General features: G+C 35.3%; 2 protein-coding genes across 2 annotated transcripts in view; one reads left to right on the top strand and one right to left on the bottom strand.

The window, feature by feature from the left end:
• Positions 1-11,624, top strand: part of LOC121371382 (tetraspanin-7-like) — a 20,779-nt gene extending 9,155 nt beyond the window's left edge. The window contains exons 3-7 of the mRNA XM_041497233.1: positions 993-1,067; positions 2,516-2,617; positions 4,204-4,371; positions 6,557-6,640; positions 7,337-11,624. Coding sequence (XP_041353167.1) covers positions 993-1,067; positions 2,516-2,617; positions 4,204-4,371; positions 6,557-6,640; positions 7,337-7,408 — 501 coding nt within the window. The 3' untranslated portion in view covers positions 7,409-11,624. The remainder of the gene's footprint in view (positions 1-992; positions 1,068-2,515; positions 2,618-4,203; positions 4,372-6,556; positions 6,641-7,336) is intronic.
• A 26,994-nt stretch (positions 11,625-38,618) lies between these two features.
• LOC121371376 (ras-related protein Rap-2c-like) lies at positions 38,619-70,814 on the bottom strand. The gene is made up of 2 exons (XM_041497220.1): positions 69,624-70,814; positions 38,619-38,750 (listed from the first exon to the last, which is right to left on the bottom strand). The coding sequence occupies exon 1, from the start codon at positions 70,166-70,168 to the stop codon at positions 69,626-69,628; it is 543 nt and encodes a 180-aa protein (XP_041353154.1). The 5' UTR covers positions 70,169-70,814; the 3' UTR covers positions 38,619-38,750; positions 69,624-69,625.
• Between the last annotated feature and the right edge of the window lie 1,275 nt (positions 70,815-72,089).

Raw genomic sequence — 72,089 nt, 5'->3', positions numbered from 1 at the left:
AAAAGAAGTCAAATGTTACAGTGAAGTCGATTTTGTAAATATAAATATCCTGCCCCCCACCCCAACCCCCCAATGTTTGTGTTTTTATACTGTATCTTCCCCTTTAGGTGACATATCTGATTATTACTATTATTTAGTAAAATTGTATTAACTTAAAGTAAAGTAGGGCTAGTGAATTTTTAATCGTGGCTAGTAAAGTTTTTAAATCACTGACCCCTTGGCTAGTGAATTTTATAAAAATTCTAGAAGCCCTGTGTTATTATGTAAATGCTGTTTATAAACATTTGTGTGACGTCATGTGTGTAACGCTGACAGGAATGCGGAAGTAAGTAATGGTAACTATGCCAAATTATGAATCTTCATTATCAAGCACCAGTTGTTGTGATGAAATCTTCAGAATCAAGCACTATTTGTGATGAGTATTCAGAATAAGTGAAATTGGTAATAATGGATGGTTAATGAGACAATAAAATACAAAAATTATATTAGGAGCAGCAGTTGCATGTATAAACATATTTTAAAATCTTATTACGCTATAATTATTTTACAAGGCGGATGACTTGAAATACGATAGTAGTGACCAGGTTTTTGTTAACACTGCCTTCATTCTGAAAGATGGTTATTTAAATAATTTTTAAAAAGAAAATACATTTATTGAATTAGAATGGGGGTAAGTAACTATGTTGTATTTGACCATTTGTGGATGTTCATGCTGGTTTTACATTCGCAAATATCACTGCGTCATGTACTGTTACAGATCAAGTTTGACTTTCATGACAATTTACTTATTTTTCACTGAGTTATGGCCATTGAAATTAAGACATATGAAAATTGATTGGGCCCAATAGTGGACAGAGACTGGACGTGCCTGGACCTATTTTTGGATATAGGCATATAAATAAAGTAACAGTAACAGTGGACATGTATTGCTGTAGCAGTAATCTCTGAATGCTTGTTTATTATTAGTATTTATTATTGATTTATGTTTGCAGTACTGTGGATTTCTGGCTCTGGTGTTTATCGTTGAACTGAGTGCTGGGATTGCTCTGCTGGTCTACAAAAACAAGGTATCACACCACACTTAATATTGTCCTTACCAGAAGAAGTAGACATTGGTAGGGCTGACAGAGATTGAGGGTGCAGAGTAAAGTTTCTAGGGAGTTCGGGGGTAAGCTCCCCCATTACATTGTGAAAACTAGTTATCCTGAAATGTAATTTCCTGCATTTTACAAGTAAAACCGGCCTTGGTGGCATCGTTGTTAGGCCATCGGTCTACATGCTGGTAGGTACTGGGTTCGGATCCCAGTTGAGGCATGGGATTTTTAATCCAGATACCGACTCCAAGGCTCAGTGGGTAGGTGTAAACAACTTGCTCCGACCAGTGATCCATAACTGGTTCAACAAAGGCCATGGTTTGTGTTATCCTGCCTGTAGGAAGCGCAAATAAAAGATCCCTTGCTGCTAATCGGAAAGAGTAGCCCATGTAGTGGCGACAGCGGGTTTCCTCTCAAAATCTGTGTGGTCCTAAACCATATGTCTGACGCCATATAACCGTAAATAAAATGTGTTGAGTGCGTCGTCAAATAAAACATTTCTTTCTTTCTACAAGTAAAATTCATTTCCGCGAAAGATGTACTACCAATAACATTTTTGATTCTGAATTATTGGCCATGCTTGCATGTACATATACACATAAAGAAGGTGTCACACCACACTTAATATTCTCTATACATGTATATACACATAAAACAAGATGTCATACCACACTTAATATTCTCTATACGTGTATATACACATAAAACAAGGTGTCACACCACACTTAATATTCTCTATACGTGTATATACACATAAAAACAAGGTGTCACGCCACACTTAATATTCTCCATACTGTATATACACATAAATTAAGGTGTCACACCACACTTAATATTCTCCATACATGTATATACACACAAAACAAGGTGTCACACCACACTTAATATTTATGTATATGCACAGAAACGAGGCAGGGCTTGAATTTAATGACACCACCAATCACAGTTTTCACGGTTTCTTTTAGCCATTGGCAGGTTGGGACGTAGCCCAGTTGTAAAGCACTTGCTCGATGCACGGTTGGTCTGGGATCGATCCCCGTCAATGGGCCTATGAGGCTATTTTTCATTCTAGCCAGTGCACCACAACTGGCATATCAAAGGCTGTGGTCTGTACTACCCTGTCTGTGGGATGGTGCATATAAAAGATCCCTTGCTGCTAATCAAAAAGAGTAACCCACGAAGTGGCGACAGCAGGTTTTCTCTTACTTCCTACGCCAGTGTGTTGTCCAACGATTCAGTTGATTCAGTTAGGCTTACGAATGACCAAAAAAAAATATTTAAAAAACCCCCCACCTCAGATGTCATGGATTGTAGGGTTGGTTTCCTTCGATGGACTTGGGGAGGGTGTGGGGATTGGAATGAGCAAAATCAAATTTTTTTTAATTCTAGGATACCATTTAACAAATATTCCTTTCCTACAGCTTGAGAAGGGTTTCAGAGAAGGCTTAAACAGTGGAATTGACAAATATGGCATGAAAGATGAAGGGGAGATAACCAAAGCATTCGATGAACTCCAGGAGAAGGTAACTACAGATTATTCATTTCATTTCAACTTATTTTCGTGTTTATATATCCAATTAAGGTTCAAGCACGCTGTCTTGGGCACACACCTCCGCTATCTAGGCTGTCTGTCCAGGATAGAGGGTAAAACAGATTATTATATTGAGTTGTGTTTTTTGGGGGGTTTTTTTGTTTCACGAAAATAAATGACCACATGGAAAAAAGGGTGCAAATAAGGAAAATTGGCAAAATATTTGAGGAGCATTTTTTTTTACCCTCAGTGGTCATAAGAGTACAATGTTTATATATTTTGGCTCAGTGATATACATGTATATAAGAACTGGAATCTTGTTTTTATTTTTAAAAGAGTCAAAGTATAGGGATCTTTATGACATATAGTCAGCATTAAAATAGAATAAAACGATGACAGTTAACGGAAACACACCACAGGCAGATCCCAGATCTTTGTAAGAGGAGGGTCACAAGATTCTAAAAATGGTAAGTTGGAAGCAGATGAGCTGAGCTTCTAAAAGGATAGAGATGTGTTGGGGATTCAGGGTACACAAGAGCATTTTAAGGACGAAATGCAATGAAATATGTGTACTTCTGACTATATTTGTTGTACTCTAACAGTAATAAGAATTGTGGTTTAGTTGTAGATTTACGTTTACCTGCAAAACTAGGCTTACGATGTTTAGTGAAATTGGTCCCAAGTACAGACCTTAGTTTTAGGCCATAAAAATTGACACTAAGTTTGCTTAACCTATAGTCTGTAACACATTTGAATAAAGTTACAATAGAGGGAAACAAGAGTCTCTGACATTGAATGAAACGAGGAAACACTCTTTAAAATAGACTAGAGTTTGTCTCCCTAACCGTTACATCTGAGAGTACATATGTGTGTGTTAAAACATATTTCAACCGGCCCTCAGTGGCGCAGTGGTTAAGCCATCGGACTACAGACTGGTAGGTACTGGGTTCGGATCCCAGTCGAGGCATGGGTTTTTTAATCCAGATACCGACTCCAAACCCTGAGTGAGTGCTCCGCAAGGCTCAACGGCTAGGTGTAAACCACTTGCACCGACCAGTGATCCATAACTGGTTCAACAAAGGCCATGGTTTGTGCTATCCTGCCTGTGGGAAGTGCAAATAAAAGATCCCTTGCTGCTTATCATAAAAGAGTAGCCTTTGTGGCGACAGCGGGTTTCCTCTAAAAAAAAAAAACAGTGTTAGAATGACCATATGTTTGACGTCTAATTGTCGATGATAAGATAAAAAATCAATGTGCTCTAGTGGCGTCGTTAAATAAAACAAACTTTACTTTTTTAAAACGTATTTCAGGATAGGTGAAGTACTCAAGTATTCATAAAAGAGAAAACACCTGACGTTTTCTACAAAAGGTATTTCATGGTATTAGAAACACCAGGATGACCAGAAACACTTCGGATATGTGGGCATGGATAATCTTAAAAATGCATTCTAAGTAATGTATGTTTTCAGTTATAAAAAGACCCAGTTCTAATAATGAAACATATGCTGTAATGTTTAAGAACTAGGATCTGTGACTTTAAAAGTCAGACTCTTGACTGTGTTGTGGTATTTGTTCCAGCTTCACTGCTGTGGAATTGAAAGCTACACTGACTGGTTCAAAGCACCATGGGAGGGCAACCAAACAAATGCTGTCCCCGCCTCCTGTTGCCGTGTCGACAAAAAGAAATGCCAGCACTCGCACCTCCCGACTAAAGCCAAAGCGGGTGAGACTGACATCAATGTACAGGTGAGTGTACTGTCAACAGGGGCTGGTCTAGAAAGTAGTCTAGTGGAGGGGTGGAAGAGGTTAACAGTTTTTTTTGTTTTTTTTGAGAATGAGATGGAAAGGAATGTGGAACTGCACCTCCAAGACTTACACTGGAATTAATTTTTGTTTAGCCAATTTTCAAATATGTAGAGCAGGGGCATCAGAAGCGGTTAGGCATGGCGTACCACTTTTTGGGCCAGGAACATTGTTGTCTCTTCCTATGGCACTTGCATAGTATCGATCTCATCATATACATTGCTTTCATGGCTGTACCAACTTTTATCCTGCAACCACCGTTTCTATGGACAGAATATGATGAAGGATAAAGCAAAGTCATATCCTGTTACTAGCAGGATATGACTTTGACGACACTCATGTGACGTCACATGCATAGCCTACATTACAAAATCGCTCATTTGACCTCTAGGTCATCGTACAATGTGGCAGAAATAACAGAAATAATAGCTTTTCCTCTTAATTTTTATGATCTACAGAATAAAAATAATAACTAGTTACTGACGTCGGATATATGCTTTATCCTGTTCAGGCCGAATGAGAAATTCTGCTCCTCAAAGCCTCACGGAATTTCCTATTCTTATGTTCACAGAATAAAGCAGACATCCGACATCATTAACTAGCTATTCTCTATTTAATTGCTTTTGACGCTCCTGTAGAGGGTTTTGTTTTAAAATATTAAAATATTAAAATGTGGTTAATTTAAGGGAAATGTTATTAGCCAAAGACTAAATGTTGTAGCCATTTTGTATAGAATTTAGCAGTCGGCTAATTTGGCAATGCACAGGCTGAGCCCTGCACCTCTGTACATTTTTATTATGTCTTGACACAGTTGAAAGACAAGACACAGGTTTTACTTTTACAGCAGTACAGTGTTAACTTTTACATTTAAATGCAATGTTAAGGTTTCGCATTTAAGTCCTTTTCTCACATTTACTAAAAGTCCTGGATCAATGAAACTTTTATGTTTGCATGGGGGTTTTTTGGGTGTTTTTTTTAATGTTTATGTACAATGTCATGTTAAAGGTTTATGGTAGGCAAGATACCGTAAATCCTTATATAGAGGCCTGCCTTGAATAGAAGCCTGCCTTAATTAGAGGCCGGGTCTCAGAGCGTCGCGGAATAAATAGAGGCCTGCCTCGATTAGAGGCCGGATCACAGAGTGTCACGAAATAAATAGAGGCCTGCCTTGATTAGAGGCCGGGTCTCAGAGCGCCGCGGAATAAATAGAGGCCTGCCTCGATTAGAGGCCGGATCACAGTGTCGCGAAATAAATAGAGGCCTGCCTTGATTAGAAGCCTGCCTCGATTAGAGGCCGGATCTCGAGTGTAGCGAAATAAATAGAGGCCTGCCTTGATTAGAGGCCGGATCTCAGAGTGTCGCGAAATAAATAGAGGCCTGCCTCGATTAGAGGCCGGATCACAGAGTGTCGCAAAATAAATAGAGGCTTGCCTTGATTAGAGGCCGGATCTCAGAGTGTCGCGAAATAAATAGAGGCCTGCCTTGATTAGAGGCCGGATCTCAGAGTGTCGCGAAATAAATAGAAGCCTGCCTCGATTAGAGGCCGGATCACAGAGTGTCGCGAAATAAATAGAGGCCTGCCTTGATTAGAAGCCTGCCTCGATTAGAGGCCGGATCACAGAGTGTCGCGAAATAAATAGAGGCCTGCCTTGATTAGAAGCCTGAGGCCCATTTCACTAAACATCCTAAGTTTACGTCTGCTACTAGCAGTTAATCCGGTCAAGTGTTTACACGTGTTTGGCGTCTATTTCACACTGAAAATTACATCATTATAAAAGCTGGAATATTTTAAGGACAAAAGAAAATGAAATATGTGTATTTCTAACTATATTTGTTGAACAATAATAGTAGTAAGAATTGTGGTTTAGTCGTAGATTTATGTTTATTTTTTAAACCTTGGCCTACAATGTTTTGTGAAATTGGGCCCTGCCTTCTATAAATTTGCATGAAAAAAAACAAAAAAACCCTGCTTTGTATAAAGACCTGCCTTGAAAAGAGGCCTGGTCTTAGAGCAACGCAAAAAAAAATACAAGACTAGCCTTGTATTCAAGGATTTACGGTAAATGCAAAGTAGCACTACCACCATCTCATATCTGCTTCTTAACTGTATCTGTTTGTTTTATGGCAGGGATGCCACAGGCTGGTTGTGGATTTCATTAATGGCAACATTGGTCCAATTGGAGGTGTGGCACTGGGCATTTCATTCTTTCAGGTAAGTAGAATCCATAAGCTTCATTCATATTTTATACCTGTTGCAAAATATCTTTGGTATTAATGGGAAGTTATTTCATGATAAACAGTAAACAGGAAGAAAAAATGTTTTACAGCTCCAGGTAAGTAAACTGTAGTCTTTTCTTGTATTAAGGCCGTGGTATGTGCTGGCCTGTCTATGGGATGGTGCATATAAAAGATCTCTTGCTACTAATGGAGAAATATAACAGGTAAGACTATATGTCAGAATTACCAAATGTTTGACATCCAATAGCCGATGTGCTCTAGTGGTGTTGTTAAACAAAACAAACTTTAACATTGAACTTTGTATTAATGTTTCTAAAAAGTTTAATCTTTAAAAAAAAAAAAAAAAAAAGTTCTTTGGACTATCCATTTCCAAAAATTATGAAATTTGTGTGTTGTGTGTGGGAGGGGTGAATAATTGTGTTCTTTAACCACCATCCACTGAATAAAATCGGTCAATTTGTCTCAATTTGAAGTTTTTAACCCTTGAAATAATATGGGATTTTTCATTTTAACTTAACCTGACCTCAAACCATTTGGTATTTTCCTTTTGTTTCAATAGACCGGTCCAAACATCTCAACAGCCTTTGAAATGGCTAAAATCTTAAGTGAGTCATGTTGCATCCTAGCCCATGTCTAATCATACTGTAAATATTTCCTGTTTATTATTCAGGTTTTGGGAGCAATCCTTGCTGGTTGCCTAGCAAAGAGCATCAACAAGGCCAAATACGAGCAGATGGACTAGATGTCTGGTGTCCATGGTAACGTGTGGAGGTAGTGTTCTAGCAGATGAGAGGCTTGATTCTTTCTAATCACAAAGACTTGATGATACCAGGGTTATTCTTCCGTTGCTTATCAAAATAGCTCAATATATCTAAATCTAGTACCAAAAGCAATATACCTGAAACCCTAGTGGTACATGGGCATGTTAAAGGTACTCTCTCACCAAAAGCTAAATATCTTATTATATTAAAGGAGAAAACGTTAATTAATTTAAACAATTTTCTTAATATATTTTCAGACCTGTCTGTAGTTACAAAGGCCTCTGAAAGGACCTACAGAACAGGCATTATGAGCAGGGGGGCTTTTATATAGAGATAATAATTGGTTACTGTCTTACAATGTCCACTTTATCCTGTGATTGTCATATTGGCGAATGTAATGAGTGTTGGGCAGTAACACGTTATTTGCTTTATTGTGCAATCCAGCAACAAGTGTCCAACAATTATGTTTAATCATGAGTTCTGTGATTGATATACTTGTAGTGATTGTAGGATATAGAAGTCAGACATGAAATTTATCTCAATAGACCGATGCAGGCCTCGAAATTCATATTATCCTGCGACAGCAATTTTGTACCAATAATAATAAAGTAAATAACCGATAATGATAAAAAATGCTGTTGCAGATACATTTTACGTCAGCTTTTTGCTACAGCATTGCTGATTGCTGCTGTGAATTTCAAGGTCTGCAGATGATTGTTATAAAAAATTACCTCTTTTTACAGCTGGTTGCTATATAATGTGTCCTTTATAGACAGGTAATTGTTATGAAAAATGACGTCTGTATACAGATAGGTGCCATAGAGTATGTCCTTTACAGACAGGAGATTATTATGTAAAATGTCTTGTATAAACAGTTGATTATTTAAATATCTTCTTTTTTTCTTTTTTTAAAGTTCTAAATTACTTAATTGAATACAGCTTAAATTGAATATAACTACTTTTGTATTCAAGTACAAGTTAGGAACTGTATACAAAAATCAAAGATTAAATTAGAATACTATTCCCAATTTAGCAGGCAGCTCGAATCACTGTTATTCTGAATTGAAATTGCTTTTTAAAAAAAGAAGGAAAAGCAGCATACTTAAATTGAAAACAAAAATAGACAAGATGACGATTTTATGTAACTCGAATCACTATTATTCTGAATTGAAATTGTTTTAATAAAAAGAAGAAAAAGGAACATAGGTGAATTTAAAATAAAAAATAGACAAGATGACAATTTTATGTAACTCGAATCACTATTATTCTGAATTGAAATTGTTTTAATAAAAAGAAGAAAAAGGAACATAGGTGAATTTAAAATAAAAAATAGACAAGATGACAATTTTATGTAACTCGAATCACTATTATTCTGAGTTGAAATTGTTTTAATAAAAAGAAGAAAAAGGAGCATATGTGAATTTAAAACAAAAATAGACAGATGACAATTAGCTCGAATCACTATTATTCTGAATTGAAATTGCTATAATAAAAAGAGGAAGAAGAAAACGTTGCATAGGTGAATTTAAAACAAAAATAGACACATGACGATTTTATGTAACTCGAGTCACTATTATTCTGAGTTGAAATTGCTTTAATAAAAAGAACAAGGGGCATAGGTGAATTTAAGTCAAGAATGGAGTGAGGACAGTGTGTGTATTAATGGCTAGAACACTGCTTTTGGAGAAGACTAGAGATGGAGATGTGATCATTGTGATTTACACAATTATTTTGCGCTTTTTTGCCTTGCTTATTACTTAATACATTGTGTGCTGTTAAACAGTTAATACCATAAACCACAAATGTTGGCTTACTGATTGCTTTATGATAACCAACGATATTTCAGTTTATGTTAGCCAATAGCAGTCAGTTTCTTAGTTTGAACTGGCCAGTAGTAAAGCATGTATCATGTTCAATAGGTTAAAGGTGTTTGATCCCCTACAATGTATGGTACTTGAGCCTAAAACTTAATTTCTTGCTTGAAGTAATCGGTAGAGCGCTCACTCAAGTTGCTTGGGTCAAAGGATCAAAACCCTTCAGTGGACCCATTCTCTGATCAGCCTTTTTGCCTGTCCCAATCAGTGACTGGTACATCAAAGGCTGTGGCATGTGCTGTCCTGTTTATGCTAATGATTAATAAATCAGTGTGTTATGCAAAACAATCTTTAACAAGTTATGTAAAATCTATTTTTGTGTAGATGTATGTAATCAACTTTAGACTTACCCTGCACTCTGCTAATCAGATTTTTAAAGTCTTTTTCTAAAGATGACTAAATGTTTATGAAGGGATTTTAGAATTTTTTTAAAATCCACTAGCCATGGCATCAGTGAATTTAAAAATGTACTAGCCATGATTAAAAATTAACTAGCCCTACTTAACTTTAAATTAATTCAATTTTACTAAATAATAGTAATAATCAGATATGTCACCTAAAGAGGGCGATAGAGCTTTAGAACACTAACATTGAGTGGTGGTGGGGGCAGAATATTCCTATTTACAAAAAATAGACTTAACTGCAACATTTGACAATTTTGTTTCCACTAGCTGTCGGACATGGTAATAGTAGTTATTTACTAGCCCAACGTTGAATATCACTAGCCATGGGAGTGGTACTACCATAATCTAAAAGCCCTGTTATGTTTGTGATCAATTTAAGTGTTCTGATTTGTCAAATATCCTAATTTTTCAGTGAGGCGTTATTTTTAAAAGTTACTTGTAGAAATACAATATCATGTAAATTCTGACATGTGCCAAACGGTCTGAGCAAAACACTGTCTTAAGCTTTGCAGACATTAGGACAAATCAAAAACATGCTGGATATACGGAAATGAATGCTTTAAGCAAGAAACTATGTTTCATTGTAGGTGCCCTGCAATGTTTTTAGGGGATTACACACCTTTAACAAATAGATTAACAATTGTGATAAGATTGTTTAATAAACATCTGTGATATAATCATGATGCACATACATAACAGCAGATGTATTTCACCACTTAAATAATTGTTTTTAATCACACTTTAATAGATTAAAATCGAAAATTTACATGACAGATGTATTTCACCACTTAAATAATTGGGGTTTTTTTTTCACAGATTAAAAGATTAAAAATGACAATTTACATAACAGATGTATTTCACCACTAAAATAATTGTTTTTATCCCCAGTTTACGTTGACAGATCTATGTATTTCATCACTAAAAGTTTTTATTCAGTTATAGATTAAAATTGGCATTTTACATGACAGACCTAAGTATTTCATCACTAAAAAGAATAGTTTTTATTCATTTATAGATTTAAAATTGACAAAGTATGTATGACAGATGTATGTATTTCATCAGTAAAAGAATAGTTTTTACACCCAATTTAATAGATTAAAATTGACAATTAACATGACAAATGTATGTATACTGAAACCCATTGAAAATGCATCAATCAGATTTGTAGTTGTATAAATGATATGAGAAGAGATGATAATACATCTAACTTATCTTGTGTAACTGGATGTATTCTCATAGGTAATAGATAACCTTAAACTTGTATACAAGAGTTTGGGTTATTGTGTGATTTATATCAACTTCACACAGGCAATTGCAGGGATGTGAGAGCTGCACCGAAATGCATAAATGCGCTTTTCCATTCCGTCTGGAAAAAACAAAAAACAAAACAAAAACAAAAAACAAAACAAAAACAACTGATGCGAAAATGAAAAAACAAAAGTAGCATCTCGCTATCGCAAGTAGTATTCGTGCATAGTACATTCCCTTGGCTGGATTTTGTCAGCTTCACTGCAATTGGCCAGTTTTGTCCAATCCAGGATATGCTATTGGAAAATAGTGTTAGGCTGTGTTAAATTTTAGAATGATTTGTTTTTAAAACCATTTGCTTTATTAACATTAATTTACGACAGTATTGTTTTGTGTTTATATTTTATTGAACCTTGAATGAATGGCACACACATACAAATTATTTATTATTTATTATTATTTATGTCCATTTTGTTGTCAGCATATTTTTCATGCTTTTCTAATCACGATATAAGATTTATTATACATTCTAATGCACCAATTTCTTCTATCTTTATAATATACTTTATTACTCATAACCGGCCTCAGTGGCGTCATGGGTAAGCCATTGAACATAAGGCTGCTAGGTACACGGTTCACAGCCTGGTACCGGCTCCCACCCAGAGCAAGTTTCAACGACTCAAATGGGTAGGTGTAAAGCCACTACACTCTGTTCTCTCTCACTAACCAAGTAACAACTAACCCACTGTCCTGGATAGACAGCCCAGATAACTGAGGTGTGTGCCCAGGACTGTGCTTGAATTTTAACTGGATATAAGCATGAAAATAAGTTGAAATGAATGGCTAAAAATATCTTGGTACATATCAAAGTGATACGTTCCAAGTGCCGTCATTGATTGGCACACTACACCTTTAGAGAAATGTCAACCAAACGAGTTGAGTGATATAAATTAAGATTGATTATGGGTAATAAATAGGATATTAGACTTGCTACTATTTCATATCATGTTTATGTCCCTTGGGAAATAATTTTCATTGCCACTCACTAAAGATTGTGACAACTCAAAATTATTTCACTCGGGACATAAACATGATACTAAATGGAAGCTCGTTTAATATTCTATAAGTCTGTTAGTTTAGCGTTATGATTCTCTGTAATTCACTTGTTTATATGCATGTGGGCAATACCATATTGACTTACTATACATTTTCAGGCAATTTGAAATTTCAAATACCTGTATTCTGGTTATTAGTAAAGAATCAACTAAAAAAAATGGCATCAGATTTCAGAAAATATTTCATTATTTTTGGACTCGTGTCACAGTATTTGGCAAACATTTGATTGTTGGAGATTGAGTTTTTGACTCGAAAGTCTGTGTTGCCCCCATCTCACTCGGATATAAACAGAATCTTTCTAGAAAATACTCAAGTTTATTTCATTTATGGGGTGTTTTAATGAAAGCTTTACGCGGATGTCTTTCTTTTGCATTTGTGTACTGTGGAACATAAATGTGGGCAGCTTTGTGATCAATTGGTGGCTTTTTATCATTTGTGTACTAATAAACTTGTGAATTATCAAAATAAGAACAGGTGCTTCATGGATATGGGGCTGTTCAACAATTACATAAAACTCTAGAGGGGAGAGGGTATCACAGGATCTGTTAACACTATAGGTGAGGTTGAGGAATGTTCATCGAAAGTTATATGCGATGCAAAGCGAATATGGTTTAACGTACACATATACAACGAAGGTTTCGTGCACGCCTGTCACAGACTTAATCTCTGCCATCGCCAGTGACTAAGTCCGGGCCAGGAGGTGGGCGGAATTCGCAATAAAAATTTAGAAGTTAGGTCTGAGACCTAAGGCCAAAATAAGCAGATTCATTCTGCTCATGTCTGGACCCCAAAAAATTAAATTGGTATATCAAAGGCTGTGGTTTGTACTGTCCTGTCTGTGAGATGGTGCATATTAAAGATCCTTTGCTACTAACAGACAAAAGTAGCGTGTTTCCTCTCTAAAACACGTCAGAATTACCATATGTTTGACATCCAATAGCCGATGATTAATAAATCAGTGTGCTCCAGTGGTGTCGTTAAACAAAACAATTTTTTTTCTCATAAATATAGGGAAAGCAGGGTGATGATTGCTCGTTACATGATTTTAGAGGGTTGCATGGTTGTAGCAATACAAACTGTTAAAAGGGGCCCCAACAGGGTATAAAAATGACAAAACTTGTGTTATGTAATTGTTGAACAACCCAATATTGTTTTTATTAACAACTGAAGGTCACAAAATATATTACGTAGTTGTAGATTTCAGCCGTTTAACAAAGGAGGTTTCTGGACAGGATAAAGCTAAACACATTGGTACAGTCTTTTGGAGGTTGACGAGAAATAATTTTAGCAAGTAAAAGGTTACGTGATATTACAAAGAATAACCATTGATAGTACATGCTACAGCATTTAATATTTGGTATATGCAATAACCAACATAGTTTTGATTTTTATTAAATATTAACCAGTTCAGTATTATTATTTTGAGCAAGTATATATTACAGATATTACATGACGAAAAAAATCCAAACCTTTAAATGAAATGGTTCTGTGCAATTTTCAATAAATATTATTCAACAGTTTTAATTTGTGTAAATTCGATTCAAAAGAAGTTTTATCAAACAATCAATGAAATAATATCTTGAGAGATATACTTTTTTTAAAAGTTTAATTTGTTAAATCAAATTGAACGTAAAGATGAAAACTGAAAAAGCTAGACAGAAGTTAAACACTTAATGTAATTCGTTCCCTTGACTTCCATGTGGTACTTTTTATTCTTATTTTATTAATATTGATATCAAAAGACCAGAGGTTAAAAAGTGACCACTCAAGTTTTATTTGTCAGTGTTAAATTTTTCTTCTTCTTCTTTTTTTTTAATTTTTTTTTTTATAAAGAATAAATTGGGTATGAAGAAAAATATTATGTTTAAATTAAAAATGTTATTTATGATTCTGGGCAAACTTTTTAGTAGCAGAAATATTGAATGAAAGCAACATTTATAGTTATAATTTTTTAAAATTATTATTACTCCCATTTTTATTAACATGCTATCCACACACAGATGTATACAGTGAATATGACAAAAATATATTTAACTACATATAGTTATAATTAATAATTTTCCTGACATGTAGCTTATAAGTAAATACTGAGAAGATTTATCTTAATAAATACTAAGAAAAATTTATGTTAATAAATACTGTGAAGATTTATGTTTTTCTATGTAATACATGTTGTAATAATAATAATAAATTAAAATTGATATTATAATAATACTACATGTAATAATAAATTAACATTGATATCATAATAATACTACATGTAATAATAAATTAACATTGATATCATAATAATACTACATGTAATAATAAATTAACATTGATATCATAATAATACTACATGTAATAATAAATTAACATTGATATCATAATAATACTACATGTAATAATAAATTAACATTGATATTGGCATAAATAAACACTAGCCATTATATATTTATTTTTATTAATTTGAACCAAGAAACTAGTATAACTGAAGCCACTTTATATTGAAACTCATTCTTAGTTGCATGATTTTAGGGGGAAAAAAAGAAAAGATTAACTTGCTAAATGTTTTTTTCTTTTTTGATATCATGGAACTCGGATAATTGTAAAACAGGATATTTAATTTTGTTTTCTATTATTGATGTGAATTGCCAGCTTATGCACCATTGTGTTTTGTCATGTTTGTTTTTTGAAGATGTCTTCAAACTGTTATGCTTCTATTTATATATACAGAAGTACATATACTATATAGGAGTTTACATTATATATATATATATATATATATATATATATATATATATATATATATATATATATATATATATACCAGTATATAATATGTGTAGTGCTTTTTATTGTTTGTTATTTTATTTATAATATACACTGTGACATATAGCTAGTACTTGGTATTTGTTGTGTTACAGTGAGTGATGCAGGTCACTTAATATTCATGAGATAATACAAGGCACACTTCACAAATCACAGGTTCCATATGTCCCGCCTACTTTCATCATGAATATTCAATGATGTGCTTCACATTTTCCACCACAATTATGTAATTTTAATTAATAAAGTTAAATAAATTGATGTAGTGTATTTACAGTCAATATATATGTTGGGTTGTGATATATATGAATAACTAGAAATCAGTGAAATATTGTGTTTCAGTGTAGGTTTTTGTAGTTAAACATAATATTATTCAGCACAATAAAATGTGTAAATTATGGATTTTTAAAAAAACTTTTTTTTTATATATATATAGCTTTGTTTTTAGGATTGTACTTTTGAAAAGCATATTAATGTCAGTAAAAATATTTTTATTATTTTATTACATAAACACATAAATTCCTTATTGTAAAAGACGCCATATAACCGTAAATAAAATGTGTTGAGTTTGTCGCTAAATAAAAATTTCTTGCCTTCCTTGAATGTATGTTACTAATCTTAAACCACATTCCTATTTGTGTCTACTTTTACAATATTGAGAAGAGATTTAGAAGAGCATAATTATTTGGTATATAATACATGTTATTTGGTTTTTGTTTTGTATTTCTTTACGACAAGTTCCCATTGTTGTAAGTACATGTATCTGTTCCTTTGTTTAACATTATACAGCATTTTAGGCATGTCAATTATTACTAAGTCAAGATGTAACCTGTGCTTAGTATGGGAACGTTTAGATGGAGGTATGGTGGTCTCACACAGGGTTTACCCCCCAAACATCAGTACTGTCACTGGCATAGGAAGTGGGGGGGGGGGAGGGTAAGGGGGGCATGTGCCCTCCCACTTTGTAGCAGCAGCGATGGTTTTTATATATATATATATATATATATATATATATATACTGTAGAATCTCGTTGGGTCGAACTTGGAAGGGTTAGATACACCGCAATGCTTTAACCGAAAAACAAAGTCCCGAATGATTAGTTTGAACTATCCGATGGGTTAAATACTTTCTTTAGCACCAACAGGGTTGGAGCCAGTGGGATTCAACTGTATATATATATATATATATATATATTGTGTGCTTTGGCATCTTCCTACACCTATGGCTGTGTAGATAGCCAGCCCATAGCTATTTCTATATTGCCTGGTAAGTGAAAGAAATGGGGCTTCTGTTGTCGTTGTATTTATGGAATTCATCTTTGTACAGTATTTAGCACGATGTGTGTATGATAATTGACTAGAGCTGAGCACAAAAAGATACTTGCGAAGTGCAGCATCGGGTAAGTACACAGAGGGTTTTGGCAGTGCAAATCAAAAGAAAAGTGATCAGAATGATTATAAACTGTTAAAACAGCTGTGTGTATTATATTATAGATACTGGTAATATACTATAATTCAAAAGATGAACGATTATAAACTGTTAAAACAGCTGTGTGTATTATATTATAGATACTGGTAATCTATCATAATTCAAAAGATGAACAATAAAAGTTATTTTGAGACGACCATGAAAGTTTTAGCACGTAGAGGTACAGGGAATTGTGTACATGTACATATAACAATATTGACAATAATTAAAACTAAAACTAATAAACTACATTTTAGTATTGTCATTTTGAAGAATTTTATCAAACAGTGTTTAAAGCTTTATTACTAGTAACCCGGGGTTACCGTGGGCTAGCCTGTTTTATACCCCTAACACTAACACTAACCCTAACCCTAATTTTTTATTACTAACCTGTATACAAAATAAATAAATAATAATAATAATAAGCAACTATTACTTTCATCAAAATAAAACTATCACAGATTAGTCATTTTAGAAGATATTTCGATATTCTTTAGCCCAAAATGTATAAATTATGATGGATAAAAAAACCTCTGGACATTGAAATACAGACTAGAGAGGTATATTCTGGGCTAGCTTGTTTTATACCCCGGGGTATAGTTTGGTGGGGGGTATGTTTTGGGTTATTACACCGGTTATTTTTGGAGGTACAATATGTTCAATCTTACTGTTCTTTGGTTGTCTTGTATTTGGATCTCTGATTTTATTCCCTCACAGAAAACAATATTTACTGTAGCTCATACTCTATAATTTGTTTTCTTTACTTATACATGTATTACATAACATACTGAATATTGTTCAAGTTTTCACTTATAATATATTAATTGTTTTACAGTTATCTCTTAAAATATATATATATCGAATGTTGTGCTAGTTTAAACTTTTAGTATATGTATATGAGATATTGAATATTGCACTTTACAGTTTCTCTTTACAATATATAAATGTGTATATGTGCTGTTATATTATTCTACAACACTTGTTGGAAATAAATGTGCTTCACAAATATTGTCATGTTTTTGTTGTTTTCCTCCTAATTTGAGCGGGGCGGGATTTAGCTTAGTCGGTTGAGTGCTCGGTTGAGGTCCTTGTGTCGCAGGATTGGACACCCCATATAAAAGTGCATATAAAAAATCCCTTGCTACATTAGGAAAAATGTTCGCGTTTTCCTCTGATGATTACAAGTCACAATTACCAAATGTTTGACATCCAATAGCGATGATTAATTAATCAATGCGGATGGGAGGTAGCCCACTGGTACAGCGTTCGCTCGGTGTGGGATCAGTCCAGTGCACCACGACTGGTATATCAAAGGCCATAGTATGTACTACCCTGTCTGTGGGATGGTGCTCTAGTGGTGTCGTTAAACAAAATATACTCTCATCTTTGATGGCAGACAGCAATCTTAATTGTCCACATGTCCATTTAGATCCCGAATGGCCAAGCCCCACACACACCTATGGGAAAGCACATATAATAACCATATGTTAGCACACCAAACAGCTGTGTTCTGACATGTGCTGAGGTGTTGTTAAATGACATTCCTTTTCTTTCTTTTATTTGCTTGCCTTTGACACCCTATAGCTACCTTGAATTAAGCTGAAGAGAGCGTTCCACGTAATTGTTTACACTGAACAATATGTTTGTAGTGTGTATTTACAGATCCTCACAAGCAGTCTTTAAGAATACGTTTTTAAACAGCAAACGTGGTCAGTCCATTGTTAACAAATTATTAAACACATTCCTAGCATATTTTTCTGTTGTAAACATATTGTACTTAAGTATTAATAAACCACAACAGAATTAAGATAAAGGTAAATTAATAATAGTATTATTACTGTAAATTATTCAAAATAACAATTAAGTTCAATAAATTAATTTTTTTAATAAAAATTAATGTATTATAATGCAGAAAATTTTAACTTTTAATAATTATAATGGAAATTATTAGTTTAATAAATATTAACTCCCTAAACCCCAACTACCAGTAATTAAATGTTTATATTTCTAATTAATACAGCAAATATTAATGTTATTAATAATTATTTTATTATAATGGAAATAGATGTAGGCTGGCATAGTAACAGAACAGGATTACTAACAGCATTATCTATGTTAGGTATCTTGAGCAAATAAAATATTTTTACAGTATTAAAATTTACAAGTTCGCTATAACCAATGCATTTTTGGACATTACATACTAATCGAAAGAAATAAGGGAACACATCTAATTGTAGACCAAATTTAATTCACTACTAGCATAGTAATGTCTGTATTTCATACCAAGTTGTAATGTGGGATTGAATGTCTGTAGTGCTGAATGTGCTGCCTATATATTCCCAGTCAACTTCTGACAATATGAAATGATTTTTGATGCAGTCATTATTTCTTGTTGCTATCGGTGTGATCCTTTATTTTTTTCCATCAGTATAGGTCTGGATGTAACTCGGTGGTAAAGTGATCGCTTGATGTGTGGACGGTCTGGGATCAATACCCATTAATGAGCCCACTGGGCTATTTCTCATTCCAGCCAGTCCAAAGGCAGTGGTATGTGCTACCCTGTCTGTGGGATGGTGTACATAAAAGATACCTTGCCACTAAAACTATACGTCAAAATTACCAAATGTTTGACATCCAATAGTCAATGATTAATAAATGAAGGTGCTCTAGTCGTGTCATTAAACAAAACATTGTAGTTGTGGTACTTGATGAGCCGAGCGGCATGTAGCCCAGTGGTAAAGCACTTGTTTGATGTGCAGTCGGTTTGGGATTGATCCTCGTCAGTGGGCCCATTGGGCTATTTCTTGCTCCAGCCAGTGCACCACGACTGGTACATCAAAGGCTGTGGTATGTGCTGTCCTGTCTATGGGATGGTGCATATAAAAGATCCCTTGCTGCTAATCAAAAAGAGTAGCCCATGAAGTGGTGACAGCAGGTTTCCTCCCTCAATATCTGTGTGGTCCTTAACCATATGTCCGACACCATATAACCATAAATAAAATGTGTTAAGCGTCATTAAATAAACCATTTCTTTTTTTTCTTAATGAGCCATCATTAACAGTGTTTTTATTTGTTGCAACTCCTAAAATGTTACATCAAAATGAGTGGTATGTACTCTTGCATGTGAACGGCTTTTAAAGCCATTTTAATACATTAACAGTGTTTTTATTTGTTGCAGCTCCTAAAATGTTACATAAAAATGAGTGGTATGTACTCTTGCATGTGAACGGCTTTTAAAGCCATTTTAATACATTAACAGTGTTTTTATCCGTTGCAACTCCTAAAATGTTACATCAAAATGAGTGGTATGTACTCTTGCATATGAACAGCTTTTAAAGCCATTTTAATACATTAACAGTGTTTTTATTTGTTGCAGCTCCTAAAATGTTACATCAAAATGAGTGGTATGTACTCTTGCATGTGAACGGCTTTTAAAGCCATTTTCAATACCCTAAAAATATAAAATAAAAATAAAATTTCATCCCCGTTTTGAATTTTGAATTTTTTAAAATAATATTTAATGTGATGGCCTTATTGACACATTTTAAAAATAATTGCATCTGACTTTGTGTTTAGTGAAAAAACAATAGTTAACTGAGTAAAAATATTTTGGTACATTAGTAGTGGAAGTCCAATATAAATATTACCGTAGTACCCGGTAATTATGATCTCCACAGCTAGGTTTGAAAAAACAGCATGTAAGACTGAGTAGCCTCTAATCCCATCAGTAGAGATCTCGCCTGATGTTTTTGGGTCATGGGATCAATCTCCTGGGCGAACCCATTGAGTTTTTCTCATCCCAATCAGAGTCTCACAACTAGTATATAAAAAACTGTGGTATGTACTACCCTGTTTGTGAGAAAGTGCATATAAAAGATCCCTTGCTGGTAATGGGGGGGGGGAAATGTGGGGTTTTTTTTTCTTTCCGACACTTTTTGTCACCAGTCAGTGGGAAAATGTATATAAATGATTCCTTGTACTAACTGAAAGGAAAGGAATGTTTAACAACACCTCAGCACATAAAGGTATTTTAACATCTGTTCTAATCCAAGGTGGATCCAATTCAAATTGAAAAATGAATACTGCAGGGCTAGCTGTGGCACTCGTCAAATTCGCCAATTATGAATTTTAAAAACAATTGGCAAATTTTATTTTAATTTAGCGAAATAATTTTAAGTGTTAATTGGTATTTTGTTACAAAATAATTTAGTATATATATATAAAATTTGGAAGTTTAATATATAATTTGGCAAAATTTCCGACTGATCCAGAACTACACATGTAGCCCAGATACCCATTATACATTTTTTATGTCCAATTCGGACTACATCTGGTCAAAAGAAAGAGAGAACCATTGGGTCTAGTTACTGGTTTCTTCTCTAACTAGATAGAACAAGGAACAGCAGATCCAAGAGGGGACCAGGGCATGCCCCTCCATTTTTTTTTTTTTTTTACAGTTTTGATTTCATAAATGCCAAACTTTTATTGAGATACCTTTGTAAGAGTTAATCCATTTACCTTTGATCCCCTATGTAAATTATTTTCTGATCCTACCCTTGACAGATGTCATAATAATTATGTTACACAACCATTATATAATGCAAAATCTGGGTTCCCTCTTTCCTCCATATAATATTAAAAAAATATTTGTTTCCCTTTAAATTTGACACCTTTTTAAAAACAACATTTAATATTCTGGTCCAGTTCATATTAATGTTTTCATTTCTTTGGTAATATATGAGACAAATGGTGTAAGTCATGACTGGATGCATTTACTTTATGGATAACAAATATACATCATTTTGAAACTATTACAAAAATTGTGAAAAATGTCCTACCCTCCCCCATAAACATTTTGTAACAACCCATTTTTTTCCCATTCCAACTAGTTCCCCCACGACTTGTATATTAAAGTTGTGATATGTCTGTGGGAAAGTGCATATAAAAGATCCCTTGCTACTAATGAACTCTTTTGTGTGAGTTTTCTCTGAATTACCAAAAAATTTACATCCAATAACCAATGATTAATTAATCAATGTGCTCTAGTAGTGTTGTTAAACAAAACACACTCATGACATCCCCACCCAGTTATTGTATAGCCATAGTTTAAAATATAATACTGATACCCCTATCCTTCCCTCCCCCAATAGTATTAAACAATAACTTAACTGGAAGTTTAAAATATACTTAAATGTTGAATAAACATTTCCTATTTAGTCGCACATGTATACTCTTAAAAAAAAAGTAGGGGAATTCTAATAAGAATTCACAATTGCCAAAATTGTAAGGTATATTAGCTGTGGGGAATGGTTATATGATAATAGTGAATTAATTGGGCAAACATTACAACCGGTAGTTCAGTATTTCATTAGGTTTTATGACCACCAAAGATCTTGAAGGACAATTGGGGTCGGAAGTGAAATTTGAAAGTCGACGTTGTTTTATCAGTAAACTGTAAATTCAAACAATAAAAATGACTAAAAACAAAACAATAAAAACTGTATGATCAACAGAATGAAAAAGATTGACAGAAATAATGTTCCACAGTGATTAATGGACCTTCCTGGAAATTGTCAAAATCGAGAATGACACCCCACGCACCTATACGGAGCAACTGTGTGATACATGTGCAAACTATGGAATGTGTTTCATCGTGTTGATAAACATATGTTCGGTCTAATAGTTGATATTAACATTAATATTTCAGGTTCCCCTATTTTTTTTTTAAGAGTATATTTATTTGCTCCCCACCTTCTGCAACATATCTACCAGGTACCAAAAATTAGCATTTGTTATATGCTTAGTTGACAACAAACATTCTGAGAGTACTGCTTATACATGTCCCCTACCACGTCCAATTTGTTTCCCATATCTCCCAAGTTCACGGGCAATAACTCGGTGAAAAATTGTAAATTACCATGAAAATCAAACTTCATCTGCAACAGTACATTCTAAAGCTACATGTACACACAAGATTTTGCCTCAATATCTTGAGGCATTCCAAATTTTTTCCAGAAAACAAATTATCGTATCTCCCAAGTTCAAGGGCCACAACTCTGTGAAAAATGGGTAAATCACCATCAATTTCAAACATGATAAAGCCATACACAACATTACAGCTCAATATCTTGAGGCATTCCAAAAAAAAAAAAATGTCAACAAAATTAATTTTCATATCTCCTAAGTTCAAGGGCCATAACTGTCAAAAATGGGTAAATCACCATAAAAGTCAAATGTGATCTGTAACTACAATGATAATGCTATACACATTTTCTTGAGGCATTGCGGTTAAAATTTCCAAAAAGCTATATGTGGGACAGATGGACATACAGATATACAGACAGACAGACAGACAGAAGGACAGAGACAAAACTTATAGCCCTCCCTGGTTGGGCCGGTAGGTGACTAAGAACAACAAATTATAGATTATTTAAGAATATGTTTAATCTTTATTAAACAGAAATGTACGGTAACATACATATACAAATATGTATCGTCTCCAGCACACATACATGTACTCAGTGATTCAAGTGTCAGTCTGTGACATATACACACAGTATTTTCATTGCTTTGTACACTCAACAAGATTTCTATGTTACAAACATCACAATTACACTGGTCAACAGCAGCTGTTACAGGACACATTAACACTAGACAGGAGTTCAAATATCTGTACACTGCTTTCAAACATCTGATTTAAAGGGACAGAACCTAGTTTTAAAACATTAATGCATATTTTTCACTATTAGAGCCATTTATAACCATTAAAATCAAACATTACTTATATCTTATTGTTTAGAAACTAGTCTGTCCCTTTAAATTCACTTAAGATTATTAATAACTGTCAACATTTTCACATTTTGGGTTATTCATAAACTGTCAACATTGTTTGAAAAACATACAAAGAGCTAATTTTGCTAACCCCCTCCCCAACCTCCTATATTTTACTTATTTATGTTATTATTATTAATTTTTTTTTTTGGGGGGGGGGGAGAGGGGAGGGGGAGCATGGGCTATGCTGACATTAGAAGGCATAAAAATAAGCTAAGAGTGTGATATCTCACACATGTATATAGGTCTCCATAAATTATATAAGAATTCTTTGGGGGTTTTTGTTGTGAATTTGTCAATGTATAAGTCACATTGAATAAAATCATGTAGCATAAAAAAGTGATTTTATACTAAATTTGTGATTGTTATACATCGATAAATTCACAAAAAATTTACATACAATTTTTCTAATTACAAACACTTTTATTTAGTTAAAAATACACAAAAATCATCTTCTAACGTTCTTTCCATGACCTATTTGATGTAACGACATCCCATTTGATGTAATGACGTCCCATTTGACGTAATGACGTTCCATTTGATGTAACGACGTCCCATTTGATGTAATGACATCATCTTCTGAGGTTTATCGAAAGTAAAGATCAAGTTTTTAAGTGATGTCGTCCAATCAGAATAGAGTAAATCATATAAGCTTGTAATTATATGTAATTATGATCCACATTTAATTGGGGCATCATACCGTAGGGTTTTTTTTTAATAGTATCTTTCTCAACTTGTGATAACCTCCTGGTAAGCTGAACGACCGTTCTAGACTTATTTCGATGCCTGATTAAAAACTATACCCACCCACCTCAAAGTTTCTTTTGTTTAACCACATAACTAAAAGCACATTGATTAAATAATCATTGGCTATTGGAAGTCAAACATTTGGTAATTCCGACACATACTCATCAGAAAAAACTTGCCACATTTTTTTCTAATGCAGCAAGGGATCTTTTATATGCACTTTCTCACAGACAGGAAAGTACATACCACGGCCTTTGACCAGTTGTGGTACACTGGTTGGAACTAGAAAAAACCTAATCAGTCGAATGGATCAAACGAGGTGGTTCGATCCTGTGATGCAAGCACCTCAGGCAAGAGCTCAACAGACTCTGCTAAATCTCTCCATCCCCCCCCCCCCCCCTCTCAAATGTATAGTTTTGAATGTTCATGAAAATGGTGATATTTGTGCAGGCCCCTTTATATTATTGCTTACTATCTTATGAAAGAAACAGTTGTTAAAATGAAGAGCATCCAGGGTTAGCTCTGAGTATGCAAAATAATTCGTCAAATTTTCTATTAAACTAAAAAAATTGCAGAAATCAACAATTAAAAAAAAAAAATTCAATTATTACAGTATATGACATAATTTCGCCAAATTAAAATAATGCTTTTAAAATTTGCAACTGGCGAATTTGGCGAGTGCCAGAGCTAGCATGGATGTTTGAAGTTTAAGAAGTTTAACCGTTCCAGAAAGGAAGACAAGGAGAGAAAACATTTAAAAACACATGTAAACTTCTACAATTTCCAATGACGAACCAAATATACAAAACCACAAAAGAAAGATTTTAGTTTTCTTTAATGTATTTAAAATCATCGTTTGAATCCGATTAGTCTTTGTGTCTGTTAAAGTTCTCAATGTCGTGTAGATATTTTAAGTCCATTTTGTTAAGTTTTATTTACCAAATTAATTGTATAATGAAAATATTTTAAAACTTTTTTTCTGTTTGTTCAGTATATAATTTAATGTGAAATCTACTTCTAAAATACATGCCCTCCCCCAACCCCTCAGAAAAACAACACACATCTCATTAAAACAATCCTACATTCAGCATGTGTAAAATGATAAAATAAAATTCAGAACACGCCTTGCTTACTTTAGACAAAATACTACCTCTACATCAGCCTCCCTTCCTTATAATTTCTGAAGTAGCTCAAATGAACATGACGTAAATGGAAGAAAGAAAGGAAATGTTTTATTTAACGACACACTCAAAACATTTTATTTACGGTTATATGGCGTCGTAATGACGTAAATGAGTCGCATTTAAAAACAGAAACAAGAACTCTGTAGAATTAAATGTCTTGCCTACCATAAACGTGCTCTGTGATGAACATGCACAGGTGCAACTATAAACCAAGTTACACTGACCTACAAGTTATTATTTGCGAGAACCTGATCTAAACACAAAATTTTAACGTTAAACTTTAACGCAAAAAAGCTGAAACCACTGAAGTCAGAAAAGTATGGAAGCCCATTGGTGCCAGGGGTGAATATATATATATTTTTTGTCACGGCCACCAGATAATTAAGTGGCAGCTGTATAAAAAAAAAATATATATTCACCCTTGGCACCAACGGGCTTCCATAGAAAAGTCATACCTATATCTCATCTTTTTACTTCATAGAGGCGAGACAGAAATGTATCATACAGGGTTATACCGAAACTATTTCTGATGGAACAGACATCACACACTAAATAGTAATGTTTTGATTTAATTACATTTTAAAAAATAAAATTAAAACAACCTAACTCTACTCTGTATCTCAAAATAAAATGATTTTGAAAAAAAAAAAAAAAAAAAAAAAAAAAAAATACATTAATTTTTTTTAATAATAATAAAAAAAAAAAATTACAACATAAAATGTGAAATAAAAGAAGAAAAAAGGTACCAGGCAATGAATGTTTTGATAATTTTTAATGAAATTCAGTTTCCAAAACTGACAAATAATACATTATCATACATGTATATACACTTTGTTCAACTACAGATACACTGATATTCACGTTGTTTCACTTTGAGCTATAGTAGTGAGTAGGAAAACACGTGTCTGGAAAACCCTGTTCACATACATGTATTTGTTCTGTACGAAACATTACATACACCCTGGACAAGTCCTATCATATAAACTAACTATATACTAAACACAGAGATGGACTGACAATATCCTGGAATATTGACCTTAATGGCTTTAGTGATACAGTGACATTGACATTAGTCACAGTGACCTTGACAGAGGTCTTAGTGACAGTGACCTTGATAATGGCCTCAATGAGTTGTTTCAGTGACACAATGACCTTGACATTGGTATCAAAGAGTGACCTTGCCTTTGACTTTAAAAATGGCCTCAGTGACATTGACAGTGGTGTCAATGACAGTGACCTTGACAGTGGTATCAATGACATACCATAGTGACCTTGGCAGTGGTCTCAATGACATACCATAGTGACCTTGGCAGTGGTCTCAATGACAGTGACCTTGACAGTGGTGTCAATGACATACCATAGTGACCTTGGCAGTGGTCTCAATGACATACCATAGTGACCTTGGCATGGTCTCAATGACAGTGACCTTGCCAGTGGTGTCAATGATATACCATAGTGACTGATGGTGGTCTCAATGACATACCATAGTGACCTTGCCAGTGGACTCAATAACATAGTGACCATGACAGTGGTCTCAATGACATAGTGACTTCAACAGTGGTCTCAATGACATAGTGACCTCGAGAGTGGTCTCAATGACATAGTGACGTTGACAGTGGTCTCAATGACATAGTGACCTCAACAGTGGTCTCAATAACACAGTGACCTCGACAGTGGTCTCAATGACATAGTGACCGTGACAGTGGTGTTAGTGTTCTTAATCAAATGGAATAATCTATTTTCATTGCAGCAGTAGATTTTTTATTTTGTTCCCTAAACAACTATACAAAATGCCATGACTACCCGATAGCCTCATTTACACATACAAAGCCACTGCCTGATGCTCAGTCTGAAGACTCTAGCCTTATGGTTCATATTTCAATCCCAGCAATCACCCTGAGTGTGTTTTGACTCCCCAGTGAGGAGGTGTAAGGCCACTACACTGACTTCCTTTTCACTACCGGTAATCACCAACAACTAATCATTAACCCCTTTACTGGACAAACAGCCCAGATAGCCGAGGTGAGTGCCCAGGACAGTGTGCTTGAACCTTAATTGGAATTAGGCATAGACATCAAGTTAAAATGGGAATGAATGCTCAGTCCGTCTCTGGGTAAAGATATTTTTGCAATGATCTTGAAGCATGTTGTACATTGTACATGTGTAGGAATAATAAAGTATATACAAACTGATTACATGAACAAAAATAAAACTGGGGAAAAAAAGAAGTACATTATATAAATCGAGTCAAAATGGACATAAATACAAAAGAATAATTTATCACAAAAAAAACATTGAGCTAATGTTGACAGAGGTGTATGCATTTTATACAAGCAGTGTTGTTTCAGCATGTACAAAGTCACCCGATATTATAAGATATTATTTAAAGATGGCGATATACATATATAGTAATATAGTACAGTACGCACACCAACAATAAAATCAACTAGGCATGGGTGGTTCCTTAGGTGGTTTTCAGCCTCTTTAATCAATTCACTCACATGGATGACATGGCAAAAGTAAAGTGGAGAAGTAATTGGACACATCAAGAATTAAGGGTCCCAGAAGTTGCTCGATAATCACTACTGTACTAGTGTGGGTAATTATAGTTTATGAAACCAACTATGGGTTGTTGGTTGATTTCATTGTTGTGTAACGTACTGTACAGTAGACTGAAAACAAAGATGAATAATTTCAAATAAACGTTTCCTTGTAATTAATAAAATATTTATTGCTCCAACAAACAGCTCTACCTTAATATTATTAGTATCACTGCAACATTTATGTTTTGTTTTTGTTTTGTTTTGTTTTTGTTTTGGGGGTTTTTCCTTCTTCTTTTTTTAAATATTGAATTTATGAGATGATGGATAAGGATGTAAGCAGTTGGGCGTATTTATTGACTTATGAAAACCAACTATGAAGGGTTAATATATGCAGCTGACTTCACTGTAATATATAAAAATAAAATCTTGTCCAACAGTTTACATAGCAATTCTGCATTAGATTTTATTAGTGCATGTTGCATTTCTTATTCTGACAAACATTTTTAAAATATGAATCAAGTGATCCATGGAGACCGACTTTCATGGCATAAACCCTACTCTGCTACATACATGCACACCATGACAGATGTAGTATCCAGTATATTATTATTGTATTCAAAACAATCACTGCTTGACAGAACTTGTATCAAGTGCTAGCCAAAAACTGACAATGCACCTTTAACTGATTTAAAAGTTTAAAAAATATACCAAAAAAAAGAAGAATTTCCTAGTAGTAGTCTCAAACGTACCTGTACAAAGTATATAAAGTATATACAAGCAAGTTCTGCTGCTAAATAGTTAAATAAATACAATGTACATGATTGTCAGAAATAAATAAGAAAAGATAGTATAGTATACTACAATACACTACTCTATAGATAGTCATTATAAGTAAATATGCTAGAAAAAGCTTATAAAAAAACCCATGCATAATAATGAACATAAATAATTTAATTACTCGAGGTCCTGTTTCAAGTCTACTACAGAAATGGATTCAGAATTGAGGTACGGGGAAGGGCAGATAATCCAAGCCCAGCAAGAAGTGGCAGCAATATAGAGATTTTTTTTTCAATTTCTGAATTATACTTTCTGCATTTCTGAGCAATAAAGGTCTCACATTACAATTTTATAATTGTATATAAAATATGTGATTTTTTTACCTCAAATTAAATATGTATGTTAATATATGAACTGGTAGATTTGACAGTTTCTGAATTGATTTTCAGCATTTCTGAGCACAAAAGGTCTCACGTTATAATTTTAGAATTGTATACAAAATATGTGATTTTTTTAACTCAAATTAAAAATGTAGCTGATACGTTAATTCATAAACCAGTAGATGACCTAGTTTTGAATTATAGTTTCTGCATTTGTGAGAACTGAAGGTCTCACATTACATTTTAGAATTGTATACAAAATATGTCATTATTTAACTTAAATTAAACAATGTACCTGGTACACTAATTCATGAACCACTAGATACATGTATACCTGTTTTTTAATAACATTTTCTGCATTTATGAGCATGAACTAGTAGATGTACCGTTTTTTTAATTACAGTTTCTGAAGGTCTCACGGGTGTATTGTCACCTGAAATTAAATCTGTATGACAGTATATGAACTGGTAGATGTACCTATGTTTTTGTTAGTTTTTATTCAAATGGAAGGAGAGAGCAGTCCTACAGTTGTATGCATCACTGCACCACTAGTATACAATACAAAACTCAGAAATAAAACATCAAAAGAATGTTTCCGAATTGCATTTTCAGTAAAAAATACAGGTATCCAAAGTTTTGTAAAATATGAATATATCATTGATACACATGTACATGATGAAGATAAAAATAATAAATGAAAATAAATAACTAAAAGGCCTAATGTACATGTATTTTAAAGCTCAAAAGCTTCTCTTTTTTTAAAATATATAAAAACTGTTTTAAAAAATTGGCAACACAGATTATTCAATTACATACTAAGTATCTTTGTAAATCAGACCAAGTGTTGTAATTACACGCATTACACCTAACAGTAATAAACAATGTGTGGTATGTAATTCCTTTCCTAATATAAATGTACACTGCAAAAGTCAACTATGAAGTCATATAGACACAGGTGACTGGCTAGATGGTTTTTAACCTGCTTCACTGACTGTATACATACAGTACACAAACCAACTATGATGTCAACTAGGCATAGGTGACAGATGGTTTTTAATCTGGTTCACTGACTGTATATATACAGTACACAAACCAAATATGATGTCAACTAGGCATAGGTGGCACATGGTTTTCAGTCTGGTTCACTGACTGTATGCATACAGTACACAAACCAACTATAAAGTCAACTAGGTATGGGTGACTGGCTAGATTGTTTCCAGTCTGCTTCACTGACTGTATACATACAGTATACAAACCAACTATGAAGTCAACTTGGTATGGGTGACTGGCTAGATGCTTTCCAGTCTGGTTTACCATTCTCGCTTTTTTCATGATTAAAACAAAGAGTTTGTCAGTATTACAAAACATACATAACTTTTAAAAGTGGCACAGAAAATTGAAATCGTGAAAATTTTAAAACACTATGGCAATCTCCTCAACATTGCAAATTGTGTGGTTAATTGCCAGAGTTGCAAATATATGTACAACTGTACTAATGATGTTAAAACATGCCGATATGACCCCCTCTCCTACCTCCTCCAAAAAAAGAGAAGAAAAATCATATTGCTTTCTAGTGTCAAACGTTTTACCCATATTTGCTGTTTTCATTTTGCCAATAATCCTTTTAAACAAAACACAATGACATGTATATTGTACATGCAAAACAGGGGCTTAATTTACAAAGTTCTCTTAAGCAACATCACATTGTCTGTACAAGTCTTTTAGCATTGCACTGCGAAATCACAAAGTTACCAAAGTTCAATGAATTAAGTCCCAGGTTGTCCCACTTTGACTTGTGAAAAAAATTGTTAGTTGTGTCAAGTACATGCAGTCACCAGTGAACGGTTAACATTCTTCTCTGACGAGATATGTCACAATAGTCAAAAACACAATTCGCTGATGAGAAGTAGATATTACATATACTCAACAACATTAATTAAGTGCCAGTAGACTTTTTAATTATATTTTGCTTGTGGTATATGACAGTCAGCAAGTTTTGATCACAGGTAATTTGTAAACATTATCTGAGTAAATTTTCATTTAAGCCAGTGCAGGATTGGTATATCAAAGGCTGTGGTATGTGCTATCCTGTCTATGGGATGGTACATATAAAAGATCCCTTGAGACTAATGGAAAAATGTAGCAGGTTTCCTCTCTTAAGATTGTATGTAAAAACAACCAAATGTTTGACATCCAATAGCCGATGATTAATAAATCAATGGGCTCTAGTGGTGTTATTAAATAAAACAAACTTTAACTTAGTAAATTTTGCCCAGTGATACACACTTTCTAAAGTAATAATAATAATAATAATAATAATAATAATAATAATAGTAAATAAATAAATAAATAATAATAATGGTTTCTTTTTTTTACAAAATTAAAGAGTAATTCTGAAGGGGTTAGGGAAAACTATATTTTATTTTTAATGTGTCTTCTAAACACACTTGTGAGTGGGTATGCGAGAAAGATTATTTTATGGAATAATTCTGAAGGATGTTGAATACAAATCAATTAACATTTTCTGCCTAGAGTTAACTGGTCTGTAAAAAGCTTTGTTTTATTTTATGGACAGTTGACTTTGCATGGTGTTGTCCAGACTCGTATATATACATACACTGGTACAGGTGGAATTCATGGAATGCATGGAAAATGAAAACAGATTTTTGCAAAAGGTGACCACACAGGTAAACTTTACTGTGAGAAGAACAGGTAGAATGCACACTCCTTCTACATTCTTGTCATGGCTTCAGTTACTGGGTGGTTAGTTTCTTTACTAATAATGCTAGACAGATTCACTCAAATGAGATATGCTGTATTTTGTGTTGTTATTTTTTTTGTGTTAAACAAAGGTCAGTCAACAGCAGAACCCTAACTTCAGTTCAGTTTAAATTATTTTGTGGAACATACACTTCAGCTAAGGGGTGGAACGTAGCCTAGTGGTAAAGCGCCCGTTTGATGTGTGGTCGGTCTGGGATCAATCCTTGTCAGTGGGCCTATTAGGCTACTTTATGTTCCAGCCAGTGCACCACGACTGATATATCAAAAGCCGTGGTATGTGCTATCCTGTCTGTTGGATGGTGCATATAAAAGATCCCTTGCTTCTACCATAATTAAAAACTAGAGCAGGTTTCCTCTCAGACTATACATCAAAATTACCATATGTTTGACATCCAATATCAATGTGCTCTAGTGGTGTTGTTAAACAAAACTAAAAACCTTTAGGTAGAATGCACGCTTCTGCTGATTCATGGCTACATTCGTGTTCTGGCTTGAGTTACTGGGTGGTCGGGGGCCTAGCTTGGGATGTTCCGGTGGTACGCAGACTTTCTCGGCGATGGAATAAAACGCTATTGGCTGTGCGTTTACATCATATATTTTAATTAAAACAAAATATTTGTAATCTCAGGTGGTAGGTACACAGCTGTGTACCTGCGTATATGGAAGCTAGGCACCTGGGTAGTTATTTTCTTTACTAATAACGCTAGACAGAATCACTCAAATGAGCTATGCTGAATTTTGTGTTGTGATATATTTTGTTTAAGGGTACGAAACAAAGGTCAGTCCACAGCAGAACCTTCCCCCACTTCTATTCAGCATAAATTATTTAGTGGAAGGAAGGAAAGGTTTTATTTAACGACACTCAACACATTTTATTTACGGTTATATGGCGTCGGACATATGGTTAAGGACCACACAGATATTGAAAGAGAAAACCTGCTGTTGCCACTTCATGGGCTACTCTTTTCGATTAGCAGCAAGGAATCTTTTATATGCACCATCCCACAGACAGGATAGTGCATACCACAGCCTTTGTTACATCAGTTGTGGAACACTGGCTGGAACGAAAAATTGCCCAATGGGGCCACCAATGGGGATTGATCCTAAACCGACCGCGCATCAAGCGAGTGCTTTTATCACTGGACTACATTCCGCCCCATATTTTGTGGAACACACACTTCTGCTAAATTTAAGATTTCTATCGAAAGTTAAAGTTTGTTTTCTTTAACATCACTAGAGCACATTAATATGCTACTGGATGTCAAACATTTGGTAATTTTGACAGAGAGGAAAAATTAAACGTTTGTTTTCTTTAACATCACTAGAGCACATTAATATGATACTGGATGTCAAACATTTGGTAATTTTGACAGAGAGGAAAAGTTAAATGTTTGTTTTCTTTAACATCACTAGAGCACATTAATATGCTACTGGATGTCAAACATTTGGTAATTTTGACAGAGAGGAAAAATTAAACGTTTGTTTTCTTTAACATCACTAAAGCACATTAATATGCTACTGGATGTCAAACATTTGGTAATTTTGACAGAGAGGAAAAGTTAAACGTTTGTTTTGTTTAACACCACCAGCAGAGCACACTGATTTATCAATCATCGGCTACTGGATGTCAATTTTTTTATAGGAAACCCGCTTCATTTTTCCATTAGCAGCAGGGGATCTTTCCGACAGGACAGCACATACCACAACCTTTGATATACCAGTTGTGAGTCACTGGTTTTGACAGCTGCACTGGATGATCTATAGATCTAATCTTTCTATATATATATATTTTTTATATTAAATTAGTTGCTCAAACTGAAAATTTAGACATTAAACATCTTTAATACAAGTATACATGGGTAATTTTCCCCCCAAAAAATATAAATGGACTTTTTTTCCTTCTTTTTAATGAATGCTGAATATGGTATAATATTCAATATAATATAGTTTACTTTGTATAAAACTACATAATTGTCTTATCTTATCAGTGCTGAACTTTGCAACCCCAACCTAATAATCTTATCATGTAAAAACAGCTCTATGAATTTTTAATTGATAAATAGGAATGTCCCAGCTGAATTAGAACACCTGTTTCTGTAGAGGAAGTGCTTCTTGTACACCTAATCTCAGTGATATGGACAGTGATTTTATTGTGACCGATAAAGTTAACAAAGATAAAATCTGAGTATGCATGTTAACAGCTACACTATATGTATACTGTTTGAAAAAAAAGAGAAGGGATGACACTAACATTACATAGGAAAGAGGAAGGAAGGAAATGTTTTATTTAACGACACACTCAACACATTTTATTTACGGTTATATGGCATCGGACATATCGTCAAGGACCACACAGATATTGAGAGGAAACCCTCTGTCGCCACTTCATGGGCTACTCTTTTCGATTAGCAGCAAAGGATTAGGAAAGAGTGACTGCAGCCAAAACCCTCATCTATAGAAAGTTAAAGTTTGTTTTGTTAACGACACCACTAGAGCACATTGATTTATTAATCATGACATATAAAGTTTGTTTTGTTTAACGACACCAATAGAGCACACTGATTTATTAATTCAACAGCTATTGGATGTCACAGTTGGTAATTGTGACATATAAAGTTTGTTTTGTTTAACAACACCACTAGAGCACACTGATTTATTAATCAACAGCTATTGGATGTCACAGTTGGTAATTGTGACATATAAAGTTTGTTTTGTTTAATGACACCACTAGAGCACACTGATTTATTAATTCAACAGCTATTGGATGTCACAGTTGGTAATTGTGACATATAAAGTTTGTTTTGTTTAACGACACCACTAGAGCACACTGATTTATTAACAGCTATTGGATGTCAAACATTTTGGTACTTTTGACAGTCTTAGAGAGGAAATCCTCCACATTTCCTTTCCATTATTAACAAGGTGTCTTTTATATGCACCATCTCTGACAGGACAGCACATACCACTGCCTTTGATATATCAGTCGTGGTGCACTGGCTGGAAAGAGAAATAACCCAATGGGCCCAATGTCGGGAATCGATCCTAGCCTCATACAGCGTCAGGAAGTTAACTGTGTTACTGACATTCAATGTCACATTACTGACATTCAATGTCACATTACTGACATTCAATCCCATATTACTGACATTCAATGTCACATTAAGTACATTCAATGTCACATTGCTGACATTCAATCCCTTATTATTGACATTCAATGTCACATTACTGACATTCAATGTCACACTACTGACATTCAATATCACATTACTGACATTCATTGTCACATTACTGATATTCAATGTCACATTACTGATATTCAGTCCCATATTACAGATTTGTGTTTTAAACAAGACATTGCACTGCCAACAGACTGAAATTTGGTCTACCATACCAAGTGCTCCCTTATTTTTTTCATCACAGTATAATATACAGCTTCATGGTTTTGAGATAACAGCGAAGATGACATACAAAATACATAACTGTTAACAGCTGATTATCATTGATGTCAGAATTCCATGTTTATATCACATACACTCAGTATCTTGCTTACTTAATATAGATTATTTCTCCCAATTCAACACATGGTTGTCTTCTAATTCAACACATGGTTGTGTCTTCTAATTCAACACATGGTTGTCTTCTAATTCAACACATGGTTGGTTCTTCTAATTCAACACATGGTTGTCTTCTAATTCAACACATGGTTGTGTCTTCTAATTCAACACATGGTTGTCTTCTAATTCAACACATGGTTATGTCTTCTAATTCAACACATGGTTATGTCTTCTAATTCACACACGGTTGTCTTCTAATTCAACACATGGTTATGTTTTCTAATTCAACACATGGTGGTCTTGTAATTCAACAAATTAAATTATATATAACAATGAATCTGAATGATTGCTGCTAAAATATGTAATACTAAAATAAGTGTTTTACTGGCAACAAATGTCCTGTCGAAATGTGAAATAATTTAAGCAAAGAACAGTGAGTATCTTGCAATGAAGCTAAATTTATGATAGTAAAATCACTAACACTAATCACTAAATTACTAGCTGATAAAACCCTTGATCCATAGTGATCCGTAGTGTCAGAAATTAACCATGTTACTGACAGTAATCGAACTTCAACTTATTTTCGTGCCTATATCCAATTAAGGTTCAAGCACGCTGTCCTGGGCATACACCTCAGCTATCTGGGTGGTCTATCCAGGACAGTGGGTTAGTTGTTAGTTGTTAGTGAGTAAAAAAGTGGGTGTAGTGGTCTTATCCACTGAGTCGTTTAAAACTCACTCTGGGTGGGAGCCCAAACCGAGCTGCGAACCCAGTACCTATTATCCTTATAAATGTTTTATGGCTTAACCACGACACCACCGAGGCCAGTCTCCTGACAGTCAATGCATCACTACTAACATTCAATCCCAAATTACAACTGTGTATGGAATACAGACATTACTATGCCAGTAGAATATTAAATTTAATCTACACTTCCATGTGTTCCCTTATTGTTTTCTCTCAGTATAACATACATAACAGACGGGTGTTGACAAGCGGACTGTAATGGCTATGCTGGTGTATGTATATACATGCAGTGAAGACTCGTGAGTCTGTTCAAACACACACACCTGGAATGTTTTCAGGTTGTTACTATGAATACCTGTACAAAAGGAGGATTTAAAAAAAACACGTAGAAGAAAACATACAACCAGGCAAGTGATCTTAAGGCTAAGATTAAAGTTTAAAGAGTTTTTCTTTTAGCACCACCACTAGAGCATATTGGTTTATTAATTATCGGGTATTGGATGTCAAACACTTGGTAATTTTGACATATAATTGTATAATCTCACTCATTAGAGAGGGAACCCGCTACATTTTTTTCATTAGTAGCAAAGGATATTTTATATGCACCATCCCACAGACAGGATAGCACATACCACGACCTTTGATATACCAGTCATGGTGCACTGTCTGGAACAAGAAATAGCCTAATGGCTCCACCAATTGGGATTGATCCTAGACCAAACGCATATCAAGCTGGCATTTCACCACTGGGCTACATCCTACTCTTAAGATCATCCTAAGTGTTTAAGATAGTTATACACTAAGATGATCTTAGTGCTAAGATCGCATCGTAAAATGGAGCCCCGATATATTATAAAAGTCGCATTATTATTACTACTAATTATAGATGCCTACTCCCACCCTTTACACTTGCCCGGTCTTGGACACATGCTTGCTGGGGACTCAAAATTTATTTTAATTAAGTGAAATAATTTAATGTTATGATGGATATTTAATTGGAAAATATGGTGGGCTAGCCCTGTATTTAACTTGTGATTCTATTACATATTTTAATTCCATAATTTTCTAAAGCACTTCTCTGAGATCCTGATTCGTCACACATTATACCAAACCTTCCTTTCACTCCATGCTATCATAGGATTATTAAGATAAATGCCACACGCCAATACAGAGGTAATTAAGTAGCAACTTCTAGGACCCTTAACTGGGAGTTTATCTCAACATGGTTTCTGCCAGAGGCTAAAATGGGTATGGCACCACATCCAAAATATTTTGCAGATTTTATTTTTCAAAATTAACTTTTGACAAAATTAATTACTCTTATCATTACTGTATGATTTTCTTAACCATAATACAAAATTTAACCTATTTTCTTTCTGGGGGAGATACCCCATCCCCCTTGTTGACTGTGGTTGCATTCAATTCCATAGCGCTATACCCAAAAGTTTCATGCTGGCAGAAACACTGCTCAATTACATTATATTAGCACTTAATTAAGTTCACACAATCCAAACAGGCCAACCTGGAAACCATCTAGTTGGTCACCTATGCCTAGTTGACATTGTCGTTGGTTTGCTAACTGTACAAACTCAAAACCTATGTGATTTATCCAATTTGTGTTAAGATTTAAAAGATTTCATGCATTGTTAGTTTAATTAAAGGCATTAAGCTTAGTTATTAGTGTAAAATATTTTCAGCTATTACAAGTTTTTAAATGTTAATTACACACTACTTACAATTTCTTGCTTCAATTATCAATTTTAGCAAATCCAACATGCTTTTGATCATGAACCGCTATAACAATTTGCCATAGATCCAAATTGCTTTGTATGTGAAATAGAAAAAAATATACAGCTTGAAAACTAGGGTGAATGACTTTAACAGATGGTATACAGAACAGCCAAAAAAAAAAAAAAAAAAACCCCACAAATATTTTAATTTAGTTTTTTTTTAATAAAATTAATTTGATAAAGACTGTCAAAATGGGTCTAAACTGCTTACAAGACATTGATAATTTTAATAAACACAAAAAACTAATGAATTTAAAATGAATAATTTTAAATATATTTTTGAAAAAAAACCTAAATTAATATCTGTTTCTTTTTTGTTTAGTATAGTATTTATCTAATCCACACACATACATGTATTAATTAGCCTGATAAGCATGTACAATGAAACAAATTTTTTTAAAACTTTAAAAAATTCATTTATTATTCACTAAAAATTATTTGGACAATTGTGAAATAATTTTTACAGCAAACTTGTTCTTTTAAAACAGAGATGAAAATGACAATTCACAAAAAAATCTATGAGATGGGAGAGGAATAGTGGGTGGGAAATAAAAAGCTTTAGAAAACTTTGTAGAGTCTTGAAAAGTAAGAGGTTACTATGAGCTTTTTATTAAAATAAGTAAAATAAGGACAGGTAGTGCTAAATTCTGGAATTCTAAAAAAAAAAAAAAAAAAATCAATTTCTCTAATTTAATCCTATCTGGAATTTTTTTAAATATTAAAAAAGTATTGCAAATGAATATTAAAAAATATATATAATTATACATCTTTATACATATGTATATCTGTAGAACGACAGACACAAACTAAAAACAGATTAAAAATCTATTTCTGTCTTGTAGATTCAATCCTGAGCAGTGTTCATCTGAATCAACCAGCTAACTCAAGTCATGTGACCTACACCCATGACAGTATCCAGTTCCAACCAGTACTCCTTACAACAAAGCATCTGATTGGTCAGCTGATGCCGAGGATGCATCTTTTGGTGCCTCTGATTGGTCATACTGGTCACATGGTCTGTGATGTCATGAGAATGCCTGTGGTTTAGCCTTCAAGGTAAAATTCTAATATCTGGAAAATAAAAAAATAATGAAAATGTAGCATTTCATATTAAAAATTAAAGTAAACATAGAAATACAACATATAAAATAAATATTAAAGGGAATGTCCTGAGTTAGCAGCCATTGTAAGATGTTTGCAACAAGAGAACATTGCTGGCAACTACTATTTCATACTAAATACATATTCTTGTTTAGAATACCAGTGTCTGTATATTGAATGTGTTTGTGGTCATATACATAGACAAAACTACATATATGTGGTTTTCTGATTTCTGTATTCCACGAGTGTATTTCCTGCAAGAAACCCCGATGCCGCAGGCAGAGGGGTTTCCGGCAGGAAATACACGAGCGGAATACAGAAATCAGAAAACCACATATATGTAGTTTTGTATTTATTACATATCCTAAATTGGAATTTTGTTTCTAAATAATAGTTAAAAAATTGTAACACTGCTAGCTAATGACAGGGATTTCACAATTTACACAACTAGGTCAGCTGTGTTACTACACGGACCGATGAACCACTAATTATTACACATAGGAATATAGTTCTATTTAAACAATAAACAGAAATAAGAAAGAATGAGTGAAGGGTTACTTATAATATTAATGGTATTGTTTGAAATGCCTTTTAAAGATAATGTAACAGCTAAAATTCACGAACGATGCAATATTTAATTTGCTCGTGATACGTTACAAAACCTTCAGCACGCCAGTTTAATCAACAAAGAAAAATGTCAAGAATTGTACACTCAATGTCTCTGTCGTCATCGTTGTGTTTTCTTTTATTGATGTTCATGGAATTACTCGTTGCTGAAAAGTTGAAGTTTATATTAAATGTGCCTCCATAAATCATCGCTCCACTGAATAATCCGGTTGTCAGTTCATCCAAGTTTTCTACGTGAGGAGACGGTGCATGCGACATCATTTTTACTAAAGTCGACGACAGTAATTTTTAGCACCCTTGTTTTGGCTTCGTACACAATAAATAATAGTATATCTTACCGTAATTTCACTTGAAATCCATATTTCGTAAAAGGTACAATTTTTTAATCACAAGATTTTGTTCAAACACATTCAGGTGCATTAGTAATGTTAAAATAAAAATTCAATAGCAATTTTGCATTGGAATTTTTCCAATATTCTTAAAAAGGAAACGTCATGTACCCAGTGTATGGTTATTGTAAGGAGATGCAGTGACGTCATTGGAATACTGACGTCATTTAAATTCAAAATTAGCTATATTATTACAATGCTTCGCCACATTAAAATAAAAACTAGTCTACTAACCTTGACCCCTGTCAAATTTCTTTTACAAGCAGACAACACTGTTTGCAGGTCAGTATTTTTTTTCTTTTCTTTTCCTAATTCTGGACAAAATATTAATTTTAAGTTTTAAAAGATGAAATAAATAAAAAGTACCTTTTGTCAAATATATCATATCACAAAATTACAGTTGGATATGTTTTATTTATTGTGTACGAAGCCAAAACAAGGGTCCAAAAAGTGACTGTCGTCGACCTTAATTGTGCATTAAAAGGTCATTGGTAAGTAGTGTTCCCGTCTCTAATTTTGGTATCGCGCTCATGAAATTGTAAATATTCGTCACCGTTTTTGTCTGTTTTCATTTCAAATGTTCCACAAAATAGCATTTTAAACATGCATAACGGTTAACTGCTTTAATAGGCAATTCAAACCAAGCACCAACTTTGTTTACCTATCACTAAGCGCATTCCCGGTAACCATGTGCTATAAATAGTAGCGTTAAATACGGCATAGTTCCGGCAGTTGAGTTGAATACGGAAAAGTGTATTTCATTTTTGTATTCAGTACTGTATTTATATAGTAAGATTTAATGGGTATGTAATAATAATGTTTATAGGACTCACTTTAAATTGTGATATATATTTTTTCGTATGTACAAAATTATTGGGAGTTAAAATCCAGTTATAGGGCTACTACAAGCATTAGGACAACAACAAACACCTTGTAAAATACAGACACTGATATTCTAAATAAGAAAATATATTTAATTTGTATGTTACGTCATCGAAAAGGCTCTATTGGTTGGAAACATTGTACAATGGTTGTAAACTCAGGATTGTCCCTTTAAAAGTACTGTTAACAACCAAATACCAACCTGAAAATAACAATGTATTAGTTATTGGATACTGCATGCACATGCATATTGAGTTTATCAGTTCACTAAAGCAGAGGTCATCATCTATAACTTATAAGAAAAGAAACAACAAAACAAAACAAAAATAACATACACACAAAAAGAAAAAAGAAAAAAAAACCCAGTTAAAACACTTGGGTGAATTGGACTCAGCAATGGACACTTTTCCGCCACCACTATCTTCCATTTTGTTACTACTGTATGTTAAAGTTTGTCAGTTTGTTTTGTGCATGTTAGTAGATTAAAGAACATACCCTAGTTATTAAACACTAAGGCATACTTTGATAACTGAAATCATACTTTAATTAAATTATCCATTTCCGTACATTCAAAGTGTTTTTGGTCATCCTGGTGTTTTTAATATCACAAAATGCATTTCTTATATTTTTAAAAACGCATGTGCATCTGAGAGGTAACAGTTATGAGAGGTGTTTCAGTATTTCAAAGTTACAGACTCATGTTTCACTCAGTTGTAACTTTATCCAAATGTGTTACAGGTTTGTAGATTAACTAAACTTAGTGTTGATTATCATGGGCTGAAACTAGGGTTTGTCCCTTTAATAATAATCTAGTTTATAACATAGGTCTTCATTACGGTGACGGGAGGGGGGGCAGGGGGCAGTGGGCAGGGGGCAGGATTTGGCACAGTCAGATGAGTGTTCGCTTGAGGTGCTTGCATCGCAGGATCAAACCACCTCAACGGATCCATTCAAGTGCATGGATTTTTTCTTGATCCAGCCACTGCACCATAATTGGTCAAAGACCGTGGTATGTGTTTTCCTGTCTGTGGGAAGGTGCATATAAAAGATTCCTTACTGCATCAGGAAAAAGGTAGCGGGCTTTCTCTGATGACTATGTGTCAGAATGACCAAATGTTTGACATTCAACAGTCGATGATTAATTAATCAATGTGCTCTCGTGGTGTTGTTAAACAAAACAAACTGTTAACTCATTACTGTGACAATCTCACTGTAAAACAACATTTACTAATGCACTGTTACACTTACAGGTATTGTGTTTGTATTGTTAATACAAAATTTGTGTTATTGCTGCCAATATATTATTGTTGACTGCATCATACATCATACAAGAGCAGACATTGCTCTGTGGCAAAGTTCTCACTAGATGCACGGTCAGTCTTGGGTCGATCCCTATTAGTCTATTGAGCTATTTCTCATTCCAGCCAGTGCACCACGACTGGTATATCAAAGGCTGTGGTATGTACTACCCTGTCTGTGGGATGATGCATATAAAAGATCCCTTTTTACTAATGGAAAAATGTGGGTTTCTTCTGTAAGACTAAATGTCAGAATTACCAAATGTTTGATATCCAACAGCCGATGATGAATAAATCAATGTTCTCTGGTGGTGTCGTTGAAACAAAGCTAACTTTTACCTTTCATACATCACACAAGTATGATAACACAGAGATCAACTAGTTAATAACATGGGATATCGGCTTTATCCTGTGATGCAAAGAATGAGAAATTCGGATAAGCTTGCCGTGTGGAATTTCCAATTCGTTCTGAACAGAATAAAGCCGACATCCTACGTCATAAACTAGTTATTGTTTTTATCCTGTAAACCATCAAACCCAAATGGGAAAAACTTATTATTTCTGTTTATTCCAGCTTCATTATTCAATGACCTAAATCAAATGAATGATTTTGTAATCTATCTATGCATGTGACGTGACGTGATATCAAGTCATAATCTGACAGAATATGTTTATGACTTTGCTTTTATCGGGCCATAAGAAACAGTGGTTGCAGGATAAAATATTTCTTTAATACAATCGAACACAAAACACTGGCATACAGCTAGTAAACCAGATTAATATTGCGACTTGTTGTTTTTTTGCGAATACATGCCTTAATGCATGTTCACGACATTTAAATTTCGCAAAAGATCATTGGCATCTGTAAAAATAATACACATGAAAATAATGCGTGCGTATAAATTTTGCAACTTGAGGTTAGGTACGAATGACGGAAAATTAATATGCACAAAAACATTTCCCGGTTTACAGTAGTACCCAGCTTCTGAGTTTTAACATGGAGAATATAAATATACTCCTCTCAAAATATAAAGCAATTTATGATCAATATACTTTTTAATAACAAGATAGATGTCCTTCTTATTTAGTTTACTGAGATGTTTGGATTTTTTTTTGCAAAGATATGTGTCAGTGGTGGATCCAGAAAATCCACGGGGGGGGGGGGGGGGGGGGGGGGGGGGCAATGACATGAGGTGGAATACCAAGGGAACTTTTGGGGAGGTTTGGAGGGGAATGGAAATTAATATATAATAAAATTATAACTGTCGCAATATTTAGGGGGGCCTGGGCCCCTCTAGATCTGCCTCTGTGTGTGTCATATAAATGTACTACTGATATTGTTAAAATAACACAATATACATGACTTGAAAAACCCCCACCTTACTTTGCTTAATTTTGTGTAGGGAACATACATTTTTATGTTGTTATGTTGACATAAATGAGCTACATGTACCATGATCAAAGAAAATTGCTGAATGACATATAACAGTAAAAAAATATAATGTGGTGCTTCCTCTAAATGATTTAATAATAAAAACAATCTCAAGATAGCAACTTTAAGAAATTAAGGGCGGGATGTTGCCCAGTGGTAACGCGCATGCCTGATGCACAATCAGTCTAGGATCGATCCCCGTCAGTGGGCCCATTGGGCTATTTCTCATTCCAGCCAGTGCACCATGACTGGTATATCAAAGGCCGTAGTATGTGCTATCCTGTCTGTGGGATTATGCATATAAAAGATCCCTTGCTACTAATGGAAAAATGTAGCGGGTTTCCTCTCTATGACTGTCAAAATTACCAAATGTTTGATATCCAATAGCTAATGATTAATAAATCAATGTGCTCTAGTGGTGTCGCTAAACAAAACAAACTTTTAACTTTAAGAAATTTATCTAAAATATATAATTTCTTTTTATTATATATATATATATATATATATATATATATATATATATATATATATATATATATATATACCTGTTTTAGCGACCACCTATAATCAGTGATCACCTGCCTTAAGTGGCCACTTTTTTCCCTCCAATATATATATATATATATACATATATATATATATACACATATATATATATATATATATATATATATATATATATATATATATATATATATATATACTCAACAACAAAAGTTTAGCAAATATCTTTTATGATGTCTAAATTTGCCATTGTCGAATAAACTTAAAAGAAAAACAGGTCTTCCTGTTGTGTTAAGGCAAAGGTTGATGAGTTGATGTGGTTTGTAAATGGTAAACATTTCAGATGTGAATACTAATTACCCCGGTAATAAAAATAGGTTAATGTATAAATGTTATGCCATTTCTTTTAACATTAGCTAAACTTTCGTTGTTGAGTATACATATACACTCTAGTTATATCATATGTTATATGTACTGGTACTACATATCCACACTTCTGCTTTTACTGAGTAAATAATATATATTTTTAAATGTTACTGTTACAGAGATGTTTAACTTTTTTTTCTTTTCACTATTCTTTCCAGCTTGTCGAGTAATTATGGAAACATGACAAGACAGAGGCACACGGGTTTAGCACACAGTGATATCAGTGGTTTATGTATGGAAAAGAAAAATTCAGCACTGAGCTGGCAAGATGTGAAAACCGTGGATCCAGAGTCTTCGAGAGATTACGGCAGTCGGTTGCGATTAGAGGAATGTGTTGAAGCCTCCGGTTGTAACTACATTGTGAGCCACACAAACTGCAAGTGCCACCATGTCACAACCAACAGTGTTGGGTCCTGCTATAGCTACCACACTTGTTTTCAAAAACATCTTTGCCAGTTTTGTATTGTTAGGGATGTTGAATTAAGAGGAATGTGTCAAATTCACCAATTAGAAACTACAGGTATACAGTGATGTAACTGACACAGTACCCCAGTTGTTGCTATAGTTACACAAGTAAAACAAAACAAAACAAAACCCATTCTTATCCCTCAACCCCTTGCTTTGGGCTGTCGAAGCCACCAGTTAGAAATACACTTCGATGTAGGTGATATACAAACGGTTAATGGTAAGTGTAATCAAGGATTGATCCATGTAGGTGGAATGTAGGACAATTGCTCACCGGACAATTGCTCACCGGACAATACCTTACCGGACAATTGCTCATCGGACAATTGCTCACCAATAAAGTGAGAAATAGGACAATTGCTTACCTTTATTTTTCATTTTAATTAAAAAAAAAATTTAAATAAAAATTTCATTTCCAGTATTAGTGGGTGTATAGAAATATCAGTTAAACACAATAAAATAACAAAATTTATTCTAAATTAACTATATTTTAACAAAAGAAAACATATCAAAGGTGACCACGACATTAGGGTGATCATGAAAAAGGAAAGTAAACAGTAATAATAATAAAAGTGAGCAATTGTCCTATTTCTCACTTTATTGGTGAGGTATTGTCCGGTGAGCAATTGTCCGGTGAGCAATTGTCCAGTGAGCAATTGTCCGTACTCCATGTAGGTGAGCCCATTGGGCTGTTTCTCGTTCCAGCCAGTGCTCCACATCTGGTGTTAACAATGACCGTGGCGTGTACTATCCTGTCTGTGGGATGGTGCATATAAAAGATCCCTTGCTGCTAATAGAAAAGAGTAGCCCATGAACTGGCAACAGCTGGTTTCCTCTCTCAATATCTGTGTGGTCCGTAACCATATGTCTGATGCCATAAATAAAATATGTTGAGTGTGTCGTTAAATAAAACATTTCCTTCCTTCCTGGTGTAACACGGGCCATGGTATATACTATCCTGTTTTGTGGGATGGTGCATATAACAGATACCTTGCTGCTACTTGTAACTGATAACAGACCATGTTTTATTTAACACACTCAACACATTTTTATTCATGGCTAAACAGCATTGGACATATGGTTAAACATTACACAGGTAATGAGTCAAGAAACCCATGGGTTATTCTTTTATTATAATTAATATGCACCATCTAAGACAGGATTATGTTGTTTTTCATATATCTTGAAATCTTCATTAAAATAACAATATTAAAACTGTGATCGGTTCAGCAAAACTGGAATGCCTGTAAATGTCAGACTATTATCATCTCTGGTTTAATCAACGGTACATAAAAAGATTAGTCCAGTATTGTGTATCAACTTTTTTGTACCAAATACTGAGGGGCAAAATAAGGAGTACATCAAAGTCAATCAACACACGATATATGGTAACCAAACTTTCCCTCTTTTTTGGGGGGAAGAGTGGGGTGTTACGCGGCTGCCCTCCTTTAATTTTCATCAGGTGTGAACACTGGGATAGTACATACCACAGCCTATGTTACACCAGGGAGCGAGACGTAGTCCAGTGGCAAAGTGCTCACTTGATGCGTGGTTGGTTTAGGATCGATATAACCATATGTAGGACGCCATATAACTGTAAATAAAATGTGTTGAGTGCGTCGTTAAATAAAACATTTCCTTCTTGTTATACCAGTTGTAGAGCACTGGCTGCAACAATAAATAGCCCAGTGGATCCACTGATGGGCATCGATTCTAGATCGCTATGTCCCGCCCATAGGAATGGAAATCTCTTGCAGATTAAAATTGAGGAATTTATACATTTAGATTGGGAATTTTATCTTCAAAATTGTTAACAAAAAAAAAACCCCATACACGTACCCTTTGGGGAATGGAGATAAATAGATTGGAAGTCTTGCAATGCAAGAGATAAAACCCAGTGTGATATATACATGTATATAGAGTAACTACCTTCCTGAGAAAAAAGGTGTTTGCATGTAGACAGGTAAATCTGTGTATGTGTGAAGTTTATCTCACAGGCATCACACGAGTTATGATGTCAACACAAAAGTTTTACAGGATTTATTTACCCACACAAAAAGCTAATCCTGATGGCTTGTAGAAACAAACACTGGCTTCCATGCTGAGCTCGGCAGGTATTATTATATCCCCATATTCAAGCGAGCCAAATGGAACTTCTGAACTGGTTTCTACGTATACATGTATACATCCAGGGCTTCTAGAATTTTATAAAAATCCACAAGCCATGGGATCAGTGATTTTAAAAATTTACTAGCCATGATTAGAAATTCACTAGCCCTACTTTAAATAAATACAATTTTACTGATACATGTAGTAATAATCAGATATGTCACCTAAAGAGGGAGATAGAGCTTAAAGACCCTTAGATTGGGGGTTGGAAGAGGGGGCAGGATATTCATATTTACAAAATAAGACTTAAATGCAGCATTTGAGAAGGTGGGTTTTTTTCACTAGCCGTCGGGCTGGCTATAGTAGTTATTTACTAGCCGAACACTGCATATCACTAGCCATGGGAGTGGGGCTACCATAATCTAGAAGCCCTGAAGTCTCCCCACATGGAAACCTCCAAACTGGTATCTACGTATACTCCCCACAAAAAAATAATTAAGCAAGTTAAGTTTTTGGGATTTTTTACCCCCATAAATAAATATAATCTATCCTTCCATTTGTGTGTGTGTGTGATTTAGCTCAGTTGGTTTCACATTTTGCATTTAAATCAATTTCTCACAAACTATAACCTCCTAGGTTAATGAAACTTGGTTTATAGTTGCACCTGTGGATGTTCATCACAGAGCACCAGAAAACTTTTATGGTAGGCGAGACATTTAATTCCGTGAAATTCTTGTTTTCAACAATATCAATAATATATATTATACATATGTCTGTACAAAAATATCTCAAAAAGTCAGTACCAGGAATTAACAAGAACAGATATATCTAACTCACTGCAATTAAAATGATGACTTATGAAAAAACCCACTGTGCCACCAAGGTCAGTCTTCTTGTGGTCAAATTAATTACAGTGAAACCTCTCAAGACCGGACACTCTGTAAACCGGAAATTCCCCCCAAAACCGGACGTTTTGCAGTCCCTTTTTAAAAACCAAGACATAACTTAATCTCTCTAAACCGGATCCCTCTTAAATTGGACATTTGTTTTGGTCCCAGAGGTGTCCGGTTTAAAGGGGTTTCACTGTAGTTATATGCAGGGATGTAATTATCCAGCATCTTAATTGATTTCTGCTCTTTTTCTATATAATTTTAACAAACTAATGTAAATAAAATATAGTGGAATGTGATCAGGAAGTTGAAAAATTACCACCATTTATGTAAAGAAAATGTGTGCATATTATATTTGATAAATATTCTCATTTGTGTCCCCACGTCAAGTTGCTTAATTTATATGCACATTATTTTCACTGTAGATTGATTGAAAACATATTTAATTGCATAACCCAGAAAAGGATTGGACACACGTTTGCCAACTTAGTAGGCCTCCTCCTCCTCCTTCACTGTAATACCAACACATCTGAATAAAAAAAAAATTAAAAGTGGGTAGGATCTTAGCTCAGTCAGTTGCGTGCTCACTTTAGGTGTTTGTGTCGCAGGATCGAACAACCGTAGTGGATCCATTCAACTGATTTTTTTTGTTCCAACCAGTGCACCACAGTTGGTCAAAGACCGTGGTATGTGCTTTCCTGTCTGTGGAAAAGTGCAATAAAAAGATCCCTTGCTGATAATGGAAAAATGTAGGTTTCTTCTGATGACTATGAGTCAGAATTGTTAAATATTTGACATCCAATAGCCAATGATTAATAAATCAATGTGCTCTAGTGGTATTGTTAAACAAAACAAACTTTAACTTTCGAAAACAATTGTATGTATTATGTATATAGTGTTTTTCTTAGCTTGTTTTAGCATGGTGCAGCACCATGCCTCAATAGTCTAACACCATCTTGCCTCAATCAGTGCCATGCTGCCCTGAGATTAAGCAAGCCTATTTCAGTAATTAATTCTAAAATTGCCTTTATAAAACACCCGCCCCCCCACAGCTCCTTACACTGTGGTTTTACATGAGTCTATATAAATATGTTCATATACTTACCATTTGTGACACCCAATAGCCGATATGTATTTTTGTGCTGGGGTGTCGTTAAACAAACATTCAATCAATCAATCAATTATAAAACACCCAAAACGGTATTATTAATTAATAAAATATGCCTTTTATATCTTTTGCCATTCATTTATTAAAGCAAGCACACAAATTACATTAATGTTTATTTTAATTAATTTGTTTTGTATTTTTAATGAAGAATAAGTGCCCCGAAAATGGTGAAAATGCCTCAAAAGTCTACCATTCCTTGCCTAATTTCTAGGGAAATCACTAATATACATAAAAGTTGCAATATTGATCTGGTTTACATTATGGTATAAAGATTTCGTCAGCCTCGGTGGTGTTGTGGTTAAACTATCGGACTACAGGCTGGTAGGTACAGGGTTCACAGCCCGGTACCGGCTCCAACCCAGAGCGAGTTTTAATGACTCAATGGGTAGGTGTAAGACCACTACACCATCTTCTCTCTCGCTGACCACTAACCCACTGTCCTGGACAGACAGCCCAGATAGCTGAGGTGTGTGCCCATGAAAGCGAGTTTTAACGACTCAATGGGTAGGTGTAAGACCACTACGCCCTCTTCTCTCTCACTAACCATTAACCACTAACCCACTGTCCTGGACAGACAGCCCAGATAGCTGAGGTGTGTGCCCATGAAAGCAAGTTTTAACAACTCAATGGGTAGGTGTAAGACCACTACGCCCTCTTCTCTTGCACTAACCATTAACCACTAACCACTAACCCACTGTCCTGGACAGACAACCCAGATAGCTGAGGTGTGTGCCCATGAAAGCGAGTTTTAACAACTCAATGGGTAGGAGTAAGACCACTACGCCCTCTTCTCTTGCACTAACCACTAACCACTAACCCACTGTCCTGGACAGACAACCCAGATAGCTGAGGTGTGTGCCCATGAAAGCGAGTTTTAATGACTCAATGGGTAGGTGTAAGACCACTACGCCCTCTTCTCTTGCACTAACCATTAACCACTAACCACTAACCCACTGTCCTGGACAGACAACCCAGATAGCTGAGGTGTGTGCCCATGAAAGCGAGTTTTAACAACTCAATGGGTAGGAGTAAGACCACTACGCCCTCTTCTCTTGCACTAACCACTAACCACTAACCCACTGTCCTGGACAGACAACCCAGATAGCTGAGGTGTGTGCCCATGAAAGCGAGTTTTAATGACTCAATGGGTAGGTGTAAGACCACTACACCATCTTCTCGTTCACTAACAACTAACAACTAACACAGACAGCCCAGATAGCTTGAAAACAAGTTGAAAAGAAAAAAGATTACATCTTTTTAACGATCATTTCAGTTTTTATTTTTAAAAGGATGTCACATCCCTTCATATTCATATACCAGCGGTTCTTAAAAGTGACACATGCAGTCAATGAATAGAAGAATTACAGTACTTCTTTTCACCAACACATTCTGACCTACATGTAGCCGGTAATCAACAACGAAGCATGACACATACTAATTACCTCATTGTTATGCAAGGCAGGCTGTATGAAACAGCAGGTTTCTGACCCTAACCTTTGACACCTGAAAAACACAGGTATATAGACCCCTACCTGATATAATTACACAACCCAAGCCCACAGCAAATATCTTTTATTTGATTTCACAACACAGAGAAGCTTTGCACAAAACAGTGGGCTTGCATCGGCTTCAGTATAAACTGTAGCACAAATATTCTTTCTCCACTTCATACATGTATCTCAGTGGTAAGGCATTCGTTTGATGTGTGGTCGGTCTAGAATCAATCTCAATCGGTGGACCTATTGGACTATTTCTCGTTCCAGCCAGTCCTCCACAACTGGTGTAACAAAGGCTGTGGTATGTACTATCCTATCTGTGGGATGGTGCATATAAAAGATCCCTTGCAGCTAATCAAAAACAGTGGGATTCCTCCCTCAATATAACCGTAAATAAAATGTGTTGAGTGCGTCATTAAATAAAACATTTGCTTCATACGTGTATCATGATGCTGGGCTTGCAGTACATAAATATATATCATTTTAAGTGTAATTGTTAAATTTTGTATGAATGCATTCAGACAAAGAAAAAAAAAAGAATAAATGTTTTATTTAACGACATACTCAACACAGTTTATTTACGGTTATATGGCGTCAGACATATGGTTAAGGACCACACAGATTTTTAGAGGAAACCCGCTGTCGCTACATGGGCTACTCTTTCCGATTAGCAGCAAGGGATCTTTCATTTGCGCTTCCCACAGGCAGGATAGCACAAACCATGGCCTTTGTTGAACCAGTTATGGATCACTGGTCGGTGCAAGTGGTTTCATTGGCAGCAAAGGATCTTTCATATACACCTTTCCAGACAGGACAGCACATACCACACCCTTTAACAGACAGCACATACCACACCCGTTAACAGACCTCTCCATTAAAAAAAACCCCTATTGTGTAGAGTGATTAATTGCTAACCTAACTTAGATAATGGAGAGTAATTTAAGACATTACCAAATTCTTAAGTACATACATATAAATTCACATGCTACAGGTCTGAGCTAAAATTGGAAAATTTGTTTCTAATTTTCATTATTATTCAAACTTACCTAGTACTAGCACAACTCGTTGAATAAGAAAGAAAGAAATGTTTTATTTAACGACGCACTCAACACATTTTATTTACGGTTATATGGCGTCAGACATATGGTTAAGGACCACACAGATTTTGAGAGGAAACCCGCTGTCGCCACTACATGGGCTACTCTTCCAATTAGCAGCAAGGGATCTTTTATTTGCGCTTCCCCCAGACAGGATAGCACAAACCATGGCCTTTGTTGAACCAGTTATGGATCACTGGTCGGTGCAAGTGGTTTAGACCTACCCATTGAGCCTTGCGAAGCACTCACTCAGGGTTTGGAGTCGGTATCTGGATTAAAAATCCCATGCCTCGACTGGGATCCGAAACCAGTACCTATCAGCCTGTAGACCGATGGCCTACCACGATGCCACCGAGGCCGGTTAACTCGTTGAATAAGACTAATTACTCTCCTTCAGCTAGTCTCAGGGGAGTGATGAGGAGCGAGTGTGATAGCTCCCCTTAAATGGTGAGGTCTTCTTTGATATACCATTCGGGGAGGGGGCACCAAGTTTAGTGCAGTTTGGCTTGACCTTTATGGAGTGTTCGAGATTAACAGTATCCCGATATCTGGGGGATACCAGAATTTAATTTTGGATACCAGACTTCAATAACCCAGTATCCCACCGGGATACCATATAATTTTTTTTTTTTTTTTTTTTAATCCTGCGTTTTTATTTTTCGCTGAAACAATGAAAGTAGTAATTTACTGGTGAAGTTAAGTAACAGTGTCGTCCAAGTTTGTTACAATGTTATTTATGAATTTCATTTAAGTGGGATACTAAATTCTCAGGTGGAATACCAGATTTTGAAATGTTAGTATCCAACTGGGATACTGCTCAAAATGTTTAATCTTGAACACTGTTTATGTACTAATTTTCCTATCCAACCATCACCTCATAACTGGTATATCAAAGGCTGTGGTATGTACTGTTCTGTCTGTGGTAATTAAAGCACATATAAAACATCCCATGGTGCTTTTGGTAGGAGTATGCTATGAGGAAGCAACAGATCTGACACCCACCCCCAATCTCCCTCCTCATTCCATTCCTTTCTCTCTCTCTCCCTCTCACCCACCTCTCTGTCTCTCATTCATTCTCTCAATCATTCTCTCCCTCTCCATTTAATTATCTCTCTCTCTCTCTCTCTCTCACACATTCTCTCTCATTCTTTCATTATCACTCTCACACATTCTCTCTCATACAATCTCTCATTCTTTCCCTCCCTCAATCTCTCTCTTTTATTATTTCTCTCACACATTCTCTCATTCTTTCATTATCACTCTCACACATTCTTTCATTATTTCCCTCCTCTCTCTCTCTCTCTCTCTCTCTCTCTCTGTCTCTCTCTCTCTCTCTCTCATATTCTCTCAATTTTTGACAGAACCATATTTTAGAACCAAACTTAGCAGGAGAACACATGTACTTATAAATGTACCTAATGTATCATTCCTTTCATCCCTGCTTGTATACACCAGTACATATATACATGCATCTGTCAGGTGCAGGCAGTTTGTGGCTATAAGACAGTTCTACAAGGAAATGTATATTTCTCTATCTGTCTCGCTGACATAAAGAGATAGCACTAGCTATACCATGTTCTTTGCTATACTACTTGTTTTATACTGGCTGAAATGAGAGTGGGTAAGGATTTAGCTCAGTCAATAGACCTATTCTTTGATTAGTTTTTTCCCCCATCTCATAACCAGTGCACCATGATTAGTGTATATGAAAGGTTGTGGTATGTGCTGTCCTGTCAGTGAGGAAGTGTATATAAAAAATTCCTTGTTACTGATGGAACAAGGTATATTTTGCTTGTCCGAGCTAATTTTTACTTGTCAAGACAAATGGACAAGTGCTTATTATTATTTTTATTTATTTTTGATATATACAAAATTACTGGAAGGTAAAATCTGGTTTACGCTATTACAAACATTAGGACAACAACAAACACCTTGTTTATATAGACTCTGATATTCTAAACAAAGTTGAAAGTTTGTTTAATATTTTCATATACTTACCATTTGTGACACCCAATAGCCTAGTGTTTTCCCTAGCTTGTTTTAGCATGGTGCAGCACCATGCCTCAATAGCCTAGCACCATCTTGCCTTAATCAGTGCCATGCTGCCCTGAGATTAAGCAAGCCTTTTTCAGTAATTAATTCTAAAATTGCCTTTATAAAACACCCAAAAAGGTATTATTAATTAATAAAATATGCCTTTTATATCTTTTGCCATTCATTTATTAAAGCAAGCACATAAATTACATTAATGTTTACTTCAACTAATTTTTGTGTATTTTTAATGAAATACAAGTGCCCCGAAAATGGTGAAAATGCCCAAAAAGTGTTTGGTCTACCATGCCTTGCCTAATTTCTAGGGAAATCACTATAGCTGATGTGTATTTTTGTGCTGGGGTGTCGTTAAACATTCATTCATTCATTGTTTTGTTTAAAGACACCACTAGAGCAGATTGATTAATTAATCATCATCTACTGGATGTCAAACATTTGGTAATTCTGATACGCAGTCATTAGAGGAAACCTGCTACATTTGTTTCCTATGCACTTTCCCATAAGGGAACACACACACCACGGCCTTTGACCAGCTGTGGTGCACTGGTTGGAACGAGAAATTTTAGTCATCAAAAAGGCTCCATTAGTTTCTTTTGTTTAATGACACCACTAGAGCACATTGATTATTAATCATCAGCTACTGGATGTCAAACATGTAGTTTTAAAGAGGAAACCCGCTACATTTTTCAAGGGATCTTTTATATGCATCATCCCACAGATAGGATAGCACATATGATGGCCTTTGATGTACCAGTCTGGAACGAGAAATAGCCCAATGGGCCCACGGACGGGGATTGATCCCAAACCGACCGTGTATCAAGCGAGTGCTCTACCACTAGGGTACATCCTTCCCCTAGTCATAAACAAGTAACAATGACAACAAACTCAAGTCAGTCCCTTTAATATTATTAATTAAGCACTATACAATGGCACGGCGAGTGTGTTCAAGTTGGACAGAATAATAATCATAAACAAAAATAACGAGGCTCACACTATTACATCACACAGACAACACACACACACAATGCTGTGATATATCACTAGTTACTTCATCCGGTTTATAGAAATTATACATGCCAACAAAGAATATACTGCTGGAAATAATTAGGGCACTGCAGGCGTGTGTCTGAAATTCATGTAGAGAAGGCAGGACTTCTAGAATTTTTACAAAATTCACTAGCCATGGTATCAGTGATTTATAAAACATACTAGCCACAATTAAAAATTCACTAGCCCTACTTTACTTAATACAATTTTACTAATAGTAATAATCGGATATGTTACCTAAAAAGGGAGATAGAGCTTAAAAACACTAAGTATGTGTGGGGGCAGGATATTCATATTTACCAAATAGACTTAAATGCAGCATTTAACTACTCTTTTTTTTCACTAGACATCGGGCATGGCAATAGTAGTTATTTACTAGCCCAGCATTGAATATCACTAGCCATGGGAGTGGGGCTACCGTAATCTAGAAGCCCTGAGAGAAAGCGTCTAGACTACAGCAAGTGAAGTTTCTAGGGGTGGGGGTGTCGAATAATGCTACCTCAAAAAATCATCATAAAAAGATAAATTTACTTGAGCAGTGAGAGATTTTGACCCCTGAAACTGGTAACAGTTTGTTCAGTAATTACAAACATCTATAATATATGTGTATGTATTAACATCTATGATATACGTGTATGTATTAACATCTATGATATACGTGTATGTATTTGATAGAAAATAGAATGAAGCTGTAATCTGAATTTAAATGAGATTCAAATTCACATAATATTTAACAAAATGTGGTCCCTATAACACATAATAATAAAAATATTTGTGGCAGAGTGGGGAGGGACAAATGTAGAAGGGAAGGGGCAAATGTAGAAGGGGATGGACAAATGTAAAGGGAGAGGGGCAGATGTAGAAGGGGAGGGGCAAATGTAGAGATTGGGATACATGGTATACAATGTCAAACGTTGCTAAGAAGAAGGGCCACAAAGTAACATAACTTGGTTTGTACAATATACACATGATGAGACACAGGTTCTAACATGAGTAAGAAGGACAGCCATGGAGACAAAACAGAGAGTAACATAACTTGGTTTGAACAATGCTGAGTTTGGTTTTTGTTTTTGTTTAACAACACCATTATAGAACATATTGATTTATTAATCATCGACTATAGGATGTCAAAAACATTTGGTAATTTTGACATATGGTCTTAGATAGGAAACCCGCTACATTTTTCCATTAGTAGCAAGGGATCTTTGATATACCAGTCATGGTGCACTGGCTGGAACGAGAAAGAGCCCAATGGGCCCACTGACGGGGATTGATCCCAAACCACTCATCAAAGCACTTTATACCCTGGGCTACATCCCGCCCAACACATGCTGAGATACATGTTCAAACATGACTCAGAAGAAAGCCCATAGAGTAACATAACTTAGTTTGTATAGTATACACATGCTGAGATATATGTTCAAACATGACTAAGAAGAAAGCCCATAGAGTAACATAACTTGGTTTGTATAGTATACACATGCTGAGATACATGTTCAAACATGACTAAGAAGAAAGTCCATAGAGTAACATAACTTGGTTTGTATAGTATACACATGCTGAGATATATGTTCAAACATGACTAAGAAGAAAGTCCATAGAGTAACATAACTTGGTTTGTATAGTATACACATGCTGAGATACATGTTCAAACATGACTAAGAAGAAAGTCCATAGAGTAACATAACTTGGTTTGTATAGTATACACATGCTGAGATACATGTTCAAACATGACTAAGAAGAAAGTCCATAGAGTAACATAACTTGGTTTGTATAGTATACACATGCTGAGATACATGTTCAAACATGACTAAGAAGAAAGTCCATAGAGTAACATAACTTGGTTTGTATAGTATACACATGCTGAGATATATGTTCAAACATGACTGAGAAGAAAGTCCATAGAGTAACATAACTTGGTTTGTACAGTACACACATGCTGAGATACATGTTCAAATATGACTCAGAAGAAAGCCCATAGAGTAACATAACTTGGTTTGCATAGCATACACATACTGAGATATATGTTCAAACATGACTAAGAAGAAGAAAGCCCATAGAGTAACATAACTTGGTTTGTACAGTACACACATGCTGAGATACATGTTCAAACATGACTAAGAAGAAAGCCCATAGAGTAACATAACTTGGTTTGCATAGCATACACACGCTGAGATACATGTTCAAACATGACTAAGAAGAAGAAAGCCCATAGAGTAACATAACTTGGTTTGCATAGCATACACATACTGAGATACATGTTCAAACATGACTAAGAAGAAGAAAGCCCATAGAGTAACATAACTTGGTTTGTACAGTACACACATGCTGAGATACATGTTCAAACATGACTAAGAAGAAAGCCCATAGAGTAACATAACTTGGTTTGCATAGCATACACACGCTGAGATGCATGTTCAAACATGACTAAGAAGAAAGCCCATAGAGTAACATAACTTGGTTTGTATAGCATACACATGCTGAGATGCATGTTCAAACATGACTAAGAAGAAAGCCCATAGAGTAACATAACTTGGTTTGTACAGTACACACACGCTGAGATGCATGTTCAAACATGACTAAGAAGAAAGCCCATAGAGTAACATAACTTGGTTTGTATAGCATACACATGCTGAGATGCATGTTCAAACATGACTAAGAAGAAAGCCCATAGAGTAACATAACTTGGTTTGTACAGTACACACATGCTGAGATACATGTTCAAACATGACTAAGAAGAAAGCCCATAGAGTAACATAACTTGGTTTGCATAGCATACACACGCTGAGATACATGTTCAAACATGACTAAGAAGAAAGCCCATAGAGTAACATAACTTGGTTTGCATAGCATACACACGCTGAGATACATGTTCAAACATGACTAAGAAGAAGAAAGCCCATAGAGTAACATAACTTGGTTTGCATAGCATACACATACTGAGATACATGTTCAAACATGACTAAGAAGAAGAAAGCCCATAGAGTAACATAACTTGGTTTGTACAGTACACACATGCTGAGATACAGGTTCAAACATGACTAAGAAGAAAGCCCATAGAGTAACATAACTTGGTTTGCATAGCATACACATGCTGAGATGCATGTTCAAACATGACTAAGAAGAAAGCCCATAGAGTAACATAACTTGGTTTGTATAGCATACACATGCTGAGATGCATGTTCAAACATGACTAAGAAGAAAGCCCATAGAGTAACATAACTTGGTTTGTACAGTACACACATGCTGAGATACATGTTCAAACATGACTAAGAAGAAAGCCCATGAGTAACATAACTTGGTTTGTATAGTATACACATGCTGAGATACGTGTTCAAATATGACTAAGAAGAAAGCCCATAGAGTAACATACCTTGGTTTGTACAGTATACACAGACTGAGATATATGTTCATTTTCATTTCAACTTATTTTCGTGCTTATTTCCAATTAAGGTTCAAGCACGCTGTCCTGGGCACACACCTCAGCTATCTGGGCTGTCTGTCTAGGATAATGGGTTAGTTGTTAATTGTTAGTGGTTAGTGAGAGAGAAGAGGGTGTAGTGGCCTTACACCTACCCACAGAGTCATTAAAACTCGCACTGGGTGGGAGTTGGTACCGGGCTGTGAACCCAGTACCTACCAGCCTTATGTCCGATGGCTTAACCACAACGCCACCGAGGCCGGTGATACATATTCAAACATGACTAAGTAGGGCCACAGAGTAACATAACTTGTTTTACAAAGTATACACATGCTGAGATTTGTGGATGACTAAGAAGACCGGCCAGGGCGACAACACAGAGAGTAAGATAATTGCTTCAAAGGATATGTACACAAAGCAAACAACGGGAAGACAAATCACAGACCCAACTATGGCAACACTTGCAAACCAACGTCCATTGTACACTCAATTTAAATAGACCAGGATGTGAAATTCATCCTCCTATAAAGCGGCAAGGTGACCGTATTAAATCAAATTAATTGCATTGAAATTATTGGGTATGCTATTTGTTAAAGTGACATTCAGAGCCTAGTTTTTAAACACTAAGACATATTTTTCACTATTAAAGCCATCTTTGATAATTTAAGTTAGAAGTGTACTTACATTTTATTATTTAGAATATTCATTTTCGTACACCTGAAGTGAATCTGGTCATTCAGGTTTGTGCAATACGCCTTTAAATGTTACGGTGGTTATATAATATCAGTGTTTACCATCCATTAAAGGCTTTTGTGGGAGATATCGCTGGCAATATAATTTGCGATATCTCCTGCAATATTCTCCTAGGAGATATCACTTCTTTTGTCACGTCACTGTGTATGTTTCAGCACTAAACCTATCATCAGTGACGTCACGCCACTGTCGTTCTGCTAGTTAACGAGTCTACTGCTGCCAAATATAGTGACATTCAACCCACATTACTGACATTGTTTAAAATTATTGCAAACGAAAAGAATAACGCATGATAAAAAGAATACTCCCCTCGTGTCTTGTGATATCATAATTTATCAGCACTCGTTGATAAAACTATAAAAATCTTCAGCAAGTCTCAAATTTCATACTATTATCAATCATATCACAAGACACTCAGGGAGTATCCTCTATACAAACTTAATTAAAAGAGCTTAAATTATATACGCAATAATAAAGTAGTTATTAAGAAATGTAAAATACACATGTAGTTAGTTAAGATAGTTGTTATAATAGCCGAACAACCAGGGCTTCTAGATTAAGGTAGCCCCACTCCCCTGGCTTGTGATATTCAATGTTGGGCTAGTAAATAATTAATATTGCCATGCCAGACAGGGCTTCTAGATTATGGTAGCCCCACTCCCCTGGCTTGTGATATTCAATGTTGGGCTAGTAAATAACTACTATTGCCATGCCAGACAGGGCTTCTAGATTATGGTAGCCCCACTCCCCTGGCTTGTGATATTCAATGTTGGGCTAGTAAATAATTAATATTGCCATGCCAGACAGGGCTTCTAGATTATGGTAGCCCCACTCCCCTGGCTTGTGATATTCAATGTTGGGCTAGTAAATAATTAATATTGCCATGCCAGACAGGGCTTCTAGATTATGGTAGCCCCACTCCCCTGGCTTGTGATATTCAATGTTGGGCTAGTAAATAATTAATATTGCCATGCCAGACAGGGCTTCTAGATTATGGTAGCCCCACTCCCCTGGCTTGTGATATTCAATGTTGGGCTAGTAAATAATTAATATTGCCATGCCAGACAGGGCTTCTAGATTATGGTAGCCCCACTCCCCTGGCTTGTGATATTCAATGTTGGGCTAGTAAATAATTAATATTGCCATGCCAGACAGGGCTTCTAGATTATGGTAGCCCCACTCCCCTGGCTTGTGATATTCAATGTTGGGCTAGTAAATAACTACTATTGACATGCCAGACAGGGCTTCTAGATTATGGTAGCCCCACTCCCCTGGCTTGTGATATTCAATGTTGGGCTAGTAAATAACTACTATTGCCATGCCAGACAGGGCTTCTAGATTATGGTAGCCCCACTCCCCTGGCTTGTGATATTCAATGTTGGGCTAGTAAATAACTACTATTGCCATGCCAGACAGGGCTTCTAGATTATGGTAGCCCCACTCCCCTGGCTTGTGATATTCAATGTTGGGCTAGTAAATAACTACTATTGCCATGCCAGACAGGGCTTCTAGATTATGGTAGCCCCACTCCCCTGGCTTGTGATATTCAATGTTGGGCTAGTAAATAACTACTATTGCCATGCCAGACAGGGCTTCTAGATTATGGTAGCCCCACTCCCCTGGCTTGTGATATTCAATGTTGGGCTAGTAAATAACTACTATTGCCATGCCAGACAGGGCTTCTAGATTATGGTAGCCCCACTCCCCTGGCTTGTGATATTCAATGTTGGGCTAGTAAATAACTACTATTGCCATGCCAGACAGGGCTTCTAGATTATGGTAGCCCCACTCCCCTGGCTTGTGATATTCAATGTTGGGCTAGTAAATAATTAATATTGCCATGCCAGACAGGGCTTCTAGATTATGGTAGCCCCACTCCCCTGGCTTGTGATATTCAATGTTGGGCTAGTAAATAACTACTATTGCCATGCCAGACAGGGCTTCTAGATTATGGTAGCCCCACTCCCCTGGCTTGTGATATTCAATGTTGGGCTAGTAAATAACTACTACTGCCATGCCAGACAGGGCTTCTAGATTATGGTAGCCCCACTCCCCTGGCTTGTGATATTCAATGTTGGGCTAGTAAATAACTACTATTGCCATGCCAGACAGGGCTTCTAGATTATGGTAGCCCCACTCCTCTGGCTTGTGATATTCAATGTTGGGCTAGTAAATAACTACTATTGCCATGCCAGACAGGGCTTCTAGATTATGGTAGCCCCACTCCCCTGGCTTGTGATATTCAATGTTGGGCTAGTAAATAATTAATATTGCCATGCCAGACAGGGCTTCTAGAGTATGGTAGCCCCACTCCCCTGGCTTGTGATATTCAATGTTGGGCTAGTAAATAATTAATATTGCCATGCCAGACAGGGCTTCTAGAGTATGGTAGCCCCACTCCCCTGGCTTGTGATATTCAATGTTGGGCTAGTAAATAATTAATATTGCCATGCCCGACAGGGCTTCTAGATTATGGTAGCCCCACTCCCCTGGCTTGTGATATTCAATGTTGGGCTAGTAAATAATTAATATTGCCATGCCCGACGGCTAGTGAAAAAAAGGAAATCAAATGATGCAGTTAAGTCTATTTTGTAAATATGAATAGCCTGTCCCCACCCAACCCCCCCCCCCCCCCAGTGTTGTTTTAAAGCTATATTTCCCTCTTTAGATGACATATTTGATTATTACCGATTATTTAGTAAAATTGTATTAACTTAAAAATAAAGTAGGCCTAGTGAATTGTATATCATGGCTAGTAAACTGTTTAATTCACTGAAAGAAAGAAAGAAATGTTTTATTTAATGACGCACTTAACATTTTATTTACGGCTACATGGCGTCAGACATATGGTCAAGGACCACACAGATTTTGAGAGGAAACCCGCTATCACCACTACATGGACCATTCTTTCCGATCAGCAGCAAGGGTTCTTTTATTTGCGCTTCCCACAGGCAGGATAGCACAAACCATGGCCTTTGTTGAACCAGTTATGGATCACTGGTCGGTGCAAGTGGTTTACACCTACCCATTGAGCCTTGCGGAGCACTCACTCAGGGTTTGGAGTCGGTATCTGGATTAAAAATCCCATGCCTCGACTGGGATCCGAACCCATTACCTTCCAGCCTGTAGACCGATGGCCTAACCATGACGCCACCGAGGCCAGTGTGTTTAAATCACTGATCCCATGGCTAGTGGATTTTATAAAAATTAACGACCATAATAAATTAAAGTTTGTTTTGTTTAATGAGCCACCGGCACACACTGATTTATTAATCAATGGCTATTGGATGTCAAACATAATTTTGGTAATTCTGATATAGTCTTAGAGAGGACACTCGCTAAATTGTCCATTAGTAGTAGTGGATCTCTTTAACACATGTATGCATAATTCCACAGACAGGATAACACATACCACAGCCTTTGATAGATATATACATGTACCTGTTTTGGTGCACTGGCTGGAATAAGAAATAGCCCAATGGTTTGAAATATTTTGAAAATGGACACTGCATTTCAAGTGCTTTGACATATTTTTAGTTCTCTTAGTAAATAATCTATCTAAAAATATTAAAATATACCCATTACTCTGCAGAATTTCAGGGTATGTAATTTTACCCTCCATACCCTCTGGCAGGAACCCTGGTGACACCAACCCCCTCGCCCCAACTCTGGATCCGCTAATAATATTTTAAGTGTAATCTTATCCAGCAAATTATCCACATAATATATAATGGAGGTAGACCTAGGTATAGATAGGTACAAGACTAAATGCCATAGAGGGGCAGGATGTAACCCAGTGGTAAAGTGCTCACTTGATGCGCGGTCGGTCTAGGATCGATCCCTGTCAGTGGGCCCATTGGGCTATTTCTCATTCCAGCCAGTGCACCACGACTGGTATATATCAAAGGCTTTGGTATATGCTATCCTGTCTGTGGTATGGTGCATTTTTATATCCTTTGATAATTAATGGAAAAATTATAGTGGATTTCCTCTCTATGACTGTGTCAAAATGACCATGTTTGACATCCAATAGCCGATGACATTTTTTTATTTTTTATTTTATTTTTTAATATTATTATTTATTGTCCCAGAACACATCTGTAATATCAGGGATGGGACCCTGAATTCATTACGTACAGAAACATAGTGGTACACACACACAATCAGGACAAAAATATATATACATACAGATGTACTAGTTTAACAAACACACAGGCACCTTTTCAATAGCCGATGATTAATAAATCAATGTGCTCTAGTGGTGTTGTTAAACAAAACAAACATACCATAGAGTGCTTCAAATCACCACTGACATGCTTTCCAGCCTGTTTAACAATTTAATCACATTACGCTGTGTCCAGACAAACAGCTTGGTGCTGGGAAAAATTAGATGAAGTTGAGCTGAGGGTAATAAAATATTTCACAACTGGCGAGGATTTAATGTGAATTCACCTCTTAATAGTCTATAAAAATATGTCAACTCGCATGACTCATTGCATGCCAGTGTTAATGTCTGTTGATCTGTATTTACATGAATACACTGGGTTATCAATGGATCTTTTCTCCTTTTAAAAAAAGCAAATTACGTAGGCCTATTCTGCACTTAAAGTACATACATACTTTTCTCACAGTTTTTTTTTTTTTTTTTTAACGTTATTGAAAATTTAAATTATTATGTTTTTATTATTATTTTTTTTTTTTAAATATTCTTCAACCAGGATACATCATGCAATATCTGCTCATAAGCACACGAGACGGGGTTGGGGTGGGGGGGGGGTGTTGGGGGGCAAATGTCCCCTGGTGCTGGTGAAAATCCTCAAATTCGGGCAAAAATTATACATATATTCTGGCAAAATTAGCCATCCTAAAACATTTTCCCCATGAATTTCCATCATTCATAATATTGGTTGTAACCCATGTAAAAATGTGTAATGATCGTATGCAATCCTACATGTATATGACTGTTTGGCAGTAATGCTAATATAAATAAATGTTGTTATCCAGATACAGGCATTTTAATTTAATTCAGGCAAAAATCAGCCCCGCCCCCGCCCCCGCCCCCACCCTTACAAAAATGGGAGCTATTGGCCTATGTATACTTATAAGCTTTTAAAAGGGTTTACACTGTATGTTACTATATACAAATAACATTATAATACATTATTTATACAATTTAGTAAATTATACATATATGTATATTACCCCAAATGTTATACAATATGGTACAATATGTTGTACATGTATTTATGTATGTATGTACATTTTTACACAAATGTTATACAAGTTTATAAATACATTATACTATGTTGTACACTAACTACACTAATGCTATAAACACAGAGAACATTCGTTGAACACTGAGAACAGAGCGAAAAGCTGTCTATAAAACTAAATGCAACTGTGTTACAAAAAATGAATATGAGCATTTCCATCCAGTCATGAATTTCCACAATTGTATCTTTGAGCACATTAACTCTTTACGAGCGGATGATGTCACATCCTATCAACGATCAATGAGAAGACGGGATAGTGCAGTGTGCATAATGCCTAATGAAACAGATTATCCTGCCATAGAAACAGCGGCGCAACATATTAACTCCCGGGCTGGAATATCACAGATGATCAATAAAAGTATTTACAGAAATATGGCTGAAATTGGAGAATTTTTATCAAGACGTTTGTACCAATTGAATCGAGACTGTAGGATGAATATTAGTTTTGTTTTGTTTAGCAACACCACTAGAGCACATTGATTTATTAATCATCGGCTATTGAATGTGAAACATTTGGTAATTGCATAATCTCTGATAACGGCATATATATTTAAACAATTATAAAAATCTGCCAAATATAGTCTTTGAGAGGAAATCTGCTATATTTTTCTATTAGTAGCATGGGATCTTTTATATGCTCCATCTCACAGACATGATAACACATACCACAGCCTTTGGTATACCAGTTCTGGTGCACTGGCTGGAACGAGAAATAGCCCAATAACAGGGATCGATCTCAGACCGACCGTACATCAAGCAAGTGCTTTACCACTGGGCTACATCCCGTCCTTAAGGACGAAGTCAATAAACAAAATAAAAGGAAAGAGTATCAATATAACAAGCATATTTTAACGTAGATTTTAAAGTTTGTTTTTATAAAATGACACCAAAAGAGCACATTGATTTATTAATCATCGGCTATTGGATGTCAAACATTTGGTAATTTTGACTTGTAGTCTTTAAGAGGAAACCGGCTACATTTTTTCACTAGCAGCTAAGGATCTTTTATACATACATGTAATGCATTTTCTATCAGAAAGAACAGCACATACCACAGCTTTTGATATATCAGGAACAGAAAAAAACTCACTTACAAAAATGGGTTTGATAAGTTGGTTCATTCTGACGATGCAATCTCAGGCAAGCGCTCTACCAACTAAACTACATGTAAATCCCACCCTCTTTGAAATAAGGTTAATTAAATAAATTAGCTTGTTTTCTATTCCATATATACATGCTGGTGCAAAAACAGGATAGGTACCTGTCGGCAGAAAAAAACCCATTTAGTTTGGAAAATCTTTTTTTGGGTTCTTTTTTACTTGACTAAACAAAACTCTATATCAACATCAAATACACACGTGTATGCACGCAAATGCGAGATATATTTGTTTTTAATTTTTTATGTTTAGTGGTAAAAAGAAACAAGTCAAAACTGTTGCCCCACAAATGCTTCCAAGTTTCATTCACAAATACCGGTGGTGTTTGCTCTCGACAAGCCTAAATATATAAATCTGCTGAGTGGCTATTTGACTTGTAGCGTCTCACATGACTTGCCGGCTCTATCGTGTATAGGTACATGCAAGCTCCTGTTTGTGGCATGTGTACTTTTATGCCCAGTGTTACACAACACACAATTCTTTAAAACAAATCTGGTTCACCTCAGTGTGAATGCACATTGCAGACCTCGGGTTCAGCATGAAAAAACAGAAATGGAGGGGAATGATAATAATAATTGCTCTCCTATCTTAGGTCTAACACCCAACAGCTGATGTATTTTTCATGCTGAGGTGTCATTAAACATCCGTAATCCATAATTCATAATCGATTGTGTGGGGGAATACTAGGGCTTCTAGAATTTTTATAAAATCCACTAGCCATGGGATCAGTGATTTTTAAAATTGACTAGCCACAATTAAAAATTCACTTGCCCTACTTTACTTTAAGTTACTGGTAATACAATTTTAGTAATTTTTTATTAAATAATAGTAAGAATTGGATGTGTTAATTAAAGAGGGAGCTAGATTTTTAAAACACTTAACATTAGGGGGATGGGGTAGGGACAGGATATTCATATTTACAAAATAGACTTTTGACAAATGTTTTTCATTAACTGTCAGGCATGGCAATAGTAGTTATTTACTAGGCCCAACACTGAATATCACTAGCCTTGGGAGTCGGGCTACCATAATCTAGAAGCCCTGGGAACACACATAATTGTTCCTCCAGTTTCGATGCTGTAGGGTTAGCTCTGGCACTCGACACATTCGCCAAGTGCGAATTTTGAAAGCAGTTGGCAAATTTTATTTTAGTTTTGCAAAATAATTTCATGTAATAATTGATATTTTTTTAGAAAATAACTGACAATTTCTGCAATTTTAGAAGTGTAATGGACAATTTGCCAAATTGGTTTTGCTCACCCAGAGCTAGGCCTGTCGCAGCAGCTGGAATTGATGTAAATATGTTTGGGTTGGTGTTTGTTTTTATGCACATACATGTACAAAAGTATATACAGAAAACAAATATTAAATAGAACTTTATTAACAGTAAAATTAGCAATTTGTGAGGTCTATCTTGGCTAACACGACAATAGGTGTCTAGGCCTCATAATGCAAATCCTTTGAACGTTCATAAATTTCTAACTGATAGTATAATCGAAAGTCGATTGGTTGGTGCAAACGGATTATAATAACCGATGATTGATTATTAAATTCCAACTGATTCTCAAGACTATCATTACAGTCGGGCAGGGCTTCGAGAATTTTTATAAAATCCACTAGCCATGGGATCAGTGATTAAAAAAATGTACTAGCCATGATTAAAAATTCAATAGCCCACTTTACTTTAAGTTAATATAATTTTACTAAATAATGGCAATAATCAGATTAGATCTGTAACTTAGAACTTCAAAACTATTTGACCAATTACAACCAAATTTTATGGGAATCTTCCTCGACACAATTACTTTTTGACACAAAATCCGTAACAATACATATGTAATCATTCAAACACTGAAAACATTTTAGCTCGACACATGTATGTAGCTGACTTTATATGCATGTATATCGATACAAAAGACATCGGTGCATGCATCTAAAGGGAGGGGGTGGCATGAGTTCGACCCGTACCATCCTTTCAATGGTTAGAGTTAGTCTTTAGAGCCTTTGATCAATATAGATGGGTTCGAGTCAAACTCTTTCCAGGAGGGAGGGGACTCCATCATGAATATATATATATATATATATATATATATATATATATATATATATATATATATATATATATATATATATATATATATATATACACACACACACATACACAGAGATTATTACCAGAGTGTTTTTCAGTATCATCAATATCATATATTAGGAATAAAAATTGTATTATGCGAGCCTTTGGCAGTGGCAAGCATAATACATTATTTTTATTCCTAATATATGATATTGATGATACCGAAATACACGAGGGTAATAATCTCTTTATCATATAATCTCAAGCTTAATACATGTTTTTGTAAACTGTACACGCAACTTTAATTCCAGTCCGCCATTACTAGATATTCAGATGACGTAAGAATATGTGGCGCGGTGTATTTTTAAATGGAAATGACGTCAAACTCGAATTACGTCATTTTGGATGTCCTAGCTTACATCAAAATAAAGTCATGCCTAAGGTTTTTTTGTTTTCTGAATGCTGGACAGCTTTCAGTGTCAAATTGCCATTGAAATGTTTTTATTTGATGACTATGAATGCATACGTCAATCATGGAGTGTCACCCATGTACATTTGCTTAAATGTCAATAAACCTAGTGCTGAGACCTCGACTAATTTACATCTAATTTGCAAAGTTATCAAATTCTTAAAATATGCGATCTGAAAAATATCACATACTTTAATTGCACTGAAAATGTAAGATATTATATGATAAATATATATATATATATAATCTCTCTATATATATATATCTATATATATATGTGTGTGTGTGTGTATATATATATAATATGTACATAAAGATATGAAGAGTTCAGGCACAAAACACACTATAAACCATTTTCTTTCTTGTTTTAGTTAAAGCCATTATTGTATGTCACATTGTCAGTAAGGGTGAATCGTAGGTCCACTGATTTGCTGCAAAACGCGATTGATCCTTATGAAATTGTATCAATTGGGTAAATCCTGGTGGTTTTTTTTAATCAAAACGCGATATACGCCCATTAAAAAAGTCACTTTTACTGAAAATTAAAAATGGATATATCGCGTTTTGCACCTAAACTCTTCATATATACACAACATTAAATTGACCTGAAAACATGTTTCTGAACAATTCATAATGTTTCAAAATTTTCCAGGAAGCCAGGGCTTCTAGATTATGGTATAGCCCCACTCCTGTGGCTAGTGATATTCAGTGTTGGGCTAGTAAATAACTACTATCATCATGCCCGACGGCTAGTAAAAAACAAAGTTGTCAAATGCTGTATTTATATCTGTTTTGTAAATATGACTTTCCCATCAAAGAATTTGTGTCGTTTCGCCTAAAACCATTTTGAACACTGCGTGTTTCACCCTTACTCCTATTCACCCAGAGTTAGTTTGCCCTAAATCTCATTCGTACTGAGTCGTTTCGCCCCCCAAAATAAATATATTTATTAGTTTTGAAGTATTTTTTTCTACTGTTTATTCATTATTCATTACCAAATATTAGGTAATTTTCAATCTTTGGATATTAATGCCTTATCAGCTGTTTACTGTCTGTCAGCTGAAGCTAGCCGAAATCAACATACCATACTCTGCGTTTGAACCTAAGCTGGGTATGTAGTATATTTAATAAGAAACCACAGTACATCAGTAGTATGCAGTATGACTGTTCATAAATTAATTATTAATGTGAATACATTGTCTGTATATTATCTAAGGCCTGTACGTATTTTGTGTATATATATATGGCTTGAGTACATGACATTGGAAATAAACAAAATTATAATATTTTTTTTATGTGTAAATATAAACACGCAATATAGATCGCAATGTCTGACATGTAAAAATCGATGGATATAGGACAAATCAATGAATAAATGTACTTTATTAACAAAATTAAAATTAGGGAAAATCGAAGTATGGTTCGAAATGATTCAGTTGGAGGTACAAATTGACACTGCTCAAAACGGCTCTGGTGAACTAGTAATAAGGGCGAAATGACCTGTTACCAAATCAAAGGGTTTTAAGCTATATCACCCTCTTTGTGTGACATACCTGTATCTGATTGTATTTATTCAAGTAGTGCTAGTGAATTTATAATCATGGCTAATAATTGTTTTTAATCACTGATCCCATGGCTAGTGGATTTTTATAAAATTCTAGAAGCCCTGAGGGAGCATGTCCCCTTTTTACAAAATAGATCTGCCCCTGCATATATTATACATGTGTATTTATATATATTATTAGTTTATAATGACAAAGCAAAACATAAATACTTTTAACAAGGAAGTTACCACACGTAAACAAAATACCTACCTCTAGAGTATTTGACAACATCCTTTTTTCTCTTTAACCGGACTGGTATTCATCTCGCGAACTATTTCGATAAACACTTCATTAACGTTCTGCGTACTTTTCGCCGACGTCTCTAAAAACGGACACGACCAGTACTGCGACAAAGCTGAACCCTCGGTGGACGGTACCTCTCTTTGGTGCTCCAAATCGGCCTTATTGCCAACAAGAATCATGGGAATTTTTTCAATCCCTTTCACACGCATGATTTGCTCTCGCATTGTTTTTATATCCTGGAAGGTCTGTAGACTGGTAATGCTATAGACTATCACAAATCCCTGTCCGTTTTTGATATACAGGTCTCTCATGGAAGCAAACTGCTCTGTCCCAGCAGTGTCAAGAATTTCTAACACAGACGGTGCCGAGTCCACCTCGATCTCTTTCCGATAGAAGTCTTCAATTGTTGGATCGTACTTTTCCATGAAGTTCCCCGACACAAACTTTACAGTCAAGGCACTCTTGCCGACCCCACCACTCCCTAAAACGACTACTTTGTATTCCTTCATCATAAAATCATGGAAAACAATTTTATCTGTGAAATTTTATGATTTAAACTAAAAGTCTACATATATGTTGGTAAGAAGTGTGTAACATATATCTCAACACATGAAAAAACCCAACCCAAGTTGTTGTTTTTTAGGGCCGCTCCTTCGGTGACAGTTTAGTTTAATCCGCACTCGAAAATCACCGAACCCGATCCAGAACACGGCAGAAGTCTGAGAAGACGAACTGTGAGTGTGACAGCTCTCGACAGCTTCCGGACAATATTACGTTTTTGGGTCATCCGACCTTTTGTATATTTTACTGTATTTTTAGTGACGCAACAGGTCTTCTATGTAACTAAGCCGCCACGGGTTGGGATCGGGAGATCAATAATATTATCTGGTCAGCAGAAAATAAACAAAGAAAGAGTGTCCGATTTCACAACTTTTCTGACCCAGCTTCGAGCCCCCGGCCGATGAATGCGACGAAACTTTGAAAGAAAATATCACAGCTAATCCATCGCTGAATCCTAAGTGTGAATATCTGAACCGTTGGGTACTTTATGGAATTACAAAATATTAATTGTGTAAGCAATATGTGGCTCTCATATGGCCCACTCTAGTCATTTAAAGTCCAAGCAGGTGCCCGTTCGTTACAACGGCCATTTTGGGTGGTTAGCATTTTCTAACCTTCTGCTCCCAAAATTGAAGAGTTCCACAAATACTCTTGTATACTATGCACAAAAAAGTCGGTCCAAATAATTATGGCGTTGATAAATATGATGAGATGTGGTCAGGACAGTATCCATGTTGTACGATAAAACTAACCAAACAAAACATTGCAAATTTGGCCACAGACGATTCGTCCTCCGTAAATTTCGTCCACTCCCTTCGTAGACCTATACTATACTAATGCGCTCGCGTCAGCCGGTCTAGGGTCAATCCTCGTCAGTGGGCTCACTGGGCTATTTCTCGTTCTAGCCAATGCACCACGACTGGTAAATCAAAGGTCGTGGTATGTGCTATCCTTTTTGTGGGATGGTGCATATAAAAGATCCCTTCTAAAATAAAAATGTAGCGGGTTTCCTCTGTAAGACTATATGTCGAAATTACTAAATGTTTGACATCCAATAGCCGATGATTAATACATCAATGTGCTCTAGTAGTGTTGTTAAACAAAACAAACTTTAATTATTTTGTCGGCAGGGGCGTAGCCAGAATTTGTTTTTAGCATTACGCACGGGGGGATTCGAGGGATCTCCCCCCGTGAACATTTTGAAACTCAGGACACCTGTAGATGCATTCGGAGCCTTTTCTCAAATTTCGAGTTAATTTTAAAAGGATATTTTATAGAACAATTACAGACAGTCTCGACCTATCCCCGGATTCTTTTTGCATTACGCACGTGCGTATTGTGCGTAATGACCTCTACGCCTTTGTCGGTTAACAGAACAGTTTTTGTTTGTTTAGCAATACAGTTCTCAACAAAGCGAGCACTTGGGTGAGTGAAGTTTCGTAACTGGTTTTTTAGAATTGCTCTTATCAGAGCTAAAGCCTTCAAGATGAAGTTTACAACTGGCAGTATGACATGGTGCATTAAAAGTTAAACTTTGTTTTGTTTAACGACACCACTAGAGCACATCGATTTATTAATCATCGGCTATTGGATGTCAAACATTTGGTAGTTCTGACATATATAGTCTTAGAGAGCAAACCCGCTACATCGGAATGGGAACTCTGTCGGAGGTCGGATTCGGGGTAGGCGTGTTCGAAACCCCAGTGGTATATGAGCACGTTAAATTAGTTAGTTAGTTATTTAGTTGGTTAGTTAGTTATAGACTCCTTCCAACAGACAGGATAGCACATACCACAGTTGATGCATTGAAATTCCAAATCTTTTTTTTCAATTTCAATATATATTCTTCTTGCTCTATATTTATAAACGTAC

Source organism: Gigantopelta aegis, chromosome 1, assembly GCF_016097555.1.
Source record: "Gigantopelta aegis isolate Gae_Host chromosome 1, Gae_host_genome, whole genome shotgun sequence".
Taxonomy (NCBI): Eukaryota; Metazoa; Mollusca; class Gastropoda; order Neomphalida; family Peltospiridae; genus Gigantopelta; species Gigantopelta aegis.
This window is presented reverse-complemented; position numbering and strand designations above follow the sequence as displayed.

Excerpts from the sequence above, each read along its gene's own strand:
- LOC121371376 (XM_041497220.1), bottom strand. The coding sequence starts at position 70,168 with ATGATGAAGGAATACAAAGTAGTCGTTTTAGGGAGTGGTGGGGTCGGC.